Source organism: Ochotona curzoniae, unplaced genomic scaffold (genome assembly GCF_017591425.1).
Source record: "Ochotona curzoniae isolate NIBS_2020 unplaced genomic scaffold, NIBS_Ocur_1.0 scaffold_4506, whole genome shotgun sequence".
NCBI lineage: Eukaryota > Metazoa > Chordata > Mammalia > Lagomorpha > Ochotonidae > Ochotona > Ochotona curzoniae.
Genome location: NW_024467119.1, coordinates 24,905,105 through 24,977,193, shown reverse-complemented (window position 1 = coordinate 24,977,193; position 72,089 = coordinate 24,905,105).

The following is a 72,089-nucleotide window of genomic DNA, read 5'->3' as shown; positions in this document are numbered from 1 at the left end:
CAGGGAGTGAGCCATGGGGCCCCCTCCAATTCTAATAGGTGAAAACACTTCGTCTACTTTCAGCTTCCCCAGGTGACAGCAGGTGCTACTGCCTTGATCTGCCTTTTCTACATGCAGCAAAATTGTAAGGTGTCATCTGGAATTTAAGAGTCATGCTCCATTAACACTAATGAGTGACTTATGGTGAAATCTTCGTGGAGCAGCCTGTACATCTCCCGGTAGGTATTGGTTCACATTTCATTTCAGTGGGCATCCCACCAGCCTGCACTAAAACAGTTTGCATCATTTAACCTGTAAGGTTGTCCAAAAACCCTGTGATTTATGATTTGGAAAATATTCAGCTTGATCTAGGCTGTTACTGAAAATTTCCTGGTTTCTCAGTTACACGTTCATGCACAGGTCAAATCCAATTATAAATGTCCAGATCTTCATCATTTCCTGTAGGACTTGGATCAAGACACTTGATATGGGGAATAATACGACTTTAATATGACTGTCCTCACAATAATGCAATAATAAATTTTACTTCTAAGAAACTAGATATTTAAGCTAAACATCCATGACAACTGAGTTGCTAAACTGTATGTATTTGTCATTCTAATGGCCTATAAAATAACCTTCAAACTCAGAGGCCTGTGGGCAGGCAATTTTTAAAATAGTCTAATAGAAAAAAGCAGAAGGCACTCATAAAAATCATATTTCAATTTCCCATATAACTCGAGGTAGTGTTTATATTAATTGTGTCTACCCTGATTGCTAATTTACTGACAGGTAACATTGTTCAGCTGCATAATTCAAGGTCAGCACAGGAAGTTGTTCTGCTCCATGACTTAGTTATGAGCCGCAGCTTGAGGCCTAGCCCTCCTCCCACTAATGAGTTACCTCCACACTGGCCTCTGTAGCTGCAAGATTTGGAACCTTTGAACTGCTTGGGGGGAAGTTGTGGTGTCTGTGTGTTTGTCTTCTCATTTGGGGACCTGGGTGGCTCCAACATGTTCCTAATAAATCGAGTCCCTATTGCAAGGCTGGCAGTTGCATTGGGAGCCATGAATAATTGGCAGTTTATAGCTTGTCATAATGATGCCGGGGATTTTCCAGATGGCTTTTCCCTTTCTCGAGAAAGGCTAAGACTTGCCCTTATTCTCTTTGATGGGGCTTTGATCCACAGACACTGGTCATGATCCTTGACCCACAGTAGGGATGGAGGGCACCTGCTCACCAGAGCTGTGGCTGCTGATGAAAGGACACAGCTGTGGGGGGCCGGGGAGTAGGTGGCATAGGCTGTTTTAAGAAAGAGATGATGGGACTCATGAAGGATTGGAAGTGCAAATTAAACAATAAAAAGTGCTCAATTGACTTGTAAAATAACTAAACTGATTTTGAAGGGAATAGAAAATAGGATGTTGACAACATTATGTCTCCTTTGGGTCTATCTTCGAGTAGGCACTTAGCACAAATCTAAATAGAGAACACCACTTTACAAGCAGATCATTTTCTAGTATCCAGTTTTGGTCTCTGTCTTATCCCTCTACCTCTGCCACAAACCGTTAGGAAAAGAGAAGAGGTACAATTGTTTGGCCTAGAATTTAAGATGTTAGTTAGGATGTCTGCAATCCATTTAGGTGTATTGGGCTCAGGTCTCAGGTCCAGGTTCTGGACCTGCTGATGAGCACCACTGAGAGGCAGCAGTGATGGCTGAAGAAAACTGGGTGTCTATCCATTCTGCTGGGCATCCCAGATTGAGCTCCTGGCTCCTGGCTCCAGTCATGACCCCACCCCTTCCCTTCTGGGCATTTGGAGAGTGAGCCAGTGCTTACGTGATCTCTCTGTGTATTCGTCTCTCTCTCTGCAGCTCAAAGAAATATTAAAAAAAAAAAAAGAACAAAAAGGGAAAAGACAATTGCCTGTAAAGCTTCCTAGTTAATGCTGCTGAAGAACATTATGTTACATGGGCATATAGCAGCTGGGGAATCTTTTTCCTGCAGGTCTGACGAATGTTTTAGCATCATGCTTCTTTTCTGCCTTGCACTTTTACCCTTTGGATTTTCTTTGTTACAAGACTTGTTCTCTATGCCTTCCTTTGGGTTTCTTCTTGAGTCACGCCTCCTGAACCACTTCCCTTGATGTGCATTGTGGGCAGCAGATTCCCCTCCCCACCAGTGGCATCCTCAGTCCCCTGACTCTGCTTTATTCTTAGCCATGGCACTCATGCTCCCCCACAGGGTGACTGCTTTCCATCTGCTTCTTTCCCCAGAGAAATAGCTCCCTGGGGACAAGGAGTATGTTTCTACCTGTTACCCGCTGGTACCCAGGACCTGGTGGAGATTTAGAAAGCATGGCTCAAAAGCACAAGTTTGTTCTCTGATTTAGACTGTGATTGCAGCACCCGAACCTCTATACCAGTGCAGTTTTGCTCTGCTTGTTGTGTTACCATAAAAATCTCTCTGTATACGTGTATGTCTTCAGATTTTACCATTTCTGAAACTGAGCACACATTCAAAATATGTAGTTAGCGTTAATGTGGTCATGTGCTCATCCGCTCAAGTCTGCTACCAAACTGACATTTAGTTATTGGTGTCTTAGAATCCAGAATATTGTGGTAGACAGAACAATCCTCCCTTCTCCCAAATATCCATGTCTTAATCCCCAAACTTATAACTATGCCACCTTGCTTGGGAAAGAGGACTTTGCAGACAAAATTGGTATAAGTTGCAGAGAGATTATCCTGGATAACTCTGATTGGCCTAATGTTTTTTAGAAGAAAGAGGCACAAGGTCAGAGTCAGAACCAAGCAGAAGCCAGAGAGATGCAGCCTTGGAAGCCAAGGAATGTGTGCCCACAGGCACTGGAAGCACCAAGGGAATGGGTTCGCTCCCTGTGAGTCTCAAGAAGCACGTAGCCCTGCTGACCTATGCTGACTTACCTTGCTCTTTTAGTTCTTCACCCCTCACTATGCTTCCTGAATTGCCTCCTAAATAAACTATTTGCCTCTCATTTTGTCTCAGGGGTTCTTTTTGGATGGACCCAAGCTAGGACATCACCTTTGGCTCAAGAATTTCAGGTGAAGTGTCTAACTGTGACCTTATACATCTGAATCCTGTCCTCTGTTCCAGTGGCATTCCTGCTTTCTCTTTGGCTCCCCACCAGCCACGATCAAGAATTGAGCTGTCCCATGTTGCCTCCTCACATTGATCCCTTGTACTATGGCTTCCCAAATGGTTCTTGTCCCATCATCCCAAAGGTCCCCACTGAAATGCCACTTCCTTTGGGGGGCTTTTTATCTTCCTCCTATACTTTTCTTCAGGGCACTTACTATAAGTAAAAGGAATTAAATGAGTCTTGCAAAAAGGCCAAGTACAGATATATCACAGGGAATGGAGAGAAAGTAAAACTTACTAGAAAAGCCCAGGCAGAACATTATCATGGTTTGTGTGTCCTTGCCCTTCGTCCTCTGGCCAACAGCTGAGATGCCGGTGGGCTGTGCACAGCTGCAGAACTTCTGGGAAGTGTTCCAAGAACAGATCCTTGTTGTGTACACTGTACATATTTATAAGGAAACTGGGAGAGGCTGGGGACAACTAGTCCCCAACAAGGAAAGCATCCTGAACAGAGCGATGACCTTATTAGACCACAGCTTAGCCAGAAGAGCCATCACAATTTTGAAATAGAAAAATACCATCCATTATAAAAGGATGTCAAGTCCACACATCCTCTGGCTCAGGTGTATTTGTTTATAAGTCAATGTGCATACCACTGTCAAGCTAAATGTTAGATTGTTAGATGAACTGCATTTCTGTTTTGAGATAATAAACATAAGCCAAAATATACAAAAATAAAATAAGTAGAAGTTATAAACTTCCTCTCCGTATCCTGATTGCTCACACACCATACCTTGGTGATGGTTGTTCTACAGCAGTGCTTTCATGAGCAAACACATCGCGTGGGGAGCTTGTGGACATGCTGATTCTGCTCCAGTAGCCTGGTTCTGTCTTGGGACTCTGTGTCTAACTGACTCCCAGGTGATGCCAATCAGTTTGTGCACTGCAGTTTAAGTAGCTTGGCTCCAAAGCTTGCTTTTCAAATATTCATAAGCCACAGGGATTTCAATGCTCACTTTAGATAGGGTGATAGGGCATTGTCTATTATTTTGGAATGATTTTCTTCTGTCTTGCGCATTGCTATTTTCAGACAGAATCTGCAGAATGTACATGACCTTCACTGTGTTGCTGAATGATGATCCACTGGAAAATACAGGAAGCAAAGGACAAGGAGGCCTGCTAAGTTTGTTGACTGTATTTCTCCTGGTTTTAAAAACTTCTCTTCACAATCCGTTTCTGTTCCTACACCAGACCTCCATGAACAGGCTTTATGCTGTGTGCTCTTCATAGGTCATTTTGTTTCCTACCTGGCCATAGCGCAGCCACCAGCCCCAGTACAAAGAGGCGTTGTGTGTACAGGTGTGGGTGTGAACCTGGGCTGTACCTGTCTCTGCTGCTGGGAGGGATGCAGCCCACTGTTGGGACTCCCTGTGTTCAGGGGTGCAGTGAGGACTGCAGAGGCTGCGCGATGTGTGGGCATTTCCGTGCTCATTATCTTCCCCTCTGGGCATCTGCACTGTTGTAGCAGAAGGGCAAGAGGGTTCCAAATAGATTTAATACTCCTTGTATGAGTGTCAGCCATCTGCCCGCCAGCTCTCAGTGTGAACATAATATATATTTCCAGAATCAAACGCAAAGACCCTATAATTCACCCCTCCCTTTCTTTTTCCCCTTTTTTTTTTCTTCAAAGCTTTTTAGTAGAGAACATTTGTGTCTCCCTGGTCTTTTAGGGTAGATTGCTGGGGTCACCTTTTCTGTAATTGTATTTATTTTTTCATCGTGTTTTATGATGCCTCAGGCATATTTAAATAAATGCTTTTCTCCTTTCTGATCTCTATCTCCAGCTGATTGTATCATTGAAATAAATATCTGTGAAATCTTGTGATGCACCATGAAGTGGTTGGGATTATTAACCAGCAGGCATCCCAGTTGGGTGCGCAGTAGACCATGGACATCTGACAGGTTTTTTCCAGTTTAAATAGGAGAGCATTTTTCCTTTGAGGAACAGACTGTTGATGAGCTTGTTCAAGCAAGCTATTGCTCATGGTAAAACTTGTTGGGGAGTAGGGTTTTTGACTTAACCCTTTATGTCTATTAAAAAAAAATAATTGACGCAGGGGAACTTTAAACTCTTAGAGAGATGGAAACACAGTTGAGCCAATCAAATGGCATCCTGCACACCTTACTCAGGTTAGAGAATTTGCAGAGCTCTTTGTGTGCTGGTGGTGTGGGAACTCCTTTGGGACTCTAGCATTGTGAGGCACAATGAGAAATAAATTTTGAAGGTTCTCTTACATAGATTTGAGGGCATGGGAACCAGCACTTTTGATTTGGGCTCATTTTTATTCTGTCAGCAAAATTTGCATTGTTTTGCATTAGGCTGTAGATAGTTAAGAAGTGTTGTCTATCTCATCTCAGCCCACATCCCCTTCTTCCAGGATAAGGCTGAAAGAATTTAACTCTTTGTTGCTCTTCCAGTATAATGGCGTTGCTTTGTCGACACTACCTCATTCTAGCCTTGTGAACTTGGGAAGATAATGAACATCTCCATGATGTATCTTCTTAAGATGTAAAGCTGGGATTATGATAGTATTACCAGAAGGAGCTGGTGAAATGATCCAAATAATAATATATGTAAATCCAAATAATAATATATGTAAAATGCTTAGCATGGTGCTTCCCATAAGGTAATATGCTTACCATTGTAGATTGAGTCACTCTTATACAAATACTTGGGGACCAGAAATAGGTTAGATTTCAAGTATTTTTTCCTAATTGTAGATTGTTGGCATATATATACACACATACACACACATATGTGTGTATATAGAGATATGCATATATACATATATATACATGTATAAGACAAACTATCTTGGGGATGTAAATCCAGGCTTCACACAAATTTTGTTTCATATACATCTTATACACAAATCCTGATAGTAATATTATGTTAAGCAATTTATGGTGTGGAATTTCCCACTTGTTGGCCCTAGGAAAGTTTCAGATTGGGGAACATTTCTGGTTTTGGAGTTGTGACTGAGGGGTCCTCAATGTGTATCAGAGAGACAAAAGATGGAGAGAAATGCGAGTGTGAATTCCTTTGGACTCTGGAAGGTATTGTCTGAAATCCACCGCTGTCTGGGGGATGGAATGGGTCTGGTCAGAGCCACATGCCCATCAATTCGGTCACCCCAGCCCTTGCATGGGCTATCATACAGGTGAAGGCTACAGAGCTTAGATGGTGGGTCACTGTGTCAGGGTGGGGGCTGGGGTGGGGAGTGGAGGTTAGCTTGGCTCTGCTATGGAACTGGGATCCTTCCAAGACTGGTTTTCCCTCTGTCCATCTTTCCCATGCACCCTTCCTTCTTCCTTCCTTTTTCCACACTTAGATAATAAAAAACGTGGTTCTCTTTTTAAAGAAAAAATTTTTTTTCCCAGCAAAATGTCAGCCTCAGTAGGGTTTAGAGAACAGGCTGTGGAGTTTCATACAGGGGGCGCTGAGCCAATGACTCAATGGAAAGAGCATGAGCTGTAGGGAGACTCAGTCTGGACCCAGATCTATCAATAGAGTCAACAGGAAAATATAGATTAAAAACTTCACCTCTGTGTGTATTTGACACCTTGCATGTAAAGATGAGGATGCTGACCTGTGTGTGTGCACGTGTAAGTGCATATACACACCATGGCAGATTGGATTTAAGAATCTCAAAAACACTCTTTTGTTCAGAAGTGGCTTCTAGCAGCTAGGGTGACGCTGAAGGCTCAATCTACAAGAAGCTTTTCCACTACTTTTTCAGGAAGATAGAAAGGGATCCAGATGAAAGCCATATGCATGTTTATTGTACCAAGAAATAAATGAGACAAATTTGAAGTTTAAATCAATAGCATTCTGTGAACACAGAAGATGAAACCATTTTCTCCCAAATTGTTTTGATTGCTGCCAGTAGCTGCTTTTTGGTATGAAATCCATTTAGATGATCAAAAGCCAAAGAAACACAACAGTGCATTAAAACAGGGTGGTATTTGGCCCCATCATTGCTCTGTAAACGGTGTGTGGTTTTAGCTGGGAGGCGGGCAGATTGTCGAGTAACTTGTAATCCAATTTTCTTTGTTGTAAAATAGAAGGTTACCATTGTGTTTTTGTGGAATAATCATTATAACATCTCAGATGCCTGGCGTGCCTTGCTCAGGATGTGCGGAACCAACTCTACCTTTGTGTATGCAGTCCTGTACACACAGTAAAACCAGGGCTGCCTCACATTGCCTATTAACAAGAGGCTCCTCTCATCTGTCCTACTGAGATCAATGAGTGACATGCCCATAAACTTGACACCCAGAGGACAGTGAGGTAACCTTTAACTCAGTGCTTACACGAACCTTTCTGTGGAGTTGCAATGTTAATTGCAACTATGACAGCCCAGTTTTTTGAAAAGTGGCAATTCATGTGTACACAGATAATCAGTGGTAGTAGTTGATCAACCAGACTGCTGTAATTTCTGGGCACGTGGATGTCAAGTGTCCAGGGCCCAAGCATGGATTCTCCCTCTCAAAGCCACAAAGGATACAGGGGCAGTGAAAGTGGTCTTCCTCATGGTTTGGCGTAGTGACCATGAATGACTTAGGGTAAGGGATCATTTCCAGTGATTCTAAACGAAATGAGAAAATATGCCGGTTTTCAAAACAGATTATATGTGCCTCTTCAATATTTTATATTTGGCATCCCTGGGGACATAGCTATGGTTGAGAAAATCAGCAAAGGGTTTTGGATGAGTCTTAGGACAAACCCAAAGACCCTTTAGGAGAGAGGCACTGCGGTAGAAGCAGGTGTGTTAAATGGTCCATTGTAAATGTTGTATCAAAGTGATAAGATCTTCAATCAGTGAAGACTGGCTTGGTAATCTGTAACGCCCACATTCTTAATTGGGAGAATGTGAATTAGAACTGTGTTCGCGTTCATGGCAGAGAATCTGTAAAATTCAGAAATATGTAAAGGGGAAAATAAAATCAATTCATAATTATGTCACCAAGAGAGAACTATTACTGTATTTTGGCACATTTCCTCCCCATTTCTCTCTGTGTACACATGAATGGAAGCACTTCACAAATTTAGGATAAACTACATACACTGTATGCTAGTCTCTACTAACATTGTGTGAGAGACTTTCAAAAAATTCATGGAAATGTGTGTTACAAAAACGCTATGAATAGATTTCAAAAGATTTTTGTGCCCACAAACTTATCTCTTAATTCCGTTTTTCATGAACTTTAAACAAATTATTTATTTGAGAGGCATATAGTAACAGACAGAGGTGGGGAGGGAGAGCACAAGGGAGAGGGAGAGGAAGAGAGAGAGAGGGAGAAAGAGAGAGAGAGAGAGAGAAAGAGAGAGAGAGAGAGAAATCTCATTAACTGGTTTACTTTCCACATGCCTACCTGGCCAGGGTTGGGCCCGGGGCCATAATTGGGAACAGGGTACTCAGCCCAGGTCTCCCACACAGTGTCAGATATCTAAGGACTTCAGCCATGACCACTGTCTGCACTGACCACTGACCACTAACCGCACATGACCCAGTGTTTGAACTGGCAGGAGGGTGGAGTCAGGAGCCAGAAAACCAACTATCAAACCCATATGATAAAAAGTGTGGGCATGTTAACTGGCACATTTAAAAAATAATATCTTTTCTTTTTATTTTTTCCATGTTTTTATTATATTTTTGACAATCTTTACATAGTTAATTAGGGTAAAAAGGTTCAAGGGCTACAGGGAATTGGGTAAGACCACCATTTCCACATCACTTCCTTCATGTATCTGAGGTAAAGGGGGATATTGAGGGAAAAGCCCCACCCAGTCTCCCAACCACCCCCAGGTCCCTGATGTGGGGCATGCTCTGAGGGTCTTGCTCTAGTGGTTTTGATGGTTCAACAGTTTTGCTGCCAATCTCGCCACTCCAAGCACAATGAGGTCGTTGAAGAATCCACTGATTGACATGGTCCATCTTAGAGTCTCCGTTTGTGCAGTTTTTCACTGCCAACATATGGCTGAGGTGGTTGATTGACTTGTTCTGTCCTCTGTCTTGTCTTGGTTAGGGTTCTGAGTCTGGTATTTTGATTGGGGAGATTCCCCAAAGAAACTTTGTCTGAGGTGTTCTCAGACCAGATTCTTGCATGTAGTAGCAAGTACAGGGCCCAGCACAGTTCATTGCCCTGATCAGCTGGTGGTGCAATTGCTGGGTATGTTCTGTTTCCAGCACTGTTCCACTGGAACCAATGGGTGTTGCAGTCCAGCCTGGTTCTGCCCAGCACACACTCGGTCCTCACATAAACCAGTGGGAGCTGCAGCCTAGTTGGAGCGACCCACAATAACCCCCACCAGGCCTGTCCCTTACCCTGGTTTACTAGTATGTGCAGACTAGTCCAGTCTGTTCCACATCACATTTGGCTCTCATACATGTCAATGGGCACTGAAGCCTGTTTCCATCTAACCAGCTCCACTATCCAGCCCACACAGATGTTGTGAGTGCCTTTCTGTCTAGCCACCCCAGCCCCTGTCCTGGTTTTTGTGCCCTCCAGTGGGAGTGGTAACCCAAGAGGGAGGAGCCCACTATTTCCCTTCTAGGCCACTCCCACTCCCAGATCATGCACTCTCCAGGAGGTTCTGCATTTTAACTTGACAGAATTAGCCCCAGTGCCAGCTTCTGCCAGTTGATACTGCGGCAAAGCCCAAACAACCCTCACCCACTCTGATTTATGCTTGCACCAGTAGGACTAATCAGCCCAGCCTGGCTTCTCTCTGATCTAGCTCACACGAGGTGAACAGGTGTTGTATCCCTGCCTCGTCTGGTCTGCCCCCATCCCATCTCACACTCTCCAGTGGGAGTAGCTGTCCAGCAGGGGAGCACCCACATATTCCCCCTGCCGGCTCGGCTCCCTCCCTTCCTGGTTCTCACGTGTGCTGGTTGGGCACTGTGGTCATATCCGGTACAGGTAATCTTACCTGGGCATTCTGTAATGTGCACTGGTTTTTTGTCGCTACTGAACCTGGCTCAACTCACACTCTGTTCTTGTGCTCAGATTTGCCAGTGGATGATGTGAACTGATTCAGCCTGGTCTTCCCCCGACCCATGCCAGTGGGAAATTTTCCATGGCCTGTTCTGGGCTGTTTCCTTTCATGCTTCTTGTGCTTACCTGCAGGGTCTGTGTCCTGCCAGAGGAGTTGCCCAGGCTCCTTCACCAGAACCTCTTCCAATGCCAGATTTCATGCATACCAGGGGGTCCATGAGCCAGCCCTACTCAGTTCACCTCCTGTCCTAGCAGGAACAGTGGCTTTTCCTGACTGGACTTCAACCCAATCTGGTTCTTAGTGTTGGATGTTTCAGCCCAGCCATGGCTTGTCCATACCCACATATGGCTCACACATGGCTCAGTAGGGGCTGAGGCCTAGCCTGGTCTGTCCCACATCTACCCTGGTCCTCCAGAGCACCAGATGGTGTTGGAGTCTAGCCTGGCTTGGTGCATCCAGTCCCAGTGCACACTTGTGCTAAGTGAGACTACAACTGTTTCCAGATCAGAATGCAGCTCCCATTCCAGCCCCGTGCTCCTTGGTGGCAACCTCCACCCAGCTAGGCTGTCCACTTAGCTCCTCAACCAAGCCTTTTCCCAGCCATAGTTCACATGCATGCCAGTGGTTGCTCTGACTTAGCTTGGCACAGCCCCTCACCTGTCCCGGCCCTTGCCTTACACAATGTGGCTTAGCGTCCCTGGCTCATGCAGACCAGTAGGTGCAAGAGCCTAGCTCAGCATGACCTGTGCTCCATCCTGATTTCTAATTTTGTTTGAGGGCTAAGATTTGCTCAGTCCTGCCTGGTCCACGCTGTTCCATTACCAATCCACATCTTAGGCAGCCATCGGAGCTACTTTGTCCAGCTTGTCCAGCCCCCAGGTCTGGACCATGTGTTCACCAGTGGGAAGCTATGACCCACCAGGGGAGTTTCCCAAGTTCCTCCACTTGACCCATTCCAGGACCCAATTCTCATACGTGCCATTGGGTTTTGGGCCAGTGTCCGGTATAGTTTGGCCTTCCTATTGGCCTTGTATGAGCTGTTGAATGTTGCAGCCCTGCCCACCCCACACCCTATTCAGGATGCACATTCGGGTGCTGCTGCTTTGACCAGTCCAGACTGTTGTTGGTTCCTTTACCTGTGAGTGATGGCAGGCTCCTTGGTCACACCTAGTTTAGTCCATCACCCCTTCAACTCTTGAGCTAACCAGTGGGGCTAGTATTTCTATGGGGTTTGGCCCACACCTCCTCCACAGAATCTACCCCAGGATATGGTTCTCTTGTGTGCTAGTTAATGTCATGGCCCTGTCTAATATGATCCGTTTCCTGATCCATCGTCATGACAAGTAATAGGATATGATCCTGCTAGACAAGCCCTGAGCCTTAGTTTTTGCATGGATTGGTGTTTGGTAGTCATCATTGTTTAGTGATTACAAGTACTACACAGTATTTAAAGGAGTTTGGTATATCAGTGTTATCCATCAAGATCATCTAGTCCCTCTCCTCCAACCTACCAGGTCTCATTACCCTTGCTAACCTTCAAAGGAAAAGTTACTCTGTCGGTGGGATTCTTTAGGATTGATTGACATCCCAGAAGTTCAGTGGGCTTGACATGGAGATACCTAAGTAGCAATTCAAAGCTCCCAAACCCCAGAGCCGGCCACTGGGAAGCCAGCAGATGGAGCCTGGCGCCGAATGGTGTACTGGCCGCCCAGGGACAGGTCATTGTGTGGACACAGTGGCTGGAATTGGGGCTCTGAGCATGAAGACAATCCCAGCCTGGCACCCACCAGCAGCCAACAGGCTACAGGAAGTTTAAGTCCCCAGGTCCCAAGCACGCCCCCTCCCCAATCCCATCCACCATGCCATGATGGTGGCTGGTGGGGGCAAAAAATAATATGCATTTTTTAAAGGCAGAGAAAAAAACTTTCCATCTGCTGGGTTCACTGCCCCAACTGCCTGCAACAGTAAGGGCTAAGTCAGGCTTGAAACAGGAGCTGGGAACTCAATCTGGGCCTCCCATGTGGGTGGTGGGGGGACCCAAGTGCTTGAGCCATCATCTCCTGCCTCCTAGGGTGCACATTAGCAGAAAGCTGGGAAGCAAAGTGGAGCCAGAATTGAAACCTAGGCACTCCAGTGCAGAATTCAGGCATTTTCCTAGTGGCATCTTAACCACGGTGACAAGCATATGCTCACTTACCCGCACCTTTGCTGTGAGGCTAATATCCACCTATTTCACCAACTTTTTGAAGTACAAGTTCTTTCAAAAATTGTGTTTTATTTGGAAGGCAGAGTTACAGAGAGGTCTGCTGTCTATTGGTCCACTCCTCAAATGGCTCCAATGGTCAGAGGTGAGCTGATCCAAAGCCAGGAATCAGTCACTTCCTTTGGGCTACCCACATGGGTGCAAGGGATAATGGCTTTGTGACATCTTTTGATACTTCCCAGGTACATTACAGGGAGGTGTGTCAGAAGTGAAGTGGCTAGGCCAGGAATGAGTGTCCAATGGGATACCAGTGCTGCAGGTAGGGGCTTAGCCTGCTATGCTATGCCATTGGTCCCACATGAACTTTTTTCATAAACATATGTTTTATATCATTAAACATTGCTACATTGTTTGAGAATATATTTGGTACTAACTATATGAACTGTAATATATTAAACCAATCCCCTGTTGTCTTAGGACAACAGTGCTTAGTTTTCAAACTTTGGCTATAAAGTACTATAGCAATGTCATTGTTCCCTCGCCATTTATTTGAAAGGAATAAGTACAGAGAGATAGAGATAGATAGAAAAAAAGAAAGAAAGAGAGAAAGAAAGGGAGAGATATCATAGATCTTCCATCCACTGGGCTCACTCCCCAAATGGCTGCAAGTGTTGGAGCTGGGCCTGCCTGTCCCAGGAGCCAGGACCCTTTTCTGAGTCTCTCATTTGTCATCTCCCCCTGCTTTCTCAGGCCCACTTGTTCACATCCCTCCTGTGCTGTTTGTCCCGTGGACGCATACTCAGGCCTGCAGCACTGGTGACAATTTTGGAATGATGATCAGGAAATCTGAACCAGGCTTGTACGTCTCCATCTGCACAACCCACCCATCCTCCACTCCTTTGCTGCTCCGAGCATTTTCCAAGCACCCACTGTGTGCCCCATGTGTCACTCACAGCATGGCTCATTCTGTTTCCATGCATGTGAATTAGATGATTTGATGAAACCCTCCCTAGGGTCCCAGTCTGCCAACAGACTCCAGTGCTTGTACGGTTCTCATAAGCGCTGACTTTTGAAATTGACATTGCAGCACTAACACCCTCCCCCTCCCTTTCCCCTCTCAGAGTACAACCTGGGTGCTATCTGCATGGCAATCTTCAGCAGGGACAAGGAGCTAATGAAATAGCAGACTCTGAGGTTGCTCCATGCCTACTGAGTGAGCACTAGGAACCGGCTTCCAGGATTTGTCACTTACACACACTAAAGCATGTACAGCTATAGGCCTGCAAAAATAACTATGCCAATAGGCCTGTGTCTCAAAGGCACCCTCATGGGCCCAGTGCTGTGGCACAAAACTGCTGTTTTTGGCACGGGTATCCCATATTGGGTCTTGGCTGCTCCACTTCTGATCCAGCTCCCTGCTTATAACCTGAAAAAGCAGCGAAGAATGGCTCAAGTTCTTGGGGCCCTCACCCACATGGGAGACCTGGAAGAAACTCCTGGTTCCTGCTTTGGATTGATCCAGTTTTGGCCATTGGGATCATTTGGGGAGTGAACCAGCAGATGCAAGATCTCTGTGTCCCTGGAACTCTTCCTTTTAAACAAATATATATTTTAAACATCCTCCTTATTATTTTTTAAAAGGTAGCCTTACATGCTAAGGGTCTCTGGGTGATGCACACCCATGGCCTTATTGGTCAAAGTCAAGGTCAGGAAGGGAGCCATGGTTATTTAAGGAGCACACTTGGCCTAGGTCTGTGAAGTCTGTTTTCATCCTCGGGGGACTTATCTGTGTCTGCCCCACTCAGAAACGTGGGTTAATGTGAGAACAGGAGGGAGAGTTCTTTTTCCACGCTTCGGGAGCTTTCTCCTATTCCCTATTCCCAAGGAAGGGCGGGGCTGGTGCAGGCTTGGCGCCCCTGTGGCCAGCCCATGCCCTGCAGAGGCCACTTGCGAGGTCAGTGAGTGGACCCTACCCTAGTCAACGCCTTTCCCCGACCTGTGCTAGCAGGGACTAAGACCTAACTGGCACCGAGCCGCGTTTCCCGGTCGGCTCCCGCAGACAGCGCCTCCGCCCTCCGCTGCGGCGCAGAAGACACCTGCTCCGGCCCAGCAGCGGCGGTGGTGGCGCCCCAGCATCCCTGCGCCACGGCGCTGCGCCCGCCGGCTGCCCTTGCCCGCGCGCGGCCACCCGTCCTGCGGCGCGTTGGCCCTCCCGCCACCCCCTCGGCGGGGCCCTTCCCTCCGCCAGGGCGCCCGTGACATTCAGCGGGAAAGGCGAGCGGACCGTGGCGCCCCGGCTCCCGCCGCCGCCGCCCACCGCGCTGCGCGCCCTGCGCTGGCCCGGGCACTGCCGAGGACGGGCGGCAGGCGCGCTCTGCACGCTCTACCCGGGCTGGCCTGGCCCGGCCACCACCGCCGCCGACAGCTCCCAAACCCCGGCCCCGGCGCCTGCCCTAGGCGGCCGGAGCCTCGGGCTGGGGCTGTGGCGCAGCACAAGGACAGGAGCCGCGCGCCAGGAGAGGGACCCTGCCCCCGTGCTCGTATATGGCAAAGTTTCTCGCCGGGCTCCTGAGCTGCACGTTGCCACGCAAGGGCGCCTCTCCCATGTTCGAGGTAGGTGGAGGGTGTGTCCCTGAGGGCCGCGTCCGGCCTGGGGACCCCGTGCCTGGACACGGGTGCGGGGCCGCCAGTCAGATCTCCACCTGGGCGTCTGGGGCGGGGCCGGGAGCGGCTGCGAGCTGCAAACCTGAAGCCCAGAGCCCGAATTTCTGCCTCTCCAGGAGCCCCGAGCTCTGCTTCCCCACCCCGGTACAGGTGAACGCGTTTCCAGTTGGTATGGACTGACTTTCGCTGAGTTACTCCTTTCCTAAAAGGCCAGCGAGCAGGATCCCTTCCCTTCCCCTCCCTGCCCCCTGTCCTTCTTTATTTCCCACCTTAAAAAATTTTGGTTGTTTTCCCCCTTTCAGTGTGGAAAAAAAAAAAAAAGGCAGGGAGGGGGGAGTTAAAAAATATCTCTGGGTCAAAAGGTCTCTACCCTTTTAACCCCTGCTAGCCCCTCCTCTAGTCCAACCTCTGGCGCGCAGCAAACTCCACCCATGTTACCTCAGTTCTCTGGTGCCTGTGCGACTCAGGGTGGCCAGCGGGGTTCACATGGGATTTGCCAAATCAGGTGAAGTCAGCGCATTCCGAAAGCGGGTGCATCTTGTTGCACACACCTGCCTACAGTGGCAATGATGCCGCTGTGGGCGTCTGTGCACGCAGACTTCTAGGAGAAGGTGGGCTTGTCCATCCCTCCTTGGCAGGGGTGGGGTGGGATGGGGTGGGGAGGGAGAGATGGTGGCACAAACCGTTGGAGATGACTGCACTGACTATACAGAAGGGAGACTTTCGGGCGGCGTGACAGTCTGTCAGGTGCAACTTGCTCGTGTATCCAGCTCCCCCCAGGTTGGCCTGGCCAGCAGGCCTGGAGCAGAGCGCAGTGCTACATTTGGAGTGTGTATGCACTCTCCTGGCTGTCCCTGGGAGCACAGAGGGCTTTCCTGGCCTGCCTCAGTATACTCCAGGAACTACCGGAAGCTTCCCTGTCTGCAGCGCCCTGACCCATTGGAGAGAAGCGGAACTTGGCCTAGTCTCTCAGGACCAGGCACTGCTTCAGCTTCCAAATTCTCCACCCCCCTAACTCCCACCTTGGGTGGGTTCTGTCTAGTCTTACCTGGTATTCTCTCATCTGCTGAAGTCATATGACCAGAGTGTTTCAGCCTTGGAGTTGAAACTGCCCAACGCGTGTTCTCTGAGACAGAATGGTTTCCAAAGTTGGCTGTGAGGAGGAGCTGGGAAAGCAAGAGTGGAGTGTGTGGTGGCCTTGACCTCTGTAAGAATAATAAGGAAGCTGCAGAAGTTGGCTCTCCAGATCCGCGTGGGAGGGGGCTGTCTGCTTTGGCGTGTCACAGAGCTGCTTGTGTGTTGCTGTGTGAAAGCCAGGGTCCTTCCAGAGAGGGAGGCTGTCCTGGAAGATGGCCGGCGTGGGCTTTCTGTTTGCCTGCGTTTGGACTTTCGTCCATTTTGGTCAGAAGATGACCCAGAGTGTGGTTTCTTCTGCACAGGCCGCTAGGTTTGTGCAGGGGAGTTGCTGCCTGAGGCGTAAATGCAGGGCCTCTTGTTGGGTTTGCTGTTTCTGATGAGGGGGTGAAGAGTCACACTTTTTGAGGAACATAGGTCTACAGAAGTGACTTGGAGGTTAGGGGAGGGGGTGCATGGTGCAATAGCCCAGTGGCTAAATCCTTGCCTGAGTCTGCTGGGATCCCATGTCGGCGCCGGTTCTGATCGCAGAAGCTCCACTTCCTATCCAGCTCCCTGCTTGTGGCCTGGGAAAGCAGTCGAGGACAGCCTAAAATCTTGGGACGCTGCAGCCACATGGGAGACCTGGAAGATGCTCCTGGCTCCTGGCTTTGAATCAGCTCAACTCTGGTCGTTGCAGCCACTTGGGGGAGTGAACCAGTGGCTGGGAGATCTTTCTCTCTGTATTTCCTTTTCTCTGTAGATCTGATTTTCCAATAAAAATAAAATAAATCTGTAAAAAGAAAAGGAAGTGAATAGGGCTCACAAACAGCTGTGCGTTTCGAAGAGGCCAAGCACTTTGCAACACAAGGCATCATTAGATCGTTTTGTCACCCGTTCTTCCCTCATCTTTAGTGAAGTATTTAAATGTGCACACCATGTCTTGTAGAACAGGTTTCAAAATTGTACAGACAGTAGAGCTGATGCTGATGATGGCACTACCCTAGATTTTGGGCATAGTGTTTATGCCACACCAAGGTAGAGCCCCCGTGGAATGAATGAATTAGCTCTGCATGCTGGTTTCTAGAAAGGTGGAACAGAAGTTCATGGCAGGGGGTTTCTGACCTAACAAGTTGCTGTGTGTCTGGATGAGTGGATGTCTGGCCCTGGCACCTATTCCTCCCTCTCTGAATTCTTCTTTCTTGCTATGAACCTTATTGCCACCTCCGGCCCCAGACTTGCTTTGCATCCATCATGTTTTTGCCTGAAAGTGGCAGGAGAATAATGTAGCAGAGGCAGCTGCTTTTTTATCTTTATCCCTCTTTCCTTAGTCCACATACATGCGTTTTTTGGGACCGGTGTGGTGGCATATCAGGTTAAGCCTCTATCACCTGTGCCAGCATCCCCCATGGGTACTGGTTTGAGTCCCAGCTGTTCCACTTCAGATCCAGCTCCCCGCCTGTGGCCTTGGAAAGCAGCAGAGGCAGGCCCAAGAAATTGGGCCCCTGCAGGCATGTGGGAGACCTGGAGAAAGCTCTTGACTTCTGACCAGTACAGTGCTGGTGGCAGAAGCCATTTGGGGAATGAGCCAGTGGGTGAAAGGTCTCTCTCTCTTTATGTGTGTCTCTGACAACTTGGACAGTTTTTTTTTTGTTAACTTCTAGATGTTTCAGTTATACCTTCAACTGGTACAGCAGGCATATTGCACATGCCTGTATAGAACTTAGGATGGTGCTGTCTCCATGGTAATTATGGAAGCTGTTGTGTGTGTTTCTGCCTTCTTCCATGTCAGAACCACTTGGATGGTGTTTGTACATCATTTTACAAAAAAAAAGTGGCTGATGGGTTGAGCTGATTTTGCAGCCCAAGAATCATGATGTTTTTTACTCTTAAATTATCATTTATCTGGAATTCAGCCTTAACTGTGCACTGTGTCCTTTTACTTATTGCACATGGCAACTGGGTCTTTTCTCGCCCCTTCTCCCCATTATAACCCAGAACCCAGAGACCAGTCTTGCTCCACTGTGGCACTCTTGCCACACCTTTCCTTCGTCATTGTCCCTGCTCTTATAGAGATCTTGCCCCAGGCTATGGAAGCCAACCAGAGGCTCAGCATCCTCAGCAGTGTGGAGTTTTTGGAGTGAGTGAGATTCCTATTCCAAGAGTCACAGCTGTCATGGACAGCTGTAATATCAGCATCCTATTTAGTCATTCTTCATGTGATCTTCAATTCACTGACTCATCCATTCAGCAGATATTAACCACCATCTTTGGGCTAGACACCCACAGGAGATAAGTAAGAGCTGCTCAAACTGTTTTAACTGTTGCAATCTTGAGTGCAAATAGCTGTTCAAGCATGGAACACTGAAATTGTTAGGAGGGATGCTTTTCCTTATGACATGAATACATGCAGCTCTTTGAAATTCCATTCTTACCTTTCAATTATATTACTAAATTGATAAAGACCAACTACATTGATCTCATGATTTGGGGCCCACCATGTGAAAGAGTGCTGCTCTGCAGGCTAACGAGATTCGGCCTTTAGAGAATAGCTTGTGTTACCCCATATCCTAACCCTGTGTTTACAAATGATCTGTGTTTACTGTGCATTAGGAGACTCTTATAATTTGTCTCTGCAGATCCATCTCTACACAGAGTATTAATCTTCTTGGGGAAAGTACCATTCAACGACTAACCAAACATTTGATTAGTGTCCTGATTCTTAATTGATGACAATGTCGGGGAAAGGCTTGGCGTATTACCTGTCCAAATTTATGGCAAGTTATTTTATTTGCTTTTTAGAAATAAAATTTTATTTAGTTTATTTGAAAAGTAGAGTGATGAGAGAGAGAGAGACTGATCAATCTTCCATCTGCTAGTTCACTCCATAAATGGCCACAATAACCAGGACTAGTCCAGGTGAAGCCAGGCACCTGGATCTCCAGGATTTCCAGAAGTCTGTCGGAGACCCATGTATTTGGGTCATCTTGATGCTTTCCTGGTGCATTAGCAGAAGCTGAATGGCAAGTGGAGAAGCTGGGACTTGAACCAGTGCTCTGATATGGGAAACTGGAATGTCAGGCAACTGTGCTACAATGCCAGCCTCACATGACCTTTTATTTTAACCAGTGTGCCTGAATTTCTCTTTCTTTCTTACCACCTACCAGGAACAAACAGGCCTTACTGATTGGGTTGATTCCCAGGGCTAAATTCTGTGGCTCTTCCCAATTTTATAATTCAGTTGGTTCTGTCCTTCCTTCCTTCAATCCATATGTACCATCGTTCTCTATGGAGGACACCTGTGAAGAGTATACTGCTTATGAGAGCTATGAGATAAATATGTCATGAAAATGTTCACAGAATTGAAAATTTGGGACTAGATGGGTTAAGGTTGATATACTTTCAAGCTCTTCCCCACCTCTCTTATTATCTAATGTGCTTATTAAAGTTCTTGATTTTATCCATTAGTGAACAGCTAAGCTCTTTTATTTAATGACTCTTGTACACTGTCATCTGCTTAGTTGTTCTGATTGGCTTCACTCATCAACCATGTGGTCAGGCTGTTTTGAAAACAAAGAACTTAGATAAGTACACTCTAACTTCAGTGATTGGATGTTAGTGGATGATCATGAGAGAGAAGTTTAAATAATAGTCCCTATTGTTGAAGACTAGCTTTTCTGTGAGGGTCATTTGAATTTTAAGCTAATGCAGCTAAGCCATTGGATATCCAGTGGAAACACTCTTTACTTTTGTGTGCCAGCTGCTTTTAAACTCCACATGTGGTCCTAAATGCATGCATTTTATTGATAGGAATATTTGGCCCTATTATGATTACATCTGTCTAATGGCTTCTTGCTGAGACACAGTGAGATGATTTTTTTTCCTTTTTGTATTTTGATAAGGAAAGGCTGATGTTTCATGTCTGTCCCAATGGCCAGTGATGTCACAGAGAGCAGGGACGGGGCTTAACTCTTTGATGTATTTCCTTTCACTTCTTTCTTTTCAATCTGTAATGGTGTTCTTGTGTACTGTGAATTTCTTTACTTTGCAAGTCTTTGATAAAATACAGTCGGTTCAGTAGTGACATTTGTACTGGGCAAGTTGCACCTGCTTGGAGTTGTCTATTGAGGTGATCCATAGATAAAACGGGCAGCTTTTGTTTATGGGAATTTTAGATTCAGTAAGGACTGGATGTTCCACTCTTGGAGAGTCATAAAATAGCCCTCACCTCTTTCTGCACACACCTGTGCTATGTTAGGAGTATTCCATGCTCTTTTCAAGTATTTGTGTATTCAGCCCCAATACCTTGCCCCCTGTGTACCCTCCCAGAACTCACTTACCTTTCCAACTCCAGGGTTGGCCAAAAGGCCTACCTGTTTCCTTTTCATCTAGAGTAGCATTTACTTTTTCTTTTTCTTTTACTTCCACAAACATGTTATTTCTTGGCTTGTCACCTTTATTTTGAATGCTTATTATGGCTGATTTATGGATCTGATGTTTATTGAGTATCTACTGAGAACAAGAAGCAATGGGGCCTGTAGAGGATTTCACAGTAACTCATGAACATGTTTTCTTCCTTAGCGTCTCACTTTCCTGAACAAACTGTGCTTTTGCATTGCCACTTTCCTATATAGGAGACGACATGATTTTCTTCTGAGATAGTTTATCATATTTCCAAAGGTTCAAGTCTCAAAATTCTGTTTAAATTATTGCTAAGGTACATATACATATCTAACTATCAGACCCTTCCTATCTGACTTTACTTCCCACCATAGATTCTCTTTGGGAATCCTCACCTGTGAAGTGCAGATTGTTGCTGCTATGCCTTGGTTGATGTTACCTGTCAGTCCTCTAATATGACCTGTGCCCATTCTTTCTGTTTTTTTGTAACTGAGCCCTACATAATCTTCAGGGTTGTGACTAGCAGCCAGTCCCTCATGAAGCCTTCCCCAAATATGGCAGAGAGACCAAGAGCACATAGCCCAAGGAATGGCGTAGTTGACCTCCAGTCTGGCTCCAAGGCTTCTAAGTGATCTGACCTTACTTAAATGAATCACTTGATTGTGTCTCAGTATTATTTGCTGCGAAATTGGAATACTACTAGTTATTTCACTGAGTTATGAGGATTACCTAAAAGTTCAAGTGCAATGCATAACATACTGTTTGTCATGTATTAATTCATAAACATTGTATAAGGTAGCATAATTATTCTTTTTTAAATATTATTTTTGATGTTATTTATGTAGTTGATAAGAATGCAGGCCCATGAGGACCATCGAATAGGGAAGAGAGGATTGAGGTGTAGGGGAAAGTGCCTGGGGCAAATGTTTCCAATAGTTTTTCTCTTCCCTTTTCTCCTTCCAAGGTCCATTGGCTGACAGAGTCCACCCTAATGCATCCACTCACCCAGACACTTGTTGCCAAATCTTGGCCAGGAGAATTGTCCAACCTGTTCTCTCCATCTTTAGGCACAAATGTGCTGGCTGTCAAGTTCCCCTTATGTGCCTGGGCATGCTGTCCATTGCACAGGCATCAAGGAGGCCCAGCCCCAACACATGTACTCCAAGGTTGGACCATAAATTCTATGATTTTCCCTGTGGATAGAGTTTTGATTTTAGTGGTCTAGTTGGGAAATTCCCCAGGAAACCTCACCTGGGTGACCCCAGACCCAACTCTTGTATGTACCAGCTGGTACAGGGTCTGGTTCAGTCTATCACCTGTATCAGCTTATGCAGAAATTGGTGATTGTAGTTGCCTGGTCAGTTCTGTCCCCAGCCCTACATCCTATGCAAATGGGTGTTGTGGCCCAGTCCAGCATGCCACAGAGGTGGCCCTTTTGCACACAAGTGGGAACTATAGTCTTGTTGGGGCTACCTCCAGTAACCTCATAAGATCCATCCCAGCTCCAATTCCTGTGCATGCCAAGATGTGTAACAGACTAATTGTGTCCAAACTGCATCCAAGCTGGGCTCTTATATACAACTACAGGTGTTATGGATTAGCTCAACCCACTCTACCTCATTAACCAGTCCACATGTATGCCGACAGGTGCTGCTGCCTTTTCCAGTTTGGACTGCCCCCAGCCCTGACTCTCATGCACACCAGTGGAAGTGGCAGCCTATTAGAGGAGTGACCACAATTTCCCTACTAGACCTAGTCCCTGTCCCAATCTGACACTACTTACACCCTGTCCCTGAACTTGCTAGTAGATGCTGCGGCAAAGCCTGGCCACTCAGCACTTACCCTGGCCCTTGCATGTGGATGCAATATCCTGGCCTAGCCTGGTCTTCCTCAACACACAGTTCACACACAGGCAGGTGATAGTTATAGCCCTGCCCAGGGTCTGTTGCAGCCTGGTGTGCCCCCAATCCCAGCTCTCATGCTCTCCAGTGGAAACAGTGGCTTAGCAGGGGAATCCGTGCAGCAACCCCTGCAGGTTCACTCCCAGCTTGGGGTCTAGTGTGTGTTGCTGGATGTTGTGGCCCAGGGTGTCATGGCCTGAGGAGAGCCTCAGCATTTTTTTTTATAAAAGATTTGATTATTTTTATTGGAAAGGCAAGTTTTGCAGAAAGAAGGAGAGACAGAAAGGTTTTCCATCCTCTGTTCACTCCTGAAGTGGTTGCAATGGCTAGAACTGAGCCAATCCACAGCCATGAACCGGGAGCTTCTTCTGTGTCTCCCACATGGGTACAGGGTTCCAAGGCTTTGGGTTATCCTCCACTGCTTTCCCTGGCCTGGCTTGGCCCAGCTTGTCCCAGGTTCCAACTCTGGTTGGTGCGTGCTGCAACCTAGGCCACCCAGCCTGCCCCCATCATCAGCTTTCACGCAGACCGGTGGATGTGATAGTCTAGCCTGGCATGGCCCGCGTCCTGTCCTGGCTCTTGCACATGTGAGTGGGCTACAGTTTATTTTGACCTTTGATTTCTGAGTTATCACTAAGGTTTGTCTTACAATATATTTTATACTCTTCTTCCTTCTCCACAGTTCTGAGCAAAACTTGGGTGCTTAATTACTGCTTATTAATCGCAAAAAACATGCCATCTTCTGTTTTAGCACAATCTGAGTACCAATTTGCTTCTTGATATGCTTACTTATACTCTATGGAGATGTGAAAACCCGTTCCTTTCACTGCATTGCCCTCTGATCTATGACATGTGCATTGATGCTAACTTAGGTTGCAGTTAGACAATTGGATGATGGTGTTCTTTTGCATACAACTGTGGTGGAAACAGTACTTCAAAGGTGTGCCAGTTGCAAACACCACTTAAATGAATTTCAGCCATAGGTTGCAAAATAACTACATACTGAGTTAAAAAAAATGTTTATTTTTATTGGAAAGTCAGATATACAGAGAGGAGGGGAGACAGAGAGAAAAGATTTTTCATCCAATGATTCATTCTCCAAATGGCTACAGTGGCCAAAGCTAAGCTGATCTGAAGCCAGGAGCCAGGAGCTTCTTCTGGGCCTCCTACGGCAGGGCGTGTGAGTGCAGGGTCCCAAGGCTTTGGACTATCCTTGACTGCTTTCTCAGGCCACAAGCAGGAACCTGGGAGGGAAGTGGAGCAGCCAGGACACGAACTCATGCCCATGTGGGATCCAGGCAGATGCAAGGTGAGGACTTTAGCCACTAGGCTACACACTAGGCCCACTACATATTGAGTTTTAAAACAAATTCATCCACTATGTCAAACTGGTATTTGTTTTCCATGCTGCTAATAGAGATTCCAGATGGAAATCAGGATAGATTGCTTCCAAAGTGATTTACTCCAAGCACTTCCGCAGTGGGTTTCCTTTATCATATTCCCAATGAGAAGGAGGGATAACAATGCTCTCTTTTTTGAGTACCTGGATGTGAAAATGTGCTTTTCTGGAGGTTATTTGAATTTGACTGGAAGGCAAATGAGGATGCCCACAAAGAGGCTCCTGGAACTGACAACTGAAGAATGGCAGTGTTACAGATGGCAAAGGATTTGCACTAAGAGCCCTGATATCTGGATTCAAAGCCTGGCTCATACCTTGCCTTGCTGTATGATTTTGGAGAAAATCTACCCCCATCACTTTTCATAGCTATAAAATGAAAGCATCAGTATTTAATTTGTTTTAGTCCCAGAAATGATTGGAGGCTCTCATGTGGTGATGCTTGTGGATGTCCTTTTAAATGTCAAGCATTATACAGATGTGAATTTGCATGACCAAGGCTACCAAGAGGAGAATGGAAACAGCGAAAGTGCATAATTGGCATCCTGGGCATGTAGCAACGTGCTGGTGAGTGGACTGTGAGGCAGGGTGTGAACTGTGAAGAATAGAAATGTTCCTAGTGAAAAGACAGAGAGGGGAGGATGAAGTGATCAGAATTTACAACTCATTTCTCAACTTCTGAGTCCAATGCTTAGGACATGAAATAGGCTCTTGTCTGTGTTAGAGGATGTCTTGGGGTACTCAGAAAACCCTGTGCCCTAAGCTCCTGTGGCTTCACTTTATGGAGATTTCTTTTAGCTTGCTATTGTTCAGCTTAGAATATGATTGTGAAAGAGGAGGGTAAGAAGTGATTGGACCATGACTTAGGCCTAGTAAGAAGGCTGTTGGGTCACACACATCCCTGATGATGGTCAGGTCAGTAGGTGTCAATCTGGCATTGGGCAGGGTCTAAACTCTATTCTTTCAAGGGAAAGCACTTGGTTTCTTGATGCCTGATGTATCATATCTGATCTAGTACATGTGCTTGTTGGGAATCGTGTGAAGAACCCAGAACTGGGCAAGATTTGCCCAGTCTCAGGGTTCTTGGGGGAGTCTTCAGCGCTTGAGGGGCTCATCCTTCTTCTGGAAGTGAGAACCCCATGATGGGTGTGTTGGAAAAGCAGTTTAAACTACTGGCTGAGACGCCAGCATGCCGTGTTGGAGTGGTGGTTCACATGTTCCGTGATGGCCCAAGTCTCTGTCATTGACATGAAATTCTTATCTTCAGCCTGATCTAGCTCTCAGTATTGCTGGCATGTGGGGAGTTTGAACAAGTAGGTGGAAGATCTCTCTCTCTCTCTTTAAAATGCAAATATAAATAACTACATATTTAAAAAGAAGTGGGTCGCCACAGTGGCCCTGACTAACCAGACACATGGGAGATTTGCATGTCCCGGGGAGTCCTTGTACTCAGGACTGGGTTTTGCGAGTGAAGGTTAGTCACAGATGTATCTGGGCTTTAACTCCCTCTTTGTAAAGTAAATGTTATTTCCCAGGACATGGTTGGGGTGGACTTGTGATGTATTTCGTTCAGTGCCAGTGACCTAGTCCTTCATGATAGCAGGCATGGTTTGTTAAGCCAGTCTTTTAACATCCCATGACTTTAATCTTCGAAATTCAATATTAATAATTGTTTAGAATTATTATATAATATACTTATATAATAACAGCATATGTGATGTATGTATATGATAACAACATATTATATATAATTATATATAATAATTATGTGATCATATATCTTATATAAATAATTAATATGTTAATTACTCTAGCTACTTACAGTCAGCACACTTATACTGTAGCTGGGGAGGTGGGGGGAGAAGGAGATTAGAGCAGAAAAAAAAGAAAAGAAATGCTGAGCATTAAAAACAATGTGACCTGGAATGAAAATTTCATTTGATTCTTTGTATTTTTTCCTTTTGAAAATTTATTTTTATTTTTATTGTAAAGTCAGATATATAGGGAGAAGGAGAGACAGAGAGGAAGGTCTTTTGCTCACTGATTCATTCCCCAAGTGGCTGCAACGGCATATTCAAAGCCAGGAACCAGGAGCCTCTTCACGTGGGTGCAGGGTCTCCCACGTGGGTGCAGGGTCCCAAAGCTTTGGGCTGTCCTTGACTGCTTTCTCAGGGCACAAGCAGGAAAGAATGGCAAGCAGTGCTGCCGGGATTAGAACCAACGCCCACATGGGCTCTCAATGCATGCTATGCAAAGACTTTAACCACTAGACTACCTCACTGGGCCCTTTTTCTTTGTATTTTTTTTAAAAGATTTATTCTATGTATTTGAAAGGCATGATTAGGAGTGGGAGGGAGAGGAAGGAAGAACTTGGGGGAAGGGGAGAGAGAGAAAGGGAAATGAAATGAAAGAAGGAAGGAAAGAAGGCAGGGAAGGAAGGAAGAGAAACAGACTCTTCCATCTGCTGGTCCACTCTCTAAATGGCTGCGACAGCTGGGGCTTGGGCAGGCTGAAGCCAGGAGCCTGAGGCTCCATCTGGGGCTCCCATGTGGTATCAGGGACCCAAGCACTTGGAACATCTTTTTCTCTCTCAGGTGCAGGAGCAGGGAACTGGATCAGAGTGGAGCTCTGATACGGGGTATGGGATAGCAGTCTCTGAGGCTGTAGCTTAACTCACAGCACCACGTTGCTGCTCCCTTGAATTAGTCTTATCAGTAAAGTTCTGCCAATGTGGAGAAGAGTGACAGAAGGCAAATGGCAAGAGAGATTCATGAGCCATCTTGGGGGGCTTTTCCTGCCCCAAGACCACCGAGGGGGTGAGGCTGTGGTGTTCTTTGGCTGCAGAACCACCGGGGACAATGTGATGGAGCATATCTGTTTATTGTAAAGTGAGCACAACTTATATAGACAAGAAGGGGGGAGGCAGAAGCATGGTCCCCAACAGTCCTCTCACCCAACAATGACACTATAACTAGAAGGCAAATCTATCTCTGTGGACCCTCCAACCATGTCACAGGTCACGTTCCCCACATTCCACGGCTAGAAGCTGTGCCTCAGGCCATATTCATCACATGTGACTGGCAAATAGGATATGGGTCACATTTAACTTGTTAGAATTGCTTATTATTAGGGAAATCCTAGCACAGTTTGTCCAAGGATGGAGAAGAGAAACTGGGGTGCAACCCATTGCTCTTGCTCAGGCCCAATGAAAAGGCCAGGCTACGGTCTCGGTTAGCTGAAACCATTGTCAGGGTGTTCTCCTGCGGACACCGTGTATCTTTTGCCTATGACCTCCCACACAGGCTAAGCAGGCAGAGATCCAGGGACTGTCTCCCAGATGGGCTCTAGGATTACAAATTGCAGGAAAATATAGTTGTCATTGCTGGAATTCCTCCTTTCTTTCCCTGTGTCCCATGAGCCCAGCTGTCCTTTGTCAGGAAAAAAGAAAGATCCATATCAATCCCAAAGCAATCCTGCAGGGGGCCCTTTGGAAACAGAACTCAGAGGAGGGAGAAGTTCTGGTCTGGAGTGTGGGGTGTTGGGGAGGATACGGGGGCCTAGCAATCAACAGCAGGTGCTGCAGGGGCAGTGGAGGCCCCCTGGCATCCTGGACACAGCAGAGGCCCAGTACTGTCCTTATATGATGTCACGTTCTCTGGAGGCCACCTGCTGCCACCTGGTCTAGGTGTGAGAAGGTGGATTCCTTCATAAGGTACCATGTTTGAGTACATAAACTTGGTCCATGTAACCCCATCAACATCCTTTCCTATTGCCTTCTTGAATCAGTGTTCCTACAGGCTGCAGGCTGATATTTGAAATTGAACTCTACCCACTCCTGCAACAAGCTTGTTCATGATAATGACTTTAGACAAATGTCTTACATGCTAAGTGTGTGATTTTTTAAAAAATAACTTTTAGGAGAAAATAAAGTAGTGTGGGAGAGGTCTGATACACACACACACACACACACACACAGCCACCCACATCAGACAGATACACAGGCCAACATAAAATGATCTGCCTCTGAAATAGCAGTGGTGGTTAACTGCACCCTGACTGGTGGTTAAAACAAGCCCAGACATCTCCTTGATTTTAACAACCAACTCTGCTCCACACCTTACATATGCATATGTGTGTGTGTGTGTGTGTGTGTGTGTTTTCAAGTGTATGAGACGTGAGATGTTCCTCAGAGGCCAGCTAGTTGAATTTCCTCATCCTTTCGAGTTTCCTCTCTCTCCTCCGGTTCAGGGAGTTCCTTTCTAACACTCTGTGACATAGCTGTGTGCACCATTCATCCCCACCCCCCCACCCCGTACCCCCTGCCTGCATCTCATTCTGTAAGTAGCAACTGATTCCATTCGCCACCACCCCCCCCCCCATGTATAGAGAAAGAATGCATCTGATTTCACAGGCTGCAAAAACGTGATTGGAAAGCAGCCAGCCAGGCCCTGGGGAACTCCCTAAAAATGATTTTCTACCTTATGGGCTGTCCAGATTGTTTGCAAGTATGGCCGGGGGAAGACGGCGGCATGGAAGAGGGGTTTGGGAACTAGAATGTTCTCATGCCCAGCTGCTGTGAAGGAGTCAGAAGGCTGGCTGATGCTCCTGATATGTTTGCATGGTGCCAGGTTGGTTTGTCCAAGTAGCTGGGTGAGCCCTCTGGGCTTGCCCGTTAGTGCAATTGCCTCTCCCTACACTTTGTCCAGATTTTCCTTCTTAGTGAATACTTTGAAGGCAAAAGAAGAGCTTCTCTAGCCTTTTGTTAGGATACATCTTTGCTTTGGAATTGCTCTGAGTTTGGGAGACAAAGAAATATGCTCTCACTTAGCAGAGGCGAGTGGACAATAAACAGTAATAATAACTCCTGAGAATTTACTAAATCACCCCATGTGTATTATTAGAAACAGAGAAACTTCAGGGAGTCATTTTACCCTATTGACAGATGGAGAATTTGAGAAGCAGAGAATTAAGAAGTATTAGTTGTTGTTGTAAAGCAACTCGAGTCTAAAAATATCTGACCAGCCTTGTAGAAAATAAAAATAATTTAGTGTCTTTTTCTATGTATATCTTCTTGATAGATTTGAGAGCTTCCATCTGCTTGTGCATACCCGAAAAGCTTGCAATAGCCAAGGCTCGGCTAAGCTGAAGCCAGGAGCTAGGAACTCAATCTGGATCTCCTGTGAGGATGGCATAGTCCCATGTGTTTGAGCCATTACTGCTGCCTCCCAGGGTACGCATTAGCAAGAAGCTGGAGAGGAGAATGGAGCCTGGACTCAAACCCAGACGGTCTGATATGGGATGCAGGTGCCCCAAGTGGTGCACTGAATGTTACACCGAAAGCCTGTCTTTGTCATGCTTTTAAATAAGATGGTTTTCAGTGGCAGAAGGGTGATATGGAAGGGGGAGATGTGGAGGATACAAAGTTGCAGACGTGTGGGGTGAATAAATCTAGAGGTCTAGTGTACCATGTGAGGACTGTAGTTAATAATAGTCAACTAGATTCAGTATATTTGATATTTTGATATTTTAAGTGCTCTCACCCACATGAGAATAACTATTATGGTCAACATTGCAGTGCTTTGGGCTAAGCCACCACTTGCAACACCAAGAGCCCATATTTGAGTGTCACCTTGAGTCCTGTCTGCTCTGCTTCAGATCCAGCTCTAGCTAATGTACTCGATGGATAAGCAGGAGATGGTCCAAGTATTTGGGCTCCTATTGCCCTAGATGGACTTCCACATTCCTGTCGTGGGTCTGGTCCAGCGCTGGCCATTGTGGACATTGGGTTGTGAGCCAATAGATGCAAAATTTCTTTCTCTATCCCCCTTTTCCTTCTTCCCCTCCTTCCCCTTTCCTGTCTCTCTGGTACAGTGCTTTTAACATGTTAAAAAAAATAAGACATTAACTGTGTGAAATGATGGGTATGTTAACTTAGTTCGCTATAAAATAATTTCATTATATTCCAATCATTTTGTATAGCTTAAATATATATGATGAAAATGAAAGTTGTACTGTAAAAACATTATCAACTGACGACATGGATATGAAATTCTTTGAAGATCAGAAAGAGGCAGAGTAACTTTAAAATACCCACCTGAATGCAATTTGGAACACTGCAGGGTATACCTAAATACCTCAGAGTGTTGTTCTTAAGTAAAAGAAAAATCCTGTCCTTGGTCCAGGGCCTTATCATTTCTGGCCCTGCAGATGAGTAGGGTAACAAAGGGGCAAAGCCTTAATGAGCTGTTTTAAAGAGTGTTCCTGAGACTTCTCCGTCCATAAAGTGAGCATTAGCTCCCCTTGTCATTCCTAAACATTCCCAGCTCTTGTTTCCTTAAGTCACTATACTGAGAGTATGCAAGCCCAGATGCTAAAAAATAGTTTTTCTCTTTCTGGACATATCATTCCTAAGGTACAGCAGGTTGGAGTGGTAGCCTAGGATGCGAGGTCATAAAATTCCTGTTCCAGGGCTGAATGATCAGTGGAATGAGAATAGTAAAAAGAATTATGGCTCAGTGCTTTATAGATTTTGAAATACTCTGACCAGATCTTCCTAAGAGTCTTTGAAACAGATCATTCCATTTTGACAGATTTAGAAACTGAAATTCAGAAATGAGGAGTGTCCTTGGGTAACTAGAGCTGAAAATTCATGGAACCGAGTCAGCCTTCAGTCTCTCTTGTCAAATTCTCCTTTCTAGGAATGTTACCTATTATACCTTCACTAGCATGAAGAGACAACCAGGACTCAAATATATATATACACTTATATATGTAAATCTTGTAAATATATATGTATGTAAATCTTGTAAAAATACATGTAGTTACAAGATTTATTTATTTATTTTTTATTGGAAATTCAGAGTGAAGGAGAGATAGAAAGATCTTCCAGCCACTGGCTCACTTCCCATCTGGCTGCAATTGCTGGAGCTGAGCTGATCTGAATCTAGGAGCCAGGAGCTTCTTTGGAGTCTGCCACACAGGTGCAGGATCCCAAGGATTTGGGCTGTCCTTGACTGCTTTCTCAGGCCACAGGCAGGAAGCCGGATGGGAAGTAGAGTAGCCGGGGTATGAACGGTGTCTATATGGGAATCGGGCACACACTAGGCGAGGACTTCAGCCACTGGGCTACTGTGCCACGCCCAGGACTCAAATATATTAACCATCTTGATGACTGACATCACTAAGGCAAAGGTATAGCACTTTGTGCTTTATGTATCCATGCTGCTCCTTATTATTCTGTTCAGGACAAACAAACATACACACATACACACACACACACACACACACACTCACTCACTCACTCACTAAGGTAGGCAGAATTCACTTCTGCTGGTTCACTCCCCAGGTATCCACCATGGCTAGGACTGGACAAGTCAAAGCTCATAGCCAGGACCTCACTCCAGATCTCCCATCTGGGTGGCAAGGACCCAACCACTTGGGCCATCAGTTGCTGCCTCACAGGATCTATGTTGGCAGGGAGCTTGACTTGGATTCTGAACCTGGACTTGTACGTGAATCCAGGTACTCTCATGTGGGATGTTGGTGTCTTAACTGCTAGACCAAATACATGTTCATTAATTTCCCTTCAATGATTATCCACTAGAGTTTAAATTCAAATTCAAATCATTGCCATTGCTATTTGTGTGATCATAGGCATATTACTTAACAATTCTGTGCTTCATTGTCTTCACCTGTAAAATTAGGACCGTGGTTATTAGGAAGATTAAATGAGAAAATATATGTGCTAAGTACTATGCCTTGAACGTTATTAGCAATAGGTTATACTTTTCTGCTTATTGTTATTCTAAAATTATTCTAATTTTCTATTTCCTGGTTTGGCTGGGTTGTATTTTAGCCAGGTTTGTTCTATTTAAATTTGGGGGGTGGGGCGGTGTTTAATGGATGAGTAACAGGAGTGGTAAAGATTCTAGAGAAGGTAACCTCCCTTGTACATTATCCTTGGCCCACAAGAAAACCAAATTGCATTCCATAACATTAGCCGTGATAGAATCTTGGTTTGATTTTTTTTTCTGGGTAGATAGACCAGTATTTGATTTTCTTTCTGAAGTCTCTTGTTCATCACATGCCGTGCTGTGCTGATTACTCATTGAACAGTGTGTATTTAATCTCAACTGGGAGTCCTGTATTTATGTCTGATGCTGTAAGGATCACAAAGGAACTAGGTGTGATCTCTGCTCTGAGTTTACTCGGGGAAAGCTTGATCGGTAAGCATGAAACTAGAGGTGCTGTCTGAACTGAGATGTGGTGGAAAACCACTATGCCTGTTCGAACACAAAGACTTAGAGCATGGGCTCTTTCCCCCAAGGTGCTTTCAGGTGCTGTGACACCGCTTAAGCTATTTTACAAAAGAAGGAGTCTATTTTGGAAGATATTTGTCTCTGCAAGAGTGATGCTGTGAATAGGCAGAAGAATGTTACCATGGGTGGTCATACCACTTTTCAAGACACAGTAATGATTAAAAACAGTAAAAAAATATTACAAGGATGTCTGAACTTGTATTGTTTATAAAACCTTTTGAAACAGTGGCTCTTTAATGGATTTTTTGATTTTGTTTTGTAGTTACTTAGGTAACTTACCCTTCTTGTATGTGGAATGCTCTGAATGAAGACATCTTGTTAACTTGCACAGATTCAATGCTGTGAAAACATTAAATGTAGTGCCTGGCACTAGTAGCAGGTGTCTGATCAGCAGGATTTTTCCATCTATGATGATAGATATGCTCCCTGAGTTGCATAGGTTTGAAGTAAGTCCTTCCTTCTTTTGAAGTCAGTCCCCCTGGTATCCACTATTGTTCTGCTGTCTCCTGTAGCTTAGCTTTTCTTTCTTTTTTTTTTTTTACTTTTTTAAATTATATTTTTGACAATCTTTACATAGTTAATTGGGGTAAAAAAGTTCAAGGGCTATAGGAAAGTGGGTAAGACTATTATTTCCATATTGTTTCCTTCATGTTTAAAGGGGGGTATTAAGGGAGAAGGCCCACCCAATTTCCTACCCTCCCCAGGTCCCGCATGTAGGGAATGCTCCGAGGTTCTTGCTCAAGTGGTTTTGATAGTTCACCAGTTATGAATCGCTGTCAATCTTGCCACTCCAAGCAATATGAGGTCTTTGAAGAATCCACTGATTGACATAGTCCATCATAGCTGAGATGGTTGATTGACCTGTTCTGCCTTTTCTCTTTTCTCAGTTAGGGTTCTGAGTCTGCCATTTTGATTGGGGAAATCTCCAAAGAAACTTTGTCTGAGGTGTTCTCAGACCAGATTCTTATATGTACTAGCAGGTTCAGGGCCCGGCTCAGCCCTGTAGCTTTTCAATGTAGTACACAGCTAGGCATGACTGTATACACAGAGCCCATCTAAGAGTTAATGTTATGTCCCAGTCTTTCTGGTTTGCTAGAACTACTTAATCGGAGAAATCATTATAGTTCTTTCTGTGCAACTCAATGATGTCCAAAGCAACTAATTAGAGAGAGGGAATATAGAAAATCAATCTTTACTAACATTGACATTTCTTCCAATTTAAGCAATCGGTTTGCTTACGGTCTTGGTGAAAATCTGCAGAGAGTTAAAATTATCCCAGGTGACTACATGAGAAGGTTCTAATAGGTTCTTGGTGTTAGAATGAAGATTATTTGAGCATTAATTGGCAGTAGGAGAATTTGCAAAGAATCCAACATGTTACATAAGCCCTCCCCCACCCCACTTCAGACAAGTGGTTTGCACTCATGATCCATGAAAGAAACTTCAAGCAAAGGGAGATCACCAAAATTCCTTGAGACCTGGACTACATAGAAGTGGAGGGAAGAAGGTTGTGTTTTATATGCCCTTTATCCCTCCTCTTCTTAACCTTCCTCCAGCTTAGTCAGCCTATTGGAAATATGTCAACAGGTCTGAGTTTCCAATGGAAAGTACTTGTCAGACAGAGATGGTGGGGAACAGGGACCGTGAGGACAAGGCAGTTATTGTCCCAATCCCCACCTTTTTTTTTTGAAAGAAAGATTTATTTATTTTTATTTTAATGAAACATTTATAGAGAGAAGGAGAGAGAGATATATATCTTCTGTCTGCTAGTTCACTTCTCAAATGGCCACAGTGGCCCAAGCTGAGCTGATCTGAAGCCAAGAGGCAGGAGCTTCTTCTGGGTCTCTCAGGTAGGAGTAGGATCCCAGGGTCTGGGGCCACCCCCTGCTGCTTTCCTAGGCTACAAACAGGGAGCTGGATTGGAAGTTGAGCAGCAGTGGTATGAATTGGAGCCCATATAGGATGTCAGCACTGTAGGTGGAGGATTGGCTTGTGGAGCCACTGTGCCAGCCCCTGTCCCAATCCCCTTTTCTGTAGGATTGTATTGAGCTGGTGACCACCCTCTATCCAAGAAGACAGCTCCTCTGAGTCAGTCCTCTCCTTTAAGCCTTTGTGGTTTCATTCTCCTGATGCTGCCTTGTTTTATTGCTTTAGAGGTGGTAATAGGGCAGGTGGCAAGCCTCAAGATACTGTGCAAAGTCTTGTGGTTTTCTTATACTGTTCCTGAATCTTTGTTGGCATTTCCTGAAATTGCCATGATTTTGAACATGTCATTTATTGCCTGCAAGAACCCTTGATAATCGAGGCTCAGAAACACCTTCATCTTGAAAAATTAGAAAGGCTGGGAGGCAGCAGATGGTGGCTGAAGTGTTCGAGTCCCCCTTGACTGAGACCCAGATGGAGATTCCTAAATTTAGCTTGACCCAATCCTGGCTGTTGCAGGCATTTGGGGAGTAAAGCAATGAATGGAAAGTTCTCTCTCTATTGCTCTGCCTTAAAAGAAGTAAAAACATACAAATAAGCATTTAAAAAATTCTGTTGACTCATGGAAACATTATAGGCTTAGTTACCTGTGTTATGCAAACACGGGTAAGTTAATAATGATGATGTAAAATTTAGTTTATGTTAGTTACAATTTATGGATGAATGAATATTATTAGGACCGCACTAAGTGCCAGAGTCTTGAATCAGAGCCTTCAAGATGAAATAGAATACAACATGCCTGGCATTTCAGCGTCTTAACTTACAGACAAGAAATCTGAATTCTGAGAAAGTGAAATGAATTGCTCATGGTGAGATGATTTGTACATTGTGCACTTTGGGCTTCTGTAGCAAAATACCACACACTGGCTTGCTGCTAACCAACAAAAATTTGTGGTATTTGTGGCACTGTGGAGGTTTGAAGCCCAAGATCCAGGTCCTGGGAGACTTGGTGTATCCTTTCAACCCGCCTCCTTCCCACTCTAACCTTCATGATGGAACTCGGGAGTTCTTTGACCTCTTCTGTTAGCCACTGCTCCTGTTTATGAGGGTTCTGCCTCCAAGACAGATCACTCCCAGGGACATCAACTCCTGATCCTGTGACCTCAGGGAGCTGGACCCCAGCATCGCAGTTTGCCCAGCAGCTAACTAATGTCAGCAACATTCAGTCTTGAAGCTTGTCTGGTGCTCCAAATCATGGGCAGATGGTTTCCAATCAGTAAGATACATGAAGTTGACTTTTAAGTGATCAATTTGTAGTTAGCTAGAAATGTGTTTGAGGATGGTGTTGTGGCTTTTGATTGGTTTTTCAATGGGAAATGAAGTGCAAGGGAGGAATTTTCAGTGTGCAGTAAATCACTTGTCACATTAGCTTAACCAAGCAGAATGATGTAAGGAATTTTAGAATTTGTTTTAGAATTTGTTTACTCATAAGGTTTTTTTTTTTTTTTTTGCTACATGATAGTTTTAGGTTTAGAAAATGTACTTAAAATTTTTAATTTATTTAAAAAATTTTATTAATATGCAGAAAATAGATTTTGTGCATCCCATAGGTATACTTTTGCCGAGTGATGAATTATGAAAACACCCAGTCAAGAGTTCTAATCAATATATTTCATTATTAAAAGAGTTTCTAGGGGAATTGCCTCACTCTTTATTGTTTTGTATCTAAAATATATTTGGGTTTCTATTGTATGTGTAGTATGTGCCCTCTGGGAATTAGAGCAGTTATGTGGAAGGTGTCAATATTTCTGCTCTTAAGATAATAACAGCGTAGTGCACAGGGATAGGATAGAGATCATATCCAAGTTGAGAAATAAAATGTTTTGCTCGTGTCAACTGTCAGGGGAAGCTGCTAGATAACCCCCTCAATTAAAGCGTAAGCCCATGAAGTCAAGGGTGAAAATTTACATTTCTTTCACAATCTCTTTTACCCCTTTAAACACTGTGGGTTGGGAGAATGGTAATTACTCAATGAATGCCTGACAAATAAATAATGAAACGGATACAGGTGTTCTTATAGTAGTTAAGGAATTATGTAGGGAGTTTAGTGTAAATCTGTAGTTTTATCCAGTTCATTGTTGCAAGGCTAGATGGCTTATGCATCAGGACAATTATTTGTGTGGATGTGTTGATCATTTTCCCCATTTATGTTTGAGCATAGAAAAATAGGATTATCAATTTAATATTGTCTGTTTAACAAATTAAAAAGTGAAACTGTTTAGGTAAATGATAATGCCATGATGTGATCAATTTTACTATGACGCCTCATCACTTTGACTGTGCAGAAAACCCTGAAAATTAATAACCGTAAGTTGTTTATTGGCTTCAGCTGTTGCACTTTGACACTGCTGATCTACAACAACAGTGACTCACACCAGTTGTGCTGATGTTTTTTCTGACAATCTTTGCTCTGACTATGCTTTTATGGATAATGCTTATACAGATCACACGTATATTTGAGAATTTTCTGGGGTCAGTTTTCCTCTTGTAAACTATTCCATTCTCTTTATACTATCATGAATGCATCCTTCCTTTTTAATGTCAAAACTGCTTGGTTAGTTTTTGCAGGACAAATCTTTTTGAGAAACAGACCTGTTGGGAAGATAACTGGCAGGCATATAATTACCTAGGTGTAAAATCATATTGTGATACTGACATTTCCTTTCAAAATGTAGTTAAGTTGATATCCCCTTAAATGAAAAGCCACAAAGCAAAATCAGCAACACAGGGGAAAATGGAATATTTACAACATGAAGTGAAATAACATGCTGCTGGATGACCAATGTGTTGCTGAAGAAATGAAAATCAAACACCTTCCTGAAGCAAGCGATGCTATTGTGTGACCTATGAGTCAGCAAGGGAATGAATAAGAAAAAGAAAAACTTTTTTTGAATGAATGAAAATAAAAACCAAAATATCAACCCCCCCCGAAATGTACCAAAAACAGTATTGAAAGGGTTATTGATCTCATATTTTGCGTGAAGGTTGCTTTATGTCAGAACAAACGATATTTGTCCTTTTGGGATTGACTTGTTTCTCTGAGCGTAATGATCTCAGGTTGGGACCTGTGTAGTAGTGGAGACCATCACGTACAGATGTGAAGATACAATGCAGTGTGCATCTCTGCTTCCAAATCAGAGATGGACTCCTGATGAAACTGTTGAACGTGTCTTGACAACAGGACACTGGACTCTGCCACTGTCTGTGCCTACCGTGTCAGTATACACTTACAGAGCAGAATGATGGACTTTTGACTTATTGTGAAGGACTATACATACCATTGTAATGACGAGGGGGAAATCAGTGGGGGAGGGCAGGAAATTTGGGAAGAGGGAAGGGAAATCTCAGAGCCTATGGAACTGTACCATGGCAGAATAAGACAAATAAATTATATATATATATTATATATATATATATATATATAGAGAGAGAGAGAGAGAAAAGAAAGTTAAGTAGAAAGTTATACCATTGTATTCTATAGAGATGGCTCAAGAACACATCTGTCAAATTAGTCTCTTCTCTAAGACATAGAATTTGACTCCAGGGTAGAAAAAATAAAACTCTGACAGCTTGCAGGAAGAGGCTGAGCCAGTACTGTGAGCATGTAGGATAGTTTTCTGCTTCCTTCTAAAATGGTATGGATCAGGGAAATCTCCCCTTGGGAGAATGCATAGCTATCTCTTTTTCTCTCTGTTGTATCTTACTAAAGAGATGTTCTGCTGAAGAGGTGCAGCCAATTAACTAGCTTGCTGACAGTGAACTCACTCCCTTCCTTGTATATCCCAACAAATATGGAGTTACCCAGAATGAATATCAATGTCGGATCACACAAACTTTAATCACCATTAATTGGAACATTTGCATAAGTAAATAAATAATTTTTATTCCCAAAGCAAACTGTTGCTGTTGTATTCCAAAATGATCATAATTTTGAGAGGTTCCAGAAAAAAAGAAATTGGAAAATTATGAGTACAATGTTGGTATATAAAAACTATTCATATTGCTACAGTGATTTTGTTTTTTATTTTGTTTTTTGAAATAGCCCAATGAACTTTTCCCCTTGAGTTCAGGAATGGTTCCCTCTCTATTGTGACTGTCCATGGTTCTGAAACATACTGTCTTACGCTGTATTTACAAACCGATTTTAACCTGAAAAAATTCTAGCACAATATTCTCCCCTCACCTTTTCATGGAGGATTATTGAATGTTGAACTCTCTACCTGAAGTAATATAGCTTGCAATGGACAATCAAAAATAATTCTGTGATTTTCCCAGTACACCAGCTTGGCATATCTGCCTTTGAACTTGCAGGACCATAGAGGTAAATGTATAAAACTCTGGGGTTCAATTTGAAAAAGCCGTTACTATACTATGAGCCTTCGTAAACCTATTGGATACGAGAAAATATGTGTAGGAAAGAAAGCTTGATGGAAACACTGATGGAATTTCATCAGCTTATAGCAGCTCTTCTTCTGAGGACTATAAAACCTCTTTTAGAAGAAAATAAAAACCACTTTAAAGGATAGTCTGAATTGTCCCTTACTTTTGAGTCTTTTGAAGTCCTTCTTAAAAAAAATACAGTTATTTGTTTTTATTGGATTTATGAAGAGAAGGAGAGAAAGATCTTCCATCTGCTGTTTCATTCTCTGAATGGCTGTAGTGGCCAGAGTTGAGTAGATCTGAAACCAGGAGCCAGAAACTTCTTTGGGGTCTTCCACGTAGGTACAGGGTCCTAAGGCTTTGGACCATCCTCAACTGCTTTCCCAGGACACAGAGAGTTGGATGGGAAGTGGAGCAACTGGAACACGAACTGACACTCATAGGGGATACAGACACTTGAAGGTGGAGGATTCGCCTGTTGAGCCACAGGTGCTGGCCCCTAAAATTTTTCGGGGCCAGGATGCAAACTGGCATCCATATGGGATCTAGATGCTTACAGGTGAGGATTTAACAATTTAGGCATTGTACCAGGCCCAGACCTTAAAATTTTGACTGATGGGCCCAGCACAGTAGCCTAGTGGCAAAAGTCCTTGCCTTGCATGCCCCAGGATCCCACAGAGATGCCAGATTGTGTCCTGGCAGCCCCACTTCCAATCCAACTCCTTGCTTGTGACCTGGGAAAGCAGTTGAGGACAGCCCAGGGCCTTGGGATCCTGAGCCGTGTGGGAAACCTGAAGGAAGTTCCTGACTCCTAGCTTTGCATGGGCTCAGCTGTGACCCTTGCAGCCACTTGGGGAGTGAATCGGTGGCTGGAAGATCTTCTCTGTTTCTCCTCCTCCCTGTATATCTGACTTTCCAGTAAAAAAAATAAATCTTTAAAAAATGTTTTTGATTCACTTGGGGTACCCTCCAAATGTGAACAATTATCTCATTAATTCATAGACTTTATTTAAAATCACTGTCCATGAGTGGCTTCAAAAAGAAGCATTTGGGAAAGGTACAAGAGTTGGACAAATGAATGCTGCGGTTTCTAGGTAACCGCTCTGAGCTAAAATCTGAGCCGCCCTGATAGATTGTGCTTAACAGAGCTTCATATTTTCTTTCTTTTTTTCAGGATTGATTGAGATACTACTTAGCTTGGTCATGCAAGTTAGATGCTCAATTTCTTTTCCTCATTTTTGTACTTCTTTGTCTTGTGGAAATGCTTTAACCTATTTTGACACTGCCTTTTAAAGATGAGTAAGATTACTTGTATTTAATTCAGAATATGTGGAAATGTTTAGAAAATGCGGATGCTGTTTTGTCAAAATATTAGCCATGTCGAAAATTTAAAAAAAAAAACCATCTAACCCAAAAACTTATTGAATTAAATGCATGAATGAGTTATGTTACATAAGTGAGTAGTATTTGCTCCCTAAATATACTAGGAAAAAATAATTTATGGCTGTTCTGGATTATTTTTCTTTTAAAATAAATTCTACTTGTTTTTAAGGGACATGAAAGATGCATATTTTGTGTGTATTGCATAATATTTCAGTAGGCATATGCAAAATATTGTGATCAGATCAGGATCAAATCATGAAAGCACCTTTTGCTTTCATCATTTATCCTTTTTTCACATTAGAAACATTCAAACTCCTTTCTTCTTGCTGTTCTGAAATATTCAAATTTCTTCTCACCAGACATAGTTATTCTATTATACTAGGGAATATTATAATTTATTCCTCACATACGACTGCACCTGCCTTCTCATTAACCATCCTCTCTTTGCTGCTCCTCTGCCTTCTTTTGTTTCTAGTCTCTGGTGAACCACAATTCTATTCTCTACTTGTATGAGGTAAACTTTCTTGGAGTTCACATGTAAGAACACACGGTATTTGTCTTTCAGTGCCTTGTTTATTTTACTTAATGTACGGGGGTGGTTTGCTAAAAATTCATGGAAAAGGTGGATTATGAAAATGTGAGAAAGTATCTTGAAATTTAAAAGCTTCTATTTTTTTGCCGACTACCTGGGGAAAGCAGCCAAGGATGGCCTGTGTGTTTGTGGCTTGCCACCTAGATTGGAGACCTGGATGAAGCATCTGATTTCTGGCATCAGCCTGGCCCAGGCCCACCCTGGCCGTGCGACTGTCTGGGGGAGTGACCCAGTAAATGGATGATCTCTCTCTCTCTCTCTGACTCTCACACAAATAAATCTATCTTTTAAAAAAAGCTTCTAATTTCCCTCTCCCAAAAACTTTTGGAGGTGCTTTAGTTGGGTACTTCAGGCTCAACCACGCTGCTACAATTGATGGGATTATTCATTTCATGGCTGCATGTCGCTGTGTATTAGCCCACATTGTCATGATTCATTCATGTGACATTGGACAGCTAGGTTGAATTAGTATGTTGGCTTTTGTTGACAGTGATGCATAATCATGCAACAGAAGAGGTCTCTGACATACTTGTTCAATCGTGTTGACTGTGTAACCGATTGTGGAATTGCTGTGTAATGTTGTAGTTCTACTTAAACTTTGAGTAACCTCCATACTCTTTTTTGGTAATTATTATCAGAGTCCATTTCGCAGTATCCTTAACCAATATTTGTTATGCTTTCATTTTTAACTGGAGTGTGATTATCTTTTATCATGGTTTTGACTTGTGTTTGCCTGCTGATTAGTGATGCTGAGGATTTTTCTTGTGTTTATTGGATATTTGTGTTTCATTAGTTGGAAAATGTCCATTCAAATCAATTGCACATTTTAAAATCAGATAATTTTGCTGTCCAATTAAGTACCTTTTACATTCTAGGTATGAATCTTTTGTCAGATGAATAGTTTACCAATATTTTCTCCCATCTGTTAGTTGTCACTGTGTTGATTGCTTGCTGTGTGGTTTGAGGTAATCCCATTATTAATTTCCCCACACCAATATTTGAAGCATAGGTTATTTATTTATTTATTGTTAGTGAGTCAGTTTTACAGAGAGAAGAGGAGCAAGATCTTCCATGTGCTGGTTTATTTTCTAATTGGCCACAATAGCCAGAGCTGAGTAGATCTGAAACCAGGAGCCAGAAACTTCTTTGGGGTCTCCCACGTAGGTGCAGGGTCCCAAGGCTTTGGACCATCCTCAACTGCTTTCCCAGGCCACAAACAGGGAGCTGGATTGGAAGTGGAGCAACTGGGACATGAACTGACACCCAAAGGGGATACAAACACTTGAAGGTGGAGGATTGGTTTGTTGAGCCACAGGTGTTGGCCCCTAAAATTTTTCCTCTTGGTTTCTTCATTGGCCCTCTGGTCCTTCAAGGCAATGTTTAACTTCCATGGATGGCTGCATGATGTGGGACTGTGCTCCTTCAGCTGTGTGGGGCGGGATGTGTGTACATTTGACAACTTGCTGAATTTTAGATTGGGCACAGGTGTACACAGCCTGCTGGCTTTGTCTGTGTCAGCTTCCCCTCTGCGCAGTAATCTCTGTTCCCTGGGTGGAGAGGGACCTGGATGTTTTAGAAGCAGGGATCCGCCTCTCTGTTGGGCAGCTGCTCTGAGAAGCCTGGGGTTTGTTCCTACAAAAGCCCTTGTGAGCCTGATAGACTGATGGTGGAGGGTCCAGAAAGGAAGTGTGTGCTGATAGACTGATGGTGGAGGGTCCAGAAAGGAAGTGTGTGCTGATAGACTGATGGTGGAGGGTCCAGAGAGAAGGTGTGTGCTGTGCGATAACAGCAGTGAGCTCACTTTGAAGATGATGCTGAACCACAGCAGCTTAGAGGGTGGGGCTTGAGGACGTGCCATGCGGAGGCCTGCTCCGAGAGACTGGAACTGCGTGAACTCCAGGTCAGTCTCCAAACCATTTTCGGAGCAATATGAGGACTTCAGGAATTGCTTATAGAGTGCAGTTGTTTGCAGCAGCCATGGTTATCTGTTGAGTGTCCAACTTAACCTCTGCCTTGTTAGGAGGAGCCTGTGTTAGCTCCGAGCTCTTCCACGCAGGGCAGACAGAACCGGAGAGATGCCTCACTCTCTTTTTGATGTTATTATTGTGGGGCTCTGCACTTCACGGTGGTTTGACCACTTCCCTCCTAGTCTCCAGGTGTCTCTTCGTTGTGGTCATGGTCTGTTTTTGGTGGGGAGGTGTTGTGGGAAGGAGGAAAGTTCTTGGTAACTGCTTGTCTTCATGGCATCTCTTTTCTGACTTACCCTTCTTTCTCTGTAACTTAGCTTGCTTAGAAATGAAAACTCATTTGTTAAAAGCTTTCTAATTGACATACAATACATTGCTATGAAAGTATAAATTGCAAATTTTGACATATGCAGGCACATGTAAAGCTGTCATTGCCGTCAAGGTAATGAATATAACCATGTCTCCTTTTTAATATTTGCTCCAGTCCCTCACCTCTAACTCCAGAAAGACTCTGGGCCTCTGTCTTTAGGCAAGAGCAATTTCTAGAATTTTCTTTCAATGGAACCGTGCAGCTTATACCTATTTTTCCTGACTTCTTTCTCTCAAATTTTTAATGATTCATTTGAGCATTAGTATGTATTAATAGTTCATTCTTTATTTTGCTTCTTTTTATTATCTGGGTAGTTCACAATTGGTTTATCCATTCACCTATTGATGAATATTTGGATTGCGTATAGTTGATGACTCTGAACAAATTATGTGCTATGGATATTCATGTACAAGGGGATATATGCTTGCATTTTTCTTGGGTCACACCTAGTAGTGGAATGAACTGCTCATTTGCTATGTGGTTAAGAAACTGTCATGCTGTTTTCTGAAGTAGTTGGCTCATTTCACATTCCCTATAGCATGTTTAAGTGTTCTAATCTGTCCATATTTTCTTTTTTCTCTTTTTAAAGATTTGTTTATTTTTATTGGAAAGGCAGATTTACAGAGAGGAGAAGAGTTAGGGAGGAAGATCCTCCATCTGTTGCTTCACTCTCCAAGTGGCCGCAACGGCCAGAGCTGAGCCAATCTGAAGTTAGGAGATAGGAGCTTCTTTGGGGTCTCCCACATGGGTACAGGGTCCCAAGGCTTTGGGCTGTCCTCAACTGCTTTCCCAGGCCACAAACAGGGAGCTGGAAGGGAAGCAGGACCACTAGGGTTAGAACTGGCATCTCTGTGGGATCCTGGTCCATGCAAGGCAAGGAGTTTAGCCACTAGGCTACTGCACCATGCCTCATGCGCACATTTTCACTAGCACTTGGTGGAGTTAACCTATTTAATTTTAGCCTTATAAGAGGTATCTCATTGTGATTTTTAATTTGTTTTCCTAATAGCCAATGATATTGAACACCTCAAAATGAGCTGTTTTCTACCCATATAACTAACTCCTTTGATGAAGTGGCTCCTCAGATCATTTGATGTTTTTCCATGTTGTTACTCAGCTTTGGGAATTTTTTTTCTAACTTCTGGATAAAAGTATTTTTTTAGATCATCAGATGAATGATTTGGAAATCTTTTTTTCCCAATCTATGGCTTGTCTTTTTATCCTATTAACTGTGAATCTTTTGACAAGTAGTAGCTTTTACTTTAGTGAAGTTCAACTTATCATATTTTTCTTTTACAGATCATACATTTAATAATGTATCTAAGAAATTTTTATTTATCTTGAGATCACAAAGATTTTCTCTTATATTTTAAAAGTTCACAGTTTTGCATTTTCCCTTGAGGTCCATGATCTATTCTGACTTAATTATTACACACAGTGTGAAAAATGAAACAAAGCCCTTTATTCGTATATTGGTGTTTGGTGAATGGAGCACTGTAAGATGATCCTTTTTTTTATCACTATACTACTTTTTAATAATTTGCTCATTGGTTTTCAGTTTTGCTGTGAACTTTAAGTTACTGCAAAGTCCATTAAATACAAATGTAAAAAGGGGGCGTAACTGCACTTGCAGTAAAATGCAGTTTATTTGCCTCAAGGTTGTAGGGTTGCTCTGGGGATCTTTGGAATCTTCTTTGTCCAAGTCCCTCTTGTTTGATACTCTGGTCCCTCTGATGCCCATCTTAGTGTGGGGAAGCTGGGTTCCCGTGGACCACAGCTTGGAAACATTGTCCAATCAGGAAGATGGAACACGTCCAAACCTCCTCTCCTTGTTCCTGTCTCTCAGGGTCATTGCTTGCTGTGCAGAATCTTGAAAATTGTACTTTGCTATGTTTTGGCTGTTTCAGGGAAAAGGGCAAATTGGATGACTGTGACTTCAAATACTCTGTTTATAACTGGGGAATAATATATCTTAAGCCAGGTGCTTGATGCATTCAGGATAGTGGTGGGGATTAAGTAGAAGAAGTAGTTTCTAGAGGATGATAAAAAGGCTAGTGAGCATGAACTGGGATGTGAAGGCTGTGTAGATATATGCAGCGTCTAGGACACCTGCAGTGAGAAATGGCTTGCTTCGGAGGAATAAACAGAGACCTTAGCCACCCTGAAATCTTGGTTGATGACTGTTTTAATGGACTCATCTACATATCTGTCTTGAGGAATCTTTGTTTAACCATGTTTTTTAGAGGAAAAATGTTTAGAGATACAGTGAAATGTAAAGTTTATCCATTTGGGAATGTGCTATCTTAATATCAGATTTTAATTTTAAACATCAAATAATTTTACATTTTGAGTTTTTGTTGTAAGTAGCCTATTAATGTGACGTGACATCCAACATGGACAGGCTTGACTCCTAGGCTGTCATTTGCTAGCCATCTTGCTTTAGATTGGATACTTAGTTTCTGTTTCCTCATATTTGTTTATTTGTTCTTAAACAATTTATTGGGACAGTTGCTAAGAGCATGGTGTGACAGATGACAGACATCGAGAGAAGTGGAGAGAGAGAACATTCCCATCCACCAGTTTGATCTCCAAATGCCTGCAGGGACTGAGGCAGGGCAGGGCCAAAACTGTGAGTCAGGAACTCAACTTGGGGCAGAGACAGCGCAATGAACCATCACTCTGGCTGCCCAGGATTTCGTGAGAAGGAAGCGGAAGGTAGAAGGCAAAGCAGAAAATCAAATCCATGCATGCTAGGACTTCTGAAGCAGAATCTTCATCACATGCCTGCCCTTCCATTCCCTCATGTTGAGAACGATGATATTGTCAGGATTAGATGGAACAGAGCCTGGTCAAGATCAAGTATCCACATATGTTGGTTGCTGTTATATGTTATACTATGAAGGCACAATGAAGGCAGTTGCAGGAAAATATTTTGTGGTATTCTGTCTTCTGACATGAAATTACCCATTTGTTTTTCTCATAAAATCTTATAGCTGGGAAAACTATTGGCGTGTAATCCTCTATTCGCATCTTGGACTTCATTTTATTTTGCATTCTCAGCCTTTGGCCGTAGGATAACAAATATCTGGGTGAACATTAAAAAAGTATTTGGATGTCTGCTGCTTGCCTTATGGCAACCTTGGCTAAGTTAACTATACTTTGTGTGTTCTCAACTTTTGATGTGGTGGGGTCTGTCTCTCTGTCATCGTGTTACTCCTGTGCTGGAATGACCTACCACAGTTTGCCTTCTGTGAATGTATCCTGTCCTGGAAGGAAGTTTTGGCAGGTTAAATTTGAGAGTCTTCAGGAATAAAGTTCCCTGGGCCCCTTGAGACTTCCTCTTGTCCTGCACATGGAATGTATGGCCACTGTCCTCACACACATTCAGGGGAACGCCTAGCACCTCATTGTCACCATTTTTGTAAATTTCTTCATGGGTTCCTAATTTATTTATAATTTTTGACCAATGCTTTTTTAAAAACGGTGTTTTATTGTACATATTTGTGGGGACCATTGTGATATTTTGATATAAGTCTGTGATATGTGACGACAGGATCATGAACACTGGTGTAACTGTCAGCTGAGATTTCAGTTTCAGTATTCTCATTGTTCTTTTTTCATGGGGAGATTGAGGGATACAAGCCATACTGTGCCTGGCTTTATCCCTGACCCATCTCTGCCTTTTACCTTAATCTTTCCATTGGAGACCCAGCCCACACTTTTGTAGAAACTTTGACTTCAGGGTTAATGAAATGGAAACTAAATTGTGATTAAAAAACAAACAAACAAAACTAAAACTCCAAAACGACAAACTAGCCTGGCCAGAGGTGGCTCGCTAGTGAGATCTTTTTAATGCAGGCACTTAATTTTTCTGAATATATCTGTGGCTCAGGATGCATTGTTTTCTTATTATTCAGTTTGCAAATATTTTGGTGCATGTATATCATTTTACTGTATTTCAGATCTAGTAGGAGCCAATTCCTGTTCTCCTGGCCTATAAATGTGAGAATTACTAAGGAAAATTTAAACAGCATACTATTATAGGTATTGGTTCTCTTCCCTGTCGTCAGATTTGTAATAGGATTTGATTTTATTTTTTGCCATGCAGACACTTTTGAAAGTCATTCCGATGGGCAGGGGTTTTCTTCCTTTCTTTTCTTTTCTTAACCTGCTGTTTTTCTTGGTTTTAAACGTGATTCAGGTTGAAAATGCAAGGGTGAAATACTTTTGTGCATTTTCATTGGTGTCAATTAAACCAATCCAATATTTCTTTTGCAATTTTGCCTTTACTGGGGGAAATTAATCATGGCAGAAATAAACATGTCATCTGGCCATTTGAAGCCTTATGGATTTTGTTCAGGCTTAAAATTGATTAGAAGTACTGCTGGTAGCAGTCTAGGGTGAGTGAGAAAGGAAAGCAGTGTAATTCACCCCCCCGCCCCACCCCAGCCATCTATCACTCTCCAAGGGCACTTTTGTAGACTCATTATTGTGAGTGTTTTGATAGCCCTCACCATGCCAGGTGAGTGTATTAGCAATTTGACCTGATGGACAGGGGAGGAAAGTAAGAATCTAAGAAATTCTGAAAAGATCAGCAAAATGTCATTAATTTTCCAATTTCTTTCTTGTGTCCTATACTCAACTGCAGAAATACTTGAATTTGTACAGCTGTAGTCACTAAAGAAATTACTACTGGTTACACAGATTCTTTTAAAATATATTGATTTCTCTTAAAGAGGCAACATTGTGGAGAGAAGGAGAGACAGAGATAAAGATTTTCTTCCTGGTAGTTAACTGGGTGCTACGGCTGGAACTGAACCAATCCAAAGTCTGGAGCCAGGTTACAGGAGCCAGAGGCTTCATCTAGGTTTCCCACATAGGTGTTGGGTCTCAAGGACTTGGGCTGTCTCCCTTGCTTTCCCAAGTAACAAGCTGGGGGTTGGATTGGAAGTGGAGCAGTTGGGACATGAACCAGTGCCCAGAGGGGATGCCAGCACTTGAAGGTGAAAGATTAGCTTGTTGAGCCACAGTGTCAGCCCTTACACAAATGCTTAAAGAAGCTTTATTTGAAAAGTAGAGCCACAGAAAGAGGAGAAAGAGATAAAAAGATACAAAGGAAAAGAATCAGTCCATCTGTGGGTTCACTCCCCAAATGACTGTAGCAGTTGCAATGGCCAGGTTAAAATCAGGAGCTCAGAAAACCATTTGGGTCTCCCACACAGGCAGCAGAGGCCCAAGGACTTGGTCAGCATCCATCATCCACTGCCTTCCCAGGCACATTACCAGGAAGCTAGATCGGTAGCTGAGAGCAGCCAGGACTCAAATCAGTGCCCCAATGGACTGCTGGTGATGCAAGTTAGGGCTTAACCTATGTTTTTGTGTGTAAGTGTACTGTGATAGAATTGGGTGATTTAGAGCAAAGAGGGGTTTTCTTCTTATTAGATATCACTCTTCTTGAGAGTCCCATAAAGCCCATCTATCCCTATCTGGATCCTTGCAAGTGTGCCACCTAGTTTATAACTTTAATTCTGTTTTTCACTCTTGCCAGGATGTATTTTTTTTACTATCAGAAAAAGCCTCTCATAACCGTTAGTGACAATCCATTCATTCTTATCTAGTTAAAACCTATAGGAAGGTTTTCTGTTAAAGGGCTGTTCCTGCCAACTGTACCATTGGGACCATGTTCCCTCAGCATGTGTATAATATTCCATGTAAATAATAGTGCTTCTTCCTGTGTTTGATGTCGCTTTCAGTGCGAAGGTCCCACATAAATGAGTATTAACTGGTTGTCCTATCCCTGTTCCTTGTAGAAAACTGATCAGGAAGCCTCATGTCTCCAGAGTCTGTATTTATTCAAGCTTAAGTGTTTCAGGGTGAAAAAAATGTCATAGGGAAACTATGTAGGGCACGTTTAGATGAATTGTGTTCTGCATTAGAATTTACAAGATGACTACCACTTGCTGCCCATAGTTACTGCTAAGCAAATAGCTGGGTTCTCTGACTTTCTGCTGAGTTTGTGAGTTGGGGGCAACACAAAGTGAGGAAGAGGGGAGGCCCGTGGGGTTGGAGTGTTGAGTTTCCTAAATGCTGAATTTAGCTGGGCTGCTTTCCTTCTGCAGTGCAGAGCAGAGCTTTGTTCAGGAGGCCTTGCCACCATGCTGCCTCACTCTGATTCTGGCAACTATCCTCTTCCCTTTCAGGTCTGAGGGTAGTAATAGGTACCTTGGTATCTCCAGGCTTGGGGCACTTGTGGTTTGCCTCCATTCTGCCCACAAGTTGGGTAAATACTGCTTGTGTTCAAGTTTTCTTATTTTTCCAGTTTCAATGTGTTTGGTTCCTCTTGGGACGCTATTCAGCAACTGAGTTGGAACTGACATAGAGGTGCGGCTCTTTTAACATTCCATTATGTGCTAAAAAAATACAGATTCCTTGGGGTAGGCATTTGTCCTGGTGGTTAAGATGCAGGTTTGAGTCGCAGCTCAGGCTTCCAATATTTGCTTCCTGCTATTGTAGATCCTGGAAAGCAGCAAATGGTGGCTCAAGGCTTGAGTTCCTGATACCTACATGGGTGGCCTTGTGAGCCCTGGCCTTGGCTCAGCCCTGCTTCTTGTGGGTATTTGGGAGAGTGAACAAATGATTGGGAGATCTGTTGATTTGATTGTTCATCTGTTTGTCCCTTTATCTTTCTCTTCAACACTTTTTTCCCACAAACACAACACAACACACACATTCCTTTAACTTCCTCCTCTCCCTCCATCCTAGACCTCATGAATCACATGGTGGTTTTGAGAGTCTGCATTTTAATAAGCTTCTCTTGAGAATTCTAACGCTCAGTGGAGATTCAAATGTAATGGAAATTTTGAACATGAATCCAGGAAGTAAGAATCATCCTGTAGGGATTGGACCATTTTTACCAACCAAGAAGACTTCATGAGTTCAAATTAACCAAGTGCTTTGAGATTAAATAATTGAAAAGACTGTGTTCATAATATTTGTGCTATCCATATCACATTCATTTTTTTTTTACATTTTCTTCAAAAAACTAACTCAATTCTTTTGTGCTACTTGACTGATATTTTTACTGCCAGCCCAGAGTTCCTCTGTGTGGTTACTTTCCTTTAAATTATTGATATGGGGCCCGGCATGGTGGCACAAGTGGTTAAAGGTCCTCGCCTTGCACACCCGGGATCCCATATGGGCGCCGGTTCTAATCCCGGCAGCCCTGCTTCCCTTCCAGCTCCCTGCCTGTGGCCTGGGAAAGCAGTCGAGGACGGCCCAAAGCTTTGGGACCCTGCACCCGCGTGGGAGACCCGGAAGAGGCTCCTGGCTTCGGATTGGCATAGTATCGGCCCGTTGCGCTCACTTGGGGAGTGAATCATCGGATGGAAGATCTTCCTCTCTGTCTCTCCTCTCTGTATATCTGCCTTTCCAATAAAAAAATAATAAAAATAAATCTTAAAAAAAAATTATGGATATGATTTATCATTATCGGTTAAAGTTGGTTGTTGGCCTAATAGATCTAATGCCATTGTTACTACTACTACAATTTCATAAACAATTTTTGAAATCGCTATTACTGCTAAATATTCTCTAGGACAGCATGTTTTTAAAGTGAAATTTTTTGAAATTATTTTAATGAAGGCTGTAGCAGACAGAGTAATGGCCCAACTCGTAAGATGTCCATGTCCTTACTCTTGGGACCTGTGAATATGTTAGATTGCCCGGTGAATGAGAGTTAAGTTTGTTGATGAGGTGACCCTGGGATATTGAAATTGCCTGCAGTTGTCTGATGGTCCTTCACAGAAGAAAGAGGGAAGCATATGGACAATTATGTGGTGTAAGGAGTCTCTGGTTTTAGAGATGAGGGGGTCGCAAACCTAGACATGAAGACAACTTGCTGTGGGGTAGGCAGCTAGGTAAGGTCATGAGCTTGGAAACCATGCTCCTGTCATCACGTGGAACCTGAAAGGAGGCAGTGCTACATTGTATGTAATCACTCCCCTTGCAAGCCCCCATAAAGGCCCATGATAGGGAGGGGTCTGCTCTCTTGACTGTGTGCTTCTGTTGTTCTAGCACTCTCTTGACCTGCCCAATACCTGCTTGCTCTCTGGCTTCCCACGGAGAGACTCCACGTACACCCCTGAGCATGGCCCCTATATGTCTATATGGGTGGGACAGTGAAGATGTTAATGCTAAGATGCTTTGTATTTCTAATTTGTGCATTTTCAAGAGTTCCAGGAGAGGTGAGGCCTAAAGTAATGGAATGTGGGCAGAAAAGCCAGGGAAAGGTGAATGTCTGCAGCTCTGTAAGTGTGTCCAGGTTGCTTGCTGTATGTTTCATAGGATGACTTATATAGCTGGGAAAGCTAGAACTTCGGTCTTCAGTTTAACAGATGGACTTCAGGGTAATGACCATTTGTTCCTCTCAGGGTTTCGATTCAGATTGGACTTGTCACTTGCTAATTTCTAGTGGGTGCTAGAAATTATCATCAAGCTTGGTTAATAAAGACTCCATAATATACCCTAGGCTTGTCTAGCATTATCTCACCTGCACCCCACAGCAAACTTTTAGAAATGGGAAATATAAGGAAGTAAATTGCCCTCAAGAGTTTCCAGAAAGGAGCCCAGCCTGTTTGAGTCTTGTGTTTATCCAGCCCTTTGAGACCTACCCTACAGGAATGTAAGTAAGTAGTTGGTGATGTTTGAAGCCTCTGCATGACAGAGGCTTGAAAAAAAGGGATGGGAGAAGATTTCAAATAGCAACTCTAATTGGGGTCATTTACCCTGCAAACCCCAGAGAGTATGAAGTCATAGTTGTCAAGTTTGAGATCTTCCTTCATTCTTTTGGAACCTAAGTGAGTGACATGACTTAAAAAATTTTTTAATTTAATTTAATTTTTAAAATATTGATGATCTTCAGAGAGTTGATTAGTGTGGAAAGGGTCAAGGGCTACAGGAAAGTGGGTAAGACCATTGTTTTCACATTCTCTTTTTTCCTTCCTGTTTCTGTGGGAAGGGGGAAGATGGAGAAGCCACACCCGCCCTTCCAGCCATCCCAGGATCCCTCACGCGGGGCATGTTCCAAGGGCATGGCTCAAGTGGTTTCAGTAGTTCAGCTGTTCTGAACTGCTGCCAATCTCGCCATTCCCTGCATGATGAAATGTCTTCGGAATCCACTGGCTGATACAGTACACCTTAGCACCTCCACTTGCTCAGATTTTCACTGCCAACACTTGGCTGGGCTAGTTGATCAATTTGTTCTGTTCTTTGTTGTGGTGTCCTCTGCAGGCTCCAGTGTGCAGTCTCCATATCCTTCATGCGCACCAGGATATGTTGTCCACTGCTTTGTCTGAGCCACTGAGGAGGCTCAGCTTTGACAAATGGACTGCATGATGAGACCATGGGACCTGCAATTCTCTCCATGGTTAGGATTCTGAGTCCAGTAGCTCAGTTGGGGAGATCCCCAAAGAAACCTCATCTGAGGTGATCTCAGACCTGACTCTTGTGTGCGCATGCCAGTACAGAGTCTGGGATAGACTGTTGCCCCAGTCAGCCCATGCATATGCTGGTGGTTGCATTTGCTGGGTCAGATCTGCCTCTAGCCCTGTCATCTACCCAAACCAATGGATGTTGGAGCCCGACCCGATCTTGCCCTCCACACACTTGGCCCTCACACAAACCACTGGGAGCTGCAGCCTAGTCAGAATGACCTGCAATAACCCCTACCAGGCCTGCCCCCTGCCCTGGTTCCCATGCTTGCCAATATATACAACAGACTAGTCTAGTCTGTCCCACATCCCATTTAGCTCTCATACATGTCAATGGGCATTGAAGCCTAGTTCTTCCTAACCAGCCCCACTATCCAGACCACACACATGCCAACGAATGCCACCCTTTGTCTAGCCATGCCTGCCCAGTCCTGGTTCTTATGCTCACCAGACGGGTGGCAACCCAAGAGGGAGTTGCCTACTGTTTCCCTAATGGGCCCTCTGCCAGAACATGTACTCTCCAGGTGGTTCTGAAGTTTGGCTTGACAGAATTAGCCCACGTATCAACATCTGCTAGCTGCTGCTGTGGCAGAGCCCAACCAACCTACACCCACTCTGACTTATGCTTGGACCAGTAGGAGCAGTCAACCTAGTGTGGTTTTTCCCTGGTCCAGCTCACATGAGGCCAACAGGTGTTGTAGCTCTGCCCAGTCTGATCTGCCCCCATCCAAACTCATGCTCTCCAGTGGGAATGTTGATCTAGCAGGGGAGCTCCATGCAGCTCCACTACCGGCTTTGCCCCCTCTTCCCCGGGTCTTGTGTGTGCTGGTTGGATGGTGTGGCTCGATCTGGCATGTTCTGCCTCACCTCAGCTTTTGCCAGTGAGTGTTGTAGCCTGGGCAGGCTCTATTTCATTTTTGTTTGAAAGATAAGAGATTTAGTATGGCATCATCTGAGGTTAGAAATGAATGTTTCCTGTGGAAGAAACTACAGGTATCTGACCTGTGGAGGTCAGACAGGGTCTCAGTGAATAAGAGCATGGAGGACCGGGTGGTTTAAGGGGTGAGGTGGTGGGGTCCATTAGCTGAGGAGATAGGGAACAGACAGGATTTAGGAATTGAAGCCTCACCCAGGGGCATTTGGCTGCACTGCCATCTTGTGTTATCTTTGTGCCTTTTGTGTGTGCCATCTCTGAAGGATCTAAGGAAGCCACCAGGTGGCTGGGCAGTGTAAGTTCAGCTGAAACTCTCATCAGAATTGAAAAATATTTTTGGTGTACAAAAATTTTGGAGTTACTTCCTTTTTTCAAGGCTGAAATGGACTCATAGTCTGTTTTTGTTGTATTTTTTCACCATGCCCATATTTGACTAAGAGGATGTAATGTCCCTTAGGAGCTCTCTGTAGCATCCCTGAACCACTTTCAGTTCCTTCACTCTGACTTCCAGAGACAGATTGGATGTGCTCTCTCAGCTATTTTTCCTCCTGAAGTTTAGCTCTGTTTGTCTAAATAACACATGTTATTTAGAATATCTTGAGCAATATCTTGAGTTTTCGTTTTTTCACATTTATTGATCCTCCTTGTGGACAATGAGAATTTAAAAAACCTGTGCTATTCTTCTAGACACTTTTTTTTTTTAACCAGAGATTCTTGTTCCATTGTATTTAATAGTTCCATTTTTAACTGCCTTCAGTATGCTGTCTACTGGGAAATTAGTTTTCTTTTTCAAAAATTTTTAATGAAAAGTTTATCATGTGTTTATTTGGAAGGGAAAACAATAGGAAGATACAGAGAGAAAGAGAGAGAGAGAGCCTTTCTTCCATCCTCTGGTTCTGGCTGTCTCCCCAACTGCCTGTAACAGCTGAAACTAGGAGCCTGGAACTCCATCTGGGGCCTTCCATGTGAGTGGCAGAGGCCTCAAGTACTTGAGTCATCACCCACTTCCTCCCAAGGTACATATTAGCAGGGAACTAGAAAGAAATGGAATGGAAGCTTACACCCTGCCACTCTGATGATCATTGCTGGCAAGCCAATTGCCTCACCCAAAACCCTCTCACACACATTTTTTTTTTTTTTTGAAAAAATGAGTGCTGAAAGACTCCTTCCTTGGCCAGGCTGTCACTGACCTTCGCTGAGCTCTGTTCTTGACTAGGCCTTGGTCTGCTGAGCCGATCTGAGAAGAAGCTTTTTGACTGAACATTCTGTCAAGTTCCTTATGTCCCCAGGCTTGACACCTAATAAAGTTTCTATCTGGCCTGCCACCTTGGCTATAAAGCACCAATTGCAGCTTTTGTGTTGAAGTTCAATCTGTCTCCTACTGCAAATGTCTTGATCCTTACTGCAGTAGCCTTGAAAAAAAAATCTCACCTTGAAACTTTTCCAGTATGATTTTCTTTGACAGTTTCCCCCCCGCCAGGTATAGATCATTTTCCTTGTTTCTTGCAGGGTAGCATCTTCTCTTATCAACCAGAGGAACATTCGTTAATTTTTGAATGTTTAAGTTTGTAGAAACAATGCTGAGGAAAATGGAATTTTTTTTCTCTCTTTTTGCATTTGGTTTTTCTGCATTTTTAAATTAAGAATGAGACCCTGAAATTCTGCCTGGAAGTTCTCTGTGTGAAGTCACCTCAAATAATGCAGTATGGTGTGCTGGTTGTAGGAGATCCGGCTAAGCTGTTTCCTTCCCTCTGCCTTCTAATGCATCCTCCTAGATACCAGAGGCGCTTTCCCTGGGACCCTTCGGGTTTTTCAGAGAGTGATTTCTCAAACCCTTGTCTGCTGGGGAAGGTACAAGTATGAAGTGCACTTTGGGAACTCTGGAGTCAAAAGTGAGGGTTTAGAAATGATACGTTTTAACATGGTGTTGTATGTCATCACCCTCCTCTTAGTGAGACACCCATTACTCTTCTATGTCCCTGGTGTCCTCCAGCCCATAGCCCCTCTTATTTCCCATCTACAGAGGGAGAATCCAGAGTTGAGAGTCTCCTGCGTGGGGGAAGGAAAGAGGGCGATGTTTAGAGATCTCTGGGCTTCTTGCACACACTTTCAGCCACTTTCATTCCTATGTTTGCTTGCTCACTTTTCTACTCTGTTAGGGCCAGAACTGTAGTGCAGTGGTTTAACTCACCACTTGTGATGTCAGCACACCATACTGGTTTGTGTCCTGGCTGCTCTGCATCCAATCTAGCTCCCTGCAAATGTGCCTGGGAAAGCAGTGCAAGATGGCTCAAGTTCTTGGGCCTCTACCACCCACATGGGAGATCTGGGTGGAGTGTCTGCCTCCTGGTTTTGATCTGGTCCATCTGGGGGAGTGAACCAGTGGCTGAAAGACCTCTGTCTTTCCCTGTCACTCTACCTTTCAAATATATAAAAATGGCTATGAAAAAATGTTCTTTCCCACTCTTTTGGAACTATACTATAACCCTCATTTAGTATCCTTTTAATGATCCTGCAGAAATAATCCAAGTTTTCTTTATTGCTGGCTTAAGATTTAATTTTCTTAGGTCTGCTAAATCAAGGTCACTTGTCTATTTTCTGCTCTCCATATCAATAATTTGTCTTCTAGCATTTTACTTGCTCTACCCCAAATTGGAGTCATCAGAGGGTGTTCAATGCATTGTGTTTAACTGTGAGTAAATACATTTATTTTAGAAAGTTGTCAAGACATCAGCTAATTATTTTCCAGTTTATCCCAGTCAAAAAGAAATGCAATTCTCTGTAGCAATTCGATTCTTCCAAACAAGCTCAGAATTCATAAATAGTAATGGAACTATTCAGTTAATATATTAATGTTTCCTTGACATTTCTCAAAGGATGTAAAGCAGTACTATGTTAAATAATACTATTGGAAGCAAAGGACTTAAAGCAGGGAATAAATTACATGAGTGAAAATCATCCCTCTTGCCATATTGCATCCAAGTTGAGGGTCATCCCTGTAATCACTTAGCAATAGAGGTCCATATTGATTTTAACTGTTAATTATGCCCGGGTTGTGCCCTCCAGTTAGAATTGTAAATCTAATCCTGCATAGTCTGAAAGTGCTTCCTGAACTCTAAGTGAATTTTAATGTAAATAACAAGAAAGTGACAGGCCAGGTCTTGACAACCCATTGCATCCTTATCTGAGCAACCTATTACTTCACACTCATCTTAGCCAAAAGGCAGAGAAATGGTAGCAGTGGGCTGGTCTTCTAGTTTGGATTGGTTATAAATTAGGGATAATTAAGGCCAACCTAAGTAAAATAAACCTTTCAACAAACAGAATTAATAAACAATGATGGGACTGCCCAGCCAGTAAGATTGGGAAATTTTCTTGTTTGTCAAAGACATTTGAGTGAAAAAAAAATGAAAACTGTTGGAATTAAACAAGGTGAAGAAGCATCAAGTATAAACATGGAGGAGAATAATGGATTCCTGCACAGTGAAGTGCAGAACCCATCTTTTTCTGAAATCATGCCTCAACTCTCTGCTTTTAAAAAAAGATTTATTTAATTTTATTGGAAAGTCAGATATACATAGAGGGGGAGAGAGAGAGAAGATCTTCCATCCAATGATTCACTCCCCAGGTGATTTCAATGTCTAGAGCTGAGCTGATCCGAAACCAGGAGCCAGGAGCTTCTTCCAGGCCTCCCACATGGGTGTAGGGTCTCAAGGCTTTGGGCTGTCCTCGACTACTTTCCCAGGCCACAAGCAGGGAGCTGAGTGGGAAGCGGGGCCACCAGGATTAGAACCAGCGCCCATATGGGATCCTGGTGTGTTCAAGGTGAGGACTTTAATCGCTAGGCCACTGTGTTAGACCCTCTGCTTTTGTTTTACTGGGCACAGAATCAAAGCAGCTTTCTTGAAAAGCCAAGATTGATTCTTAGACGAACTTAATTGGCATTCACCAATTACAGATATTCTATGTGTTTATGACTGAGGTTTCTGTGAAACATTTTAGGTTATTGTTGACCATTTCGGCCACCCAAATGATCCTATTTCAATACAGGGGCCTGAAATGTTGTACAAACAGTACACTTTCTTAGATCAGGCATTAAGTATAAAATGTCTTGTGGGAGAGAGATACTTGAATTTGTGATTAGCAGATTAGCTTAATTGACTCTCTTCTGATGCCATTTCAAAGTCATTATAATGTTCCAGAACATTTCCCAAATGTTTTAAACACCTCTTATTGAAAACATAGTTCAGTAAGTTGACACCAGGTGATGAGGGAATCCCTCTCCAAAGAATTTTCTGATACATTTCTGTTTGGATAAGTCATGTAACTTCTGGTAGTATCCTTTCAATAAACCCCTTTTATCAGCAAAATAAGATTTATGCTCAAATACTCTGTGAACAATGTCAAATAGCTTTCTATACAAGGAGAGGGATAATAGATATATTTTCATGCTATGCCTCTAGTTATAATATAGCAAAACAAATCATAAAAATTTTGAACTGTATTTGCCAAATATTCATTTACACTACTGCCTTTTCAATATTTCATTGTATAAGCACACATTAATGAAATATTTTGGCTTTTCTTGGATCATAGACGTTCTCTTGTACAGTTTTATGAAAACAGTATTCATAGTGCTGGTCTCATAGTTGATGTTTAGTAGACTTTTTTTTAAAAATTTAGTATCCATTAAATTTGTCGCCTATCCACTCTAAAGTAAAAGATCTGAAAATTATTAAGCAAGATTTATGCCTTTTTAGGCAAATGGAAATGAGGACATGTTTAGCAGTAATCTTAAAGTAGGCAGTTATTCCTTGCCCAGAATTGCTATGACTTAATGGTGGATGTGCAATACAAGCTCTGTCCTTTGGTATAGAGTCACTGCTCTGAATGTCTACCCCTTGGGCTACCCTTGGCATCCTGAATTTGTCTACAACCTGGTGACTAAAGAATGGAATCCTCTGGGCCTCCAGGGCCCTGAGTTCATTCTGAGTGGCCATGTCAGGATTTATGGTTGTTATGTGTCTGGGCTCTCCCCACTGCCAATATCAATTTCCCATCTAACTAATATCTGCTTAGAGAATGCAAATGCATTATAAGGGTAGGTGGGCATAGACTTTTTTTGGAATACATTTTCTATCACTTTGCAAATCAGTTTTTTTGTTGTTGTTGGGGAATATAGAATGCAGCATTTGCAAACTCTGATGGAAACGTTTGCTTGAAAACATGGAATTAAAATTTTGCCTTTTCTTTAGTCTTTCGAGACCCTTAATATAAGACTTCATGTTTTAATCTCTAGGAAGGGATCTAGAATCTTGTGGACCCCCTCCCTCCTTTTTGCCATCAAACAACAATTAATGTCAATTGATATGATATATGTTAATATTCTAAATATTTAGGGTACTTCTTGCTTAATATATGAGAGATTATCGTGATTACTCTGTTTTCAATGATCAACTTCTCATATTAGGGAAAAGAAAATTGTAATTGTTTTAATTTGGTCATATGAGTCTGTGCTTTGGGAATGCATAGTACCCAGATCTTAGTGGTTTATTGTAAGCAGCTGTTTGGTGCAAAAGCTACTGGAAGGCAACATAGTCCTTCAAATAATGATCAAGGGATTGGCCTAATTATCATTCTTATTTTTACAAAATTGTGTATTTGAAAGGCTGAGATAAAGATTAAATCAGTCATGTGCTGGTTCTGAATGCCTGCAACAGTAGGGCTGAGCAGATCCAATCCAGGAGTGTAGAAACCAATCCAAGTTTTCCTGTGTCAGGGACCCACCTGGAGTCATCCTGCTGCCTCCAAGATTCCTTTTTTTTTTTTTTTTTTTAAGTGGGAGGTTGTAGAAGCAATAGGAAGCTGAAATAGGAATGGTAGGAAGCTAGATTAGGAAATGGAGCCAGGACACTCGAAGGAATGAAGGAATGTTCAGGGCTTCTGCCTCTTTTTTGGGGGGGAGCCAGACAGAATGTTTGGTGAACCTTACTATCGTACTGTACCGTAACTGCATTACAAAAGTTAGGACTATGTTATTTAATATGTTGACTGATCTTTGGATTTATTTTCATATGTCACATGTTAGTTTTCATTCCTCTTTTGAATTTTTTTTCAGTTTTGCAGATTAACTATTGAAAAGAACCATTAGCTTTAGCTTAAGCTATTGCTAGAGTGTAGATCATTTTTGCTGTTACATGTTCAACTAATTTTTTTCAAGTTTTAAAATACTCAGTCTGTGCTGTAGGCCAGTTAAGTATTATTATTGGATTTGCATAGTTTCCGCTTCTTGTTTACATAGCAGCACGTTCACACCAGTGCTTCTTAGTCTCCATGTGTCTCCCATGTGAATGGCATGGGCCTAAGCACTCAGGCCATCTTCCATTGCTTTCCCAGGGGCGTTAACAGGAGCTGGATTAGAAACAGGACTCCAGTTTAGGGTTCCTATGGGATGCTGGCATCACAGGCTGCAGCCCAACATTCTGTTGCAGAGCTCTGGCCCTAAGGATTCTTTCTCTTCTTTTAAAAATTTACGTAAAAATTTAACCTAATTGATTAATTAATTTAATTAAAATTAGTTTTGAAATTTTATTTTAATATATTTTAAAGTACATTAATTTTGTTTTTCATATTTATTACTAAGAAGAGGGGGCTGTGGATCCACTTGGACCTCTAATTCAGATTTTTCTCCTGTGTCCGTGGGTGGGGGGAGGGAAGCCTGCTGTTCCTCGCTGTCACACTGCAGCAGCGCCCAGGGACAGAGACAGTCCTTTCATGCTGCCTGGTGCCAAGTATTCGTATTCTTTTTTGACCTTTTGGTTAGTGTGTGTCTAGCTATCAAAGAACTCTGCTTTTTTTTTTTCCCTCTAAGCTTTGAAATTGCTCTTTTATCATGACTAATTCCCTAAAGGCAAAAATGAAGTTTCTTTTAATTGTGTCATAACTGCCAGTCTTCGCTGAATTGTTGATTTTGTCAGGGTTAACATGGTGGCAGGGAGCGGGCCTGGCAGCGTGGCTGAGCAGCTAAAGTCCTCACCCTGAACGCACCCGGGATCCCATATGGGCACAGGTTCTAATCCCGACAGCTTCAGTTCCCATCCAGCTCCCTACCTGTGGCCTGGGAAAGCAGCTGAGGACAGCCCAAAGCCTTGGTACCCTGCACCCATGTGGGAGACCTGGAGGAAGTTCCTGGCTCCTGGCTTCGGATCGGCACAGCACTGGCTGTTGAAATCATTTGGGGAGTGAATCATCGGACGGAAGATCTTCATCTCTCTCTCCTTCTCTCTGTATATCTGACTTTCCAATGGAAATAAAATAAATCTTAAAAAAAAAAACAGTGGCAGGGAGCAAAGGATGTGACCTTGGGCAGACACTGGACCCAATTTGCTGGGGTGCCACAGCCATCATTGATATTTTCTTCCTTGGGTTCTCATACTTTTTCTTTTTCTTCCTACATTCTCCTGAGTAGGTGTGGCTTTTGTAATGTGATTGAAGAATTCTGCTGGATCGCAGCTTTATAAAGCCCCATTTGGTAGTATGTTCTAGCCTTGTGAATTCTGTGCTTTGAGAAAAGAATTTTCTCTCTAAAAACATTGGGGACCATATTCGAAGTGTAGGGGAAGAAAATCAATTTCTTCTGTCCTCTCTATGGTTTTTGGTTGTATCAGATCCTTGTAATGAAAGAGAAACGAACGAGAGAGAGCAGCAGATGTTTAATAACATGTAAACCTAGACTAGGAAGCCAACTCATTGAAATGAGTCAATCTCTGGAGCATGATTGAACAGCTCTGATGGACTTCACTGTTCTCTGAGACGGAGTTGCCCTACAAACAGAGGTTTCCTTGGTAGTACAAGCTTTTTTTTTTTTTTTCAACAGAGTTTTCAGAGCTATTGCTGGCCTACAGTTTCTCAAGAAAACTACATGTGTGGTGGGTATTTGCCGTAGCAGTTAAGATGTGGGTTAAGAGTCCATGTCCTGTATGGAGTACCTGGGTTGGCATCCTGCCACTGGCTCCCAACTCCAGCTCCCTGCTAATGCAGACCCAAGGACATCATAGGTGATAGTTCCAATGTTCTCTCCCTCTCTCTCTCTGCCTCACACATAAATAAATATGTTTTTCAAATTAGGTCCTAAAGAAAAAAGGCATATTTTGGAGTAGCATATTCTGGTTTCCTACAGATATATTTTGGTTGCTGTATCCTGAACCCCATAATGAGTTTTAGCTTTTTGGACCTTTAGAATAAAAAAAAAACAATTAAAAAAATTTTAATTAAACTCAAAAGCAACATGTTTTTAATGTAAAGATAGTAGAAGTAATATATAAAGAGAAAGAGCTTCCACTCTCTTCTTCCCACTATGGTCACGTGTAAGGGTATCGTGTGGTCTTTCATGAGCATTCTCCATACTGGGCTGTGAATGATTTCCCATAGTTACAGGAATGGCATGTACACATTCTGTGTTTTCCATTTACATTCTGGATTTTTCTTAACTTAATCTTTCTGTTTATGTTATTGTATAGTTTCTTATATTGTGGCTATTTACCAGTTCACTGAGTTAAAGTGCCTAGATGAAAATCTGTCATAGTGAGAAGAACCTGATTATTGGAGAAACATTTTCCCATGTATTCATTTGGCTTGGACAGGGTGCTGGAGTATTTAGATCCTTTTTCTCTTCACCTGAGATGTGTATTTTCTCCCTCTTTCTCACGTATCATTGACCAGTTCACTCCCCAAGTGCCCACAGCTGTCAGGGTTGGCCTGGAACAAAGCCAGGATCTGGAGTTCAATCTGGATTTCCTATGTGGGCAGCAGGAACCAATTCCTTGGGCCAGCACTGCTGACTCCCAGGGCACACATGAAAGAAAGCTGGCATCAGGAGTGGAACTGATATCAGAATCCAGGCTTTCCCATACGGAATGCCGGTGCCCAGTGCTCACCCTTTCTCTCTCCTTTCACTTAATGCCCAGAGCACTTTTCATATACCTCTGTGAATACTATTCAGAATGCATTTGGACAAAACCACTGAGTGAAAGAAGTATTTTCCATTAGAGGCAGGGTTTTATGTTTTATCTGACATTTCATTCAAAATGAAAAATGCTGAATGTGTGTGTGTGTGTGTGTGTGTGTGTGTGAGTGCATGCGCATGCATGTGTCTGTGGAACCTTATTAGACAGGTTTGCCTGTCTTCCCCAATACTGTGACGGTGTGGGCACTTATTTCAGCATGTGGCCAGGGCCTCTGCATTCAGATGGCCAGCTCTGTCACTGTAGCTGCTTGCCCATGGCTCCCATCTCAGAGGTGATGCCTCCCCTCTCCCTCGCTGCCTTTCCCTCCCCCTGCTACCTCCTCTACCTGAGATTATGCAGATTCTGGCTAAAATCTCTTTATTCTTTTGTGCAAGTGCACAGCATGATGAGATTCCTTTTTTGTGAGTAAATGATAATGGATTTCCGCTTTCACCAGTGACATTTGGAAATAATGTGTGCTGAAGGATTGGAACCATCACTCTGATTCCATCACTGGTGAAACACAAGTAAAAGCAGAGTGCTGAAACTATGCAGAGGTCAAATCTTACCGTGTAGGCGGGTAGGTTCTCATTATTTCAATGACGCCAATCATATGAGTTGCCCCCAGGTTGGAAGGAAATATGCAGTGGGAGGAGAATCAGGCAAAGGGTGATGGGAAGGGTTAAATTAATCAGTCAGAAGGTCAGGTCCTAGAACATTTCAACAAATCAAAGCTGTCGTTTGAGGGAGAACTAAAATGAGAAGCCAGTATTGTGTTCTCCAGCTTCGGTTCAGCCGCCTTTAGTCTGAGCACCATTGTGCAGGTATATAAAGCATCCTTATTATGGATGAGCACTTATCTTGATCCAACTGAGAATGAAGTGCTTTGGGAGGTTCCATTTCTCGTCTGATAGAACTGCCCATCTATCCTTGGTGCAGAAAGAGAAACTATGGGAGCCAGCATGATGGCTCAATTGGCTAATCCTCTGCTACAAGTGCTGGGATCCCATATGGACACTAGTTTGTGTACTGGCTGCTTCATTTCTCATCCAGCTCTCTACTTATGGCCAGGTAAAGCAGTTGAGGATGACCTAAAGCCTTGCGAACCTAAACCTGTGTGGGAGACACAGAAAAAGCTCCTGGTTCCTGGCTTTGGATTGGCTCAGTTTTAGTCATTGTGGCTGTATGGGGAGTCAACCAGTGGGATGGAGGATCTCTGTGTTTCTCCTTCTCTCTATAAATCTGCCTTTCCAATCAAAATAAATAAAATTAAAAGCAGAAACTGTGATGTGTGGTATGTGAAGTCAGAGTGTTTATAATGTCGTCTGACCCAGGCTTCTGGCTGCAGCCCAGGGTGGTGGGAGGAGTGGCTTTGCAGGAAAGGCCTGGGGTGGGAGGATTTGCAATGAGATTGGTGAAGCCACAAATGCCAGGGCTGGTTCTTCTTTGTTTTGTTTTGTAGATATACTTATTTATCATTTTTATCTATCTTTTTTTTAAAGATTTATTTTTATTATTTTTTTATTGGAAAGGCGGATATACAGAGAGGAGACAGAGAGGAAGATCTTCCGTCCGATGATTCACTCCCCAAGTGAGCGCAACGGCCAATGCTATGCCAATCCGAAGCCAGGAGCCTCTTCTGGGTCTCCCACGCAGGTGCAGGGTCCCAAAGCCTTGGGCTGTCCTCGACTGCTATCCTGGGCCACAGGCAGGGAGCTGGAAGGGAAGCGGGGCTGCCGGGATAGAACCGGCGACCATATGGGATCCTGGGCGTGCAAGGCGAGGACCTTAACCACTTGTGCCACCGCGCCGGGCCCTATCTGTGCCACCGTGCCAGGCCCTATCTGTCTTTTTATCTAGCTTCATGAAAGGTTGCATGTATTCCTACATACAGAAACGTGTGCACGTGCGCGTGCACACACACACACACACACATACAGAGAAAGAATTTTTCATCCTCTGGCTCACTCCCCAAATGGCTACAATGGCTAGGACTAGGCCAGACTGAAGCTAAGAGCCAGGAGCTCCATCTGGGTCACCATAGTCTTGGGCCACCCTCCACTGTGTAGCTTGGCCATTAGCAGGGAGCTGGGTTAGAAGTGGAGCAGCTTGGCCTCACACAGGTGGCCATACGGGATGCTGACATTGCAGGTCCTGGCTTCTCCCAGTGTATCACATTGCCTTCCCCACAGGGCTGGATCTTGGGGCAACGAAGCTTTGCCTTATTCCCTTCATCCCATTTACTAGGAGTAAAGTAGGAATTGTTTCTTGCCTTTATTGGAGTACATTTCTGTGAGCTTCATGCCCCCATGCCATCTAACCTGGGAGATGAACAAGCAGCTTTTCTGCCCCAAATGCCCAGGGAGGAGCCTTCCTCACTTCTTGCTCTGAAGTCTTCTGGCCCTACCAGAAAGTGACCTCCTTCTCTGTGTCATGTGTCTTTCAGGCGGGGAACCTATCTTGATCAATAGTAAATCACTATGAGGCAGCAGCCTAATTGAATGTCTTCCTCAAATAAATGGGTTACTGAGGAAAAGAATAAAACCTTAATATGGAGATCAGAATCCCAGCCTCCAGAGAAAGCTATTTCATGAGCACAGTCTCAGGGCTAGTATTTTGTTCTGCAAAATCAAAATAAATCAGTCTGTGTGATTATTAGGAGCTGAGCCCAGTCAAAGCTAGAATCCAGGAGCCAGGAGCCAGGAGCCAGGAGTTCGTTCCTCTTTCTGGTTTTCCCATGTGGATCTTGGGCTTCAAGGACCTGAGCCTTGCTTTGCTGCTTTCCCAGGTCTTTAGCAGGGAGCTAGGTCAGAAGTGGAGTAGCTAGGATATGAACCAGGGCCAAATGGGATACCGCTATTGTAGGTAGAGGATTAGTATATTATGCTACCATACTGCCCCCCCTTTATTTATTTATTTTTTTATTTACTTGCATTGGGAGGGCAGAGTAATACAGACGAAAGGAGAGACAGAGAGACAGCGAGATCTTCCATTTGTTGTTTACTCCTCAAATGGTTCCAATGGCCAGAGTTAGGCTGGTCCAAAGCTGAAAGCCAGAAACGTCTTCTAGATTTCCTTTGTGGGTATAGGGTCCCAAGGACTTGGGTCACCCTCTACTGTTTTCCCCAGTGCATTTTTAGGGAAGTGGAGCAACTGGAACTCAAACAGTGCCCATATTCTATGCCAGCACTGCAAGTAGAGGGTAAACTGCTGTGCCATGGCACCAGCCCAAGTAAATTGTAGTTTTTATTATAAGATGACTTTAGTATTTCTCAGTTTTCCCTTGGAAGGTTAGAAGAGGAAATGAATGGGCAGAAAGTTCTCAGGTGATAACAGCATTGAATTTAGTGATAACAGTATTGTAGTTACTTTTTTCCATTTTTTTTTCCTTTTGATTCTTCATAGAGGAGCAAATGCAGGAAGTTTGGGAAACTTACTAAGATCACCCATGCTCTGGGTTGCCAAGTCCAATGTTTGAATTATTATTTTATTGTGTCTTACTTAAGGGAGGGAGGGGTGTAGGGAGAGAAGGAAGGAGGGTGAAAGAGAGAAAGAGAGAGAGAGGGGCAGAGAGAGAGATCTTTCATCTTCTGATTCATTCTCTCAAATGACTGCAGTAGTGGGGCTGGGCCATGCTAAAGCCAGAAACCCAGAACTCCATCCAGGACAGCCATGTGGGTGGAAGGTATGCCAGTTCTTGAGCCATCATCTGCTGCCTCCGAAGTATGTGGGAGCTGGATTGGAAGCAGAGCAGCTGGGACTTGAACCAGGCACTCTGGTAGTGGTGTGGGTATCCCAAGTGGCAACCTACTATTTTATCAGGTGCCTGCTCCATTGTGTTTCTTTGGGTTAAATTTTGATATTACTCTTTAAAATGCTATTTTGGAAGACATTCTTTTTATTATCTTTTACCTGATGAAGAGAACCAGAATGTGACTCCAAAATATGCATTTAAAAAAACATTTTTGTGGAGTATTTTTGAGGCAAGGGCAATTGTAGGAAATCAGGCATCAAAAAGGATCTTCCCCTTTTCTCCAATTTGGGCTTAATAGCAAGATATACCTGTACACAGGCAGAAGTATCCACCTCTGCTCTCCCTCAGGGGGGATAAAGGTGTATATGAAAGCTTAGCCTTGATCAGCCTGCAAAGGGCAGTGGGGGGATCTCTGCAATGAGCTTTACTTACTACTTGTCTTGACCTTCCATTCACCGTGGTCTTCCAGATTGCTGCCCTTAAAGACTCAAAGTCCTGTGCTTTGAGCCTTAAGTTCTCTAGGAATTTACTGCCAGAGAAGATGTTATACACACTGGAATTCAAAGCCCTGCTTGGAAAGTTACTCATTCCATCTTTCCTGTAAAATATACCTGCTAATAACAAATTGTTGCTTGTTTTTCTCCTGTTAATCTGCCTTTTGGTATAAGATCTAGTCTATCAATGAAACTAGAATGGGTAGAAGAAACGTATTATTCTGTCCCTACACTCTGTGACACCAAAGCACGTGCATACTTTGTGCATTAGCTTCCCATTGACACTGTAACAGATTGCCATACACTGAGTGGCCTAACAAAATGAAGTTTGATTTGTCAGGGTACTAGTCCAATGATGGGCCTTAGTTGACTGTTGTCTAGGGATCAGCAGGCTTGCAATCCTTTTGGAGGCTCTGGGGGATGATCAGTTTTCTTACCTTTTCCAGCTTTGCAAGGGCTGGAAACCTTTTACCCTTGAACTAGGACCTCTTCCTTCATCCCCCAAGCCAGCTATGGCTGGTTGAGATTTTACCCATTGCATTGCTCTCACATTTGATTCTGTCATCACATCTTTTCTTCTTAACCTCATTTTGGCCTCCCTCCTGTGCTGCAAGGACTCCAGAATAAAACTCATTTAGGTGATCTCCTAGCTCAAGATTAGGTGGTTAACAGCCCCATTTCTGCTCTACCATGGAATCTGGCGTATTCATAAGTTCAAGGGTTTAGAATGTGGACATATGAGGGAGATTGTTGTTAACTCTGTTGAGCAGTGAGTTTTCCTTACTGTACTCTAGAAAGTCTCCTGTCATAGAATCATACTGCAGCAGGAGAGCCAGGCCCAGAAGTCCCAATTTTCTTTAAAAAATTGTTTATTTTTATTGGAAAGTCAGATTTACAGAGAGAAGGAAAGACAGAAGAGTCTTCTGTCCACTGATTCGCTCCCCAAGTGACCTCAATGGCCAAAGCTGAGCTAATCTAAAGCCAGGAGCTGGAGCTTTCTCCTGGTATCTCACATGGGTGCAGGTTCCCAAGGCTTTGAGCCGTCCTCAACTGCTTTCCCAGGCCACAAGCCAGGAACTGGATGGGAAGTGGAGTAGCTAGGACATGAACTGGTGCCCATATGGGATCCTGACACATTCCAAGTAGAGGACTTTAGCCACTAGGCTATCAAACTGGGCCCCAGAAGTCCCAAGTTCTAACTCCATGCTTTCTTCTTGTGCAATTGAAGCAAGCCAATTGCACGATTTCCACCTGGACATCCATATTTGTAAAATAGAAGTAGTAACTTGCAGTGGAGATTGAGATAGTGGACTTTAAAAGCTTGGCATACACCAGCTTGTGGTACAGAACTGATGCTAATATTAATAATTATTGTTAATAATAATTAGCTGTGATTATTTGTGGCAGGTAGGCATCTGGCTTTGTGTTGCACAGCAGGTTTCACAGATAGTGTCTCATTACCGTTCACATCATTCCACTGGACTTTCTATTAATACATCTCTAGTATATTATGAATTTTTGAGTCAAAGCTTCAATTGTAAGGACTAACACAGCTTGAAATGAAATAAAATTTTAGGTTGGGAAGTCACCATAGAAATACCTTTATACAGTTTTTCCATTTGTAAAATGCATTTATACTTCTGCCTGCACATGCTATGTAGTTATTTATAAACTTGCAGAGAGCATGGCCAAAGTTTTGTTCATTCTGTAGGCAGTTAGTATGCAGTGAATGCAGGTAAATGACAGAATTAATCCCCGGGGGCTGGGATGGCTGGAGGTGAGGTCCTGTGCTGGGAAATTGTAAGGCTTTTTGCATTCTCTCACTCATTTTGCAGCTGAGAAAATCTCCTAGTGGGTTACTTAACCTTGATGTGTTTACAATTTTCTCAACTCCGTGAGGACATTGCAGCTTACTGTCTTAATCAAGTCAGTGAATTTGGGTTTGAGCAATTGCAGGTATCTGAAAACTGGTCTTGAATTTGCTAAAACAATAAGGTACTTATGAGCTCAGGTAACTGAGCAGTCACAGAGGTAGGTCAGGCTTGGGTCCAGTGGTTCACTGGTGCCATCGTTTTGTGCTGATCTTCTCTGTTTTCACTGTGCAGTGTAGTCGCAGGCTGGCTTGTCTTGTGGTCACAAGGCAGCTGGGGCAGTTTCTTAAGGGTGGAGGGGTGGGAGCTCCTTGCTTCTGTCCCGTAAGAGAACACAGCATGACTCTCAGTGGTAGCTGTGGAAGAAGGAGGAAACCGTCCTTAGAAATGCCTGAGAAGCAGCTCTTCACATCTTGTTGGCTTCCATGGAGTCCCAGTTTCTTTAGTGTTGTGTGCTGACCAAGCAAAGCCAATTACAGTTCACCTTTAGTTCTCTGTGCACATGTGCGCACACACAGAGACAACAGTTCCCCAAAGTAGAGCTGCAGGATGAAACATAGACCAGTCAAAGTACTTGAGCTTGGTGGTGACCTTTGCTATGCGTCGCTGAACACAGCAAGTGCAGAGCAGTCTATCTCGGGGAACAAAAGAGAGAACATGATTTCTAAGTATTGGAGTTACAGGCTCCTGCAGCTTTATAAGCAATTCCTTTGGAGCAACCTTCTTTCTCAGCATCTTGTTAATTTATGAGATCTTTCTGAAATGCTTCAAGGCTGGGATTTACTTTCTCAAAGTGCTAAGCATACCCATTTAATCATTTGCAAGGATTTATCCAACACCTACATGTGCTAGCTGCTTTGCTCATCAGAGAGAATTCCGAAGTGAATAAAGCAATCCTAAATCTGAGGATTATTGCTGTACCAGAGCCTCTGGCCTGCCAAGGTCAAAGTTGTCCTCTAGGATAAATCTTTATCACTCAGCCTAGTTACAGCTGGGCTGAGAGAGCTAAGCCTTTATGTCTATACAGGAACCAAAAGGGCTCATAGACTCTTTTCAGAGGGCTCAATGCTTGGGGAGAAGGAAGAACTTGGGCTGAAGGAAAGATGTGTGATCAGCAACAGACTTAGGCACTGCTCATGGGAAGGCAGTGAGCATAAGCTCACAGGAGATGGGGCACAGCCATGGAGCTTGGGATACAGGCGGTGTAGCCTAGAGTACATCCCACAAGAGTCTGGTGTGAATTGAACTGAAAGTAGTTTGAAATTCTGCGGTTGCATCACAGTTCATGACCTCTGTGGGGAAAGCCCTAGAGAGAACCTTGGATCGAATCTGTCAATTAAAATCTAACTTTCTTTCCGACAAGTAGGCCCTTTCTCTCTAAATAACGACCTCCCTGGGGTGGCAGGTGCATATCCCTTGGTGCATATGAAACGTCCTTAAGTACTGAAGTGACTTCCTGTAGGTCAGTCAGGAGTTGCCGCAGAAGAAGTGTTTAGGGTGAAACCATGTGGCTGGAATTTTCTCCACTTGCCTGGCTGCCATTTCTTCTCAATTTTGTAATGTCTGAGTGAGGGAAGAGCAGAGGAAGGCCGAGTATATTAAAATACATTTAGTGCTATCAGCTAATAAAATCGCAGAACCAGGATTACTCACGTTCATGATATTTTTGAGTCCTTATATATGTGGCAATTGTTCCAAAGGATGTTTTCTACCAGCTTTCTAATTAGGATTACACAGATGGATCGCAATCAGTTTTGAGGTTTCCTTTCTTTCTGTTAGTGTTCTAGTTCACATAAATCCCATTAAGACAAGTTTAGATCCCTGAAGGGATTCCATGTAATGAAACCCTCCATCCTGCCTGTGTGTTAGGAACAGTGCAAGTTAAAAGAGTAGACTGAAGCAGATGAGTTTAAAATGGAACCTTTAGTACTCTCTATTTTTATTTGAAAGATGGTTACAGAGAGAAAGAGAGATACAGAGAGGTCTACCATCTGCTTGTTTACTTCCCAAAGGGCTGCATTGGCCAGAGCTGGGTTGGTCCAAAGTCAGGGACCAGGAGCTTCTTCCTAGTCTCCCACATGGGTGCAGAGGCCCAAGGTCTTGGGCCATCTTCCTCTGCTTTCCCATACCATAAGCAGGGAGCTGAAATGGAAGTGGAGCAGCCAGGGCCTACTGATATCCATATGCGATGGTGGCACTGCAGGTAGAGGATTAATATACCACACCAACTGTGCCAACTGCACTGTGGGTTTAGTATGGGGTTGGAAGTGAACAATGGAAGGGGATGGCTCCAGAATCAGGAGGTAAATGGAAAGATTTGAAGTGGACATGTTCAATTAGGTAAATTGCCACCAGACATCATAGGTGTTACATTAAATAGCTTCCTTCACATCGAAAGCTTTGTCAACAGCAGAGAGTAAACGTTCCCTTTAACTGAGCAGATTTTCTAAATATTATATTTTTAATCCTCTTTATCCTGACCCAACCACACTGTCATCTGAAGACAAAGTCTTGCATTCTGAACAATTGTAGGCTTTTTTGTATTCCCTCTCAGCCCTCTTTAACCTGTTCCTAAGTCTGGCCTGTGGGCTCTGACTCTCTGAGGCCCCCTTCTGTATCTATTTTAAATAATCCATGTTAAACCCTATATTTAATCTCACTCAATATGATTGTAGTTTGTCATGTGCTGGTCACTCTCTATGCTCGTACCTTATCCCCTTTAATCCACCACGTACCTAGGGAGTAGGATTTATTCTTCTATGCGGATGGAGAAGCTGTTTCTCAACATAATTTAAAGTTGAAGAGAGAGTGTGTGATGAAAGTAGGATTCAAACACCTGCCCCCTTCACACCCAAAACCTTTATGGACCCTGAGACAAACTGGTAATCCCAAGTACTTGTTTCTTCCACTTTGGTGATATTGAAAATGGGCATGAACCAGAGTAAATGCATGTATGTCCTGTAAAATGGGGGAAGGTGACTCAAGCCTGTGATAGGAGAGGGGTGTGGGAGAGAGTAGAGTTGAGCAATGAGCTCTCTGGAAGGGAAGAGCAGTGGAACCTACAATTCTAACATGGTGTCATCTTCCCAGTCCTACTCTACACAGGGAGGGCATAGGTCTGCGTTTTCCAGCTTTCCTGTCTGCAAAAGACTTGGACATGATGAAAGCTTGATTTGCCTTTGAGACTCTGGAGTCAAAAGATGGACATATGTACAAATAGTTAATGAGTTTCTTTTTTTTTTTTTTAAAAAAAGATTTATTTATTTTTATTGGAAAGGCAGATTTATAGGGAAAAGGAGAGACAGAAAGTCCTGTCTGCTGGTTCACTCTCCAAGTGGCTACAATAGTGGGAACTGAAGTCAGGAGCCTGGAGCTTCTTCCAGGTCTCCACATGGATGCAGGGTTTCGAGGCGTTGGACCATCCTTTACTGCTTTCCCAGGCCACTAGCAGGGAGCTGGATGGGAAGAGGAGCATGTGGGATGTGGACTGGTGCTCATCTGGGATCCTGGCATATTCGGGGCAAAGATTTAGCCAAAGATTTGGCCAAGCTGGTTTATTTTTGCCTCCTGTTCTCAGGCATGTGATCAGAGCTGTTGCTCCTGATAAGTCTCTCTTCTGCTAAGACATCTCTTCCCTTTCCTTCCCTCTCCTTCCTGGTCCTGGAAGCAGGCAGGAATTAGAGTGCATGGCAGCCTGTGCTGCCAAGAATG